General features: G+C 45.7%; 1 protein-coding gene across 1 annotated transcript; it reads right to left on the bottom strand.

The window, feature by feature from the left end:
* Nucleotides 1-4,399: 4,399 nt before the first annotated feature.
* gas2l1 (growth arrest-specific 2 like 1) lies at nucleotides 4,400-54,636 on the bottom strand. The gene is made up of 5 exons (XM_055655858.1): nucleotides 51,467-54,636; nucleotides 25,908-26,015; nucleotides 19,056-19,152; nucleotides 14,060-14,459; nucleotides 4,400-6,032 (listed from the first exon to the last, which is right to left on the bottom strand). The coding sequence occupies exons 1-5, from the start codon at nucleotides 52,064-52,066 to the stop codon at nucleotides 4,421-4,423; spliced, it is 2,817 nt and encodes a 938-aa protein (XP_055511833.1). The 5' UTR covers nucleotides 52,067-54,636; the 3' UTR covers nucleotides 4,400-4,420.
* Nucleotides 54,637-58,647: the final 4,011 nt, after the last annotated feature.

Genomic DNA, 58,647 nt, shown 5'->3' with positions numbered 1-58,647 from the left:
AGGCATGGGTGTGGGTTAAAGGCAAAATAGTCTTATTGCAGCAATAACAGCTCTCCCTGTTACGTAGATACCGTTAACAATACATTGACACGCGGAGCCAGGTAAAAGGCTCTCCAAATTACATCCTATTGCAGACTTCACTGCTCTGAGTCACACTTAAGTCACCGACGTCAGGTTTCCTCCCGCCCTGTTATTGGTTATGTATCCTCGGTGGGAATAATGTTGCCATGTTTAAAACTTCTACAATGTTCGGTTCAAACCCTACAAAGAAAACCTGTTCATCTTCATCTTTGCTGGTGACACACAAACATTCTGTTTACGTTTCAGTCTTTGATCACTACCCACGCACAAACACACACTCACTCGTACACACTTCCTGTTTAGGTACGTCTTCGATCATCTTTCTTTCTCACACGCACACACACATTCTGCTTACGTTCACATCTTTGATCACTACTGACACACAAACACACTCACTTGTACGCACACAGCCTGTTTATGTTCAAGTTTGATTGCCTGTCGCACACACATCCTGAACTCACACACACACACACACACACACACACCCAGATCTCACACACACACACACACACACACACACACACATCCTGTTTATATTCACGTTTAATCATCTCACTCTCTCCATCTCTCACACACCCTTGTTGATCCTAGCCATCCAACTCAATCCGACTTCAACCCTTTAACGTTCATTCCATAAGGCAAACACATCCCAATGGGTAGAACTTGTTAGGAACAGTGAAGCTCTCCAATAACAGCTCTGCCTCAGTATATTATATTCATAGTTCAGTTTCCAGTTGAGTGTTCCCTCTTGGAAGTCTGAAGGAGAGTTAAAAAAGAGAGAAACAGAAACAGGTGTGTTGTGGTGGGCGATGTTAGAGAAGGTACAGGTAACCTCTCAAACGTAGCAGTGCAACTCGCTCCAATTCCCACACAATTCCTTCTGTATTTGCTCGCCTGTTCCAGTAAAACACTTCTCTCCAAGCCTGAATATTTACTAATCAACTTGTCAATGCTTAATCGGCAAAATGTTGCACAAATTAATGTTTTTGAACACAGTCTGAGAAAACAACAGGTCTGCATTAATCTAGTGATGTTTAGGGAAACAGTTAAGAGTTTATATTAGGATTTAATGCTTCACGGTTCGCTGTTCTTTCAGGTATTTAGCAAGACAGAGTACAATTTGCTGCAAACATTATTTAAATAACTGACTATTATCAGTTATTGTTTCAAGGAATAAGGATTCCATCATTGCAATTGCATAGTTAATGACTATATATATACTTACTAATTATCTTTTTTACACTTTGCTTACACGCACATCACCAGTCTTAAAATGCAAATCCACAGAGCACATACTTCTATCATTTCATCGGACAAACATGTTTTTTTATGATCAGCAGCAGAATTGGATCTACAATTAGAAACAGATTTCATCACTAATAAAGCCACCATTTTAACGGGAATAGACGACAATGTGAACCATATACCCACATTATTGATACAACTTCTAAATGAGGCGAGGACATGGATGTCGAGAAGAGGGGATGGCAGGAATAAATCATTAATTCACAGGGTCATTCCAATACTGAAGGGAACTGGAATTTAAAGTGAATGATTACATTGAGGTTCCCCACTCCTTCCAAATGGCAGGATATGGGCGTTCAACTCTAATACTGGAAACGCAGAAGACTCATTGCCCTAGTGATCTACTCTGGTCTCCCTCTTGCTGAGTCCAGCTGCATCTTAAAAAAAACTCCCGGCCATTTCCAAGGAGGCAGCATCTGCTCTGGGCCGGCGCTGTGACCAGCAAGCACAATGCTTCTAATATCCATCTCTTGTCAAAGCCTCAGCAGAAGTGGAAACATTTTGCTAAAGTTAGACGTGGGGCGAGTTGAAAGTGGCCACAGGGAGATAGATGCGAGGGGGGGGTGTAGGTATAGCAACTGTCTTGTGAAGTAGGCAGACTCCTGAAAGGCGGGTATTAGGAAGCTTGGCGATCACATCATCACATGGAGAGCCCAGGGAGAATTGTGTAGGAAGGAACTGCAGGTGCTGGTTTGCACCGGAGATAGACACAAAATGCCAGAGTAACTCAGCGGGGCAGGCAGCCTCTCTGGAGAGAAGGAATAGGTGACTACTGGGGCGGAAGAAGGTTCACGACCCGACAACGTCACCCATTCCTTCTCTCCACAGATGCTGCCCGTTGCTCCAGTATTTTGTGCCCAGGGAGAATTCTTTGGTTAACGGCAGCAAGGTGCAGGCAAAGGCGAGCTAAAAGACACTAACTCCAGAAGGCGAACTAGGAAAGAGGCATCTGGTGGATGGGGGAACTGGTGGAGGCAGCGTTGCTTGCGGGTTCAAGCCATGTCCACATTGGCCACTGTCCCTGGTTAGATCGAGAGAGATTGGAGATGCTCTTAATCCTAACCACTGTACAACGGGAGGGCAGATACCTAGTCTTCACCCCAACTCCCAACCTGGGGTTCCTGGCATCGTGGGCACCCGGACACCCACCCCCGTGGGGAGGGAGGGAGGGAGAGGGGGGAGGCAACATCGACTCGGGGCAGTGGAGAGATCTTGGCACATGGCCTCGATATCCCCCTTGCAGGGTGACTTGCTGGATTCCACGCCACCAAACTAGGGGTGGGAGCTCATAGTCAACCATCTGGGAACAATTCGCCCAGAGTTGAAACGCAAAAGAAACCCAACAGCGGGGAGGGAAAAAAAAACAACTAAGCTTCCTTTCCAAGACCACGACAAAGCCCCTTACAAAATAATGCATCCTCTTGTGAACTGGTGGGAAGCGTTTAATATTATTTGCAGATGCTCCGCCATGTGACCCACAGTGTGCCCATGACCTTCAGTGTCGTGGGCTTCAATGTAAAAGGTCTGGGGAACAAATGGAGGCCGTGGCTGTGGAGTGCATGCAAGATACTCGGGGTCGCTTTCAACCTTGGCATGTCGCCGCTGCAGACAGTGAACTGGTTTGAGGCGGAGACAGGGAGAGAGACACTGCAAGTGTGGGGACCCAACAGAGACAGTGGAGCACACCGTCACCAGTTGCCCCAAACACCAGCCACCGAATGGTGAACGAGGTCTGATTGACCTGGACGATGTCAGGTTGGCCTGGCTCACCTCAACGGAGCTGCAGGTCTAAAAGACACACGACAGAAGAGAACAGGGAAGAAGAGACACAGGGAGGAAATGGGAGAGAGGGAGGAAGAGAGGGAGGAAGCGAGGGAGGAAGCGAGGGAGGAAGAGAGGGAGGAAGAGAGGGGAAGAGAGGAAGAGAGGAGAGGGAGGAAGAGAGGGAGGAAGAGAGAGGGAGGAAGAGAGACAGAGACTTGTGCGTGCAAACAGTGCATTTGATGTCATGAGGCGAGGAGCAACACCAAGTCTCTGAGCGTTTGATTCCACCATGAAAACACTGTGGTTTATAACATATAGCGCGCTTAAAAAACCCATTAACCCTTGGCTTACAGGACTAGCGAGTTAGCAGCTCTGTGCCAACTCTTCGCACCGTGCGTTATGGTCGTGCATGGATTGTAAACGCCCCTGTTTAAAACATGACCCCCCTGCCATGAAATAATCAGAGCCCGAGTAACACCATTCGGGTCTGAGAAAAATAAGTCAGCGCTGCTTAGTCGTTTCCCACTACACTGCCCTTTAGAACAATGATTAAGTACACAGATTGGTCAGCAAGTAGAAAGCTCGAGGTTTTCGTTAAACTGCTACATGCGAGGGCGGTGGTATCTCTCTGTCCCCACCCTCTCCAACCTCCCCGGCGGTAAGGTGGAAAGTATATCACCAGAGTATAGCACGGACAGCACCAATCCCACCTCGGTGGACGGGAGGGAGGTTGCTCGGTTGCCGATTGATTGCAAACAGATTTTTGTTTTGCCCCAGTGGACGTCCTGCCCTGTTTTACCCGCATACCCGCTCAGATTCACTTGGTCAAATGCTACACTGACCACAAGCGGCCCATCGTGATTATCCCACCGGAATATCCAACAGAGCAAATTGTTGCGTTGCACTTCCAATAATCTCAATCCGTCCCCCCTTTTAGCGATGGAGCCCCATCCACAGTCTCCACAGGTGATAGTTAAAGGTGTGATTCATGTAAAAACAATCCTTCCAGTGTGCATCAGGTGGAGTCAAATTGCAAGCAGCAAGAATCTCTGTTGGGGAGCTGAACATTGCTAAACAGATTAGAAGCCGGAGTGATGAGTTCTCCTCCCCCAACAAGGAAGATCTCCTGGGAAGATGATCAAGTTCCCCAACAGAACTGCAATGGGCAACACCGACGAGAGGTTCAGTGGCATTGGTTCCAACTCATTAAATTAAACAATGGAGGTGTAAACATTTGGTGGGGGGGGGGGGGGGGGGGGGGGGGGGGGGGTCAATCCCAAGAGTGGTCGGGGGGGTTTAGGGTGGGGGCTGTCCCGTCGCTGGAGGTGGGGGAGAGCAGGAGATCCTCTCTCGAGCTCTGGAGGTCCTCGCAGTACAAGATGAGTTTATGCTTGGTCTTACGCCTGGAATGGCCGCCCTCCAGCAAGGGACTCTGGCACGACCTCGGGGACCTCGGGGACCTCTGGCCTTGCCTGCACCCGACCGGGGTGGGGATTTTGGACGGTTTCCTCTCGGGCTGATTGTCGGTCCGAGGGCGGATCTTGGGGCGCAGCTTGAGCTTGTAGATGGAGGGCACTCGGTCGGGCTTCTTCAACCCTTTCCTGGGCCTCATTTGAACCACGTGCGAGTTAATCTGGAGGTTGGAGGGCAACTCGGTGGAGGTGGGTCCATCGGTCTTGTCAAGGCCTTGACCATCGGCTGGGGGCGGAGTGTGGGTTCTGGCCACTACACTGGGGAGGTCCTGTCCATTTTGCACCTCGGCTTCAGGAGGTCCTGACCTGTGGATCTCCCCCGTGTAAAGTCCCCCCTCGCCCAGAGGACTTGGGAGATCAGGTTCCCTCACGCTCTCGTAGGTCTGGAGAACATTGTGGGGGCGGTATTCCAGGACATCTCCGATCCAGTCCCCATCCAACGCCGGGGTCTTGCTCTGCCCTGGTGGTGGTTCTTCCTGTGTCTCCGCATCCTCTCCAGGCCCATTGAAAGCGTGTGGTCCCGGTAGAGTCGAGGGGCGACAGAGAGTATCTGCTATCTCCAGCTGCCCTTCCACGGTGGCCTGGCTCACACCGACCACCGGGAGCATTTCACCCCCCTCGCTCCCACTGCTCTCCAGCGACATCTGCCGGGTATTGGCCAAAAACTCCTCCTCGAAGCCCCTGTACAGTTGGTCCTCCACGGTGGTGTGGGCGGTGCGGGCAGGGTGGAAGTTGTCCACCTCCAACCGGGGCGGGCACCCGCTGCTCCCACAGCAGCCGTCTGAATCGAGGCAGAAGTTGAGAAGGTTGTGGTTCTTGTCGTAGCACCAGCCTTGGTGAGCGGGTCTGGTGGTGCGGGGCGGAGGTCTGACGGGGCCGGCGGTGGGAGTGGGGCTGGAGGACCGGGCTGGGATCAGGGCCTTCCTGGAACCAGTGGGGGCCTTGGATGGAGCGGGGGACTTGGTCCTTCTCTCTGCCTCTCCTCCGTGGCCCCTGGCCCGAGAGGTCCCCTTGCCCCGGTTGCCCCTCAGGCCGTAGCCCCTTGGACCATTGCCCTTGGTGGGTGCGGTAGAGTCCTGGCTGGAGTTGGAGGAGGTTCTGGTGAGTTCCTGGGATGGGCGGGACTTGGTGCCGGGTAGCCGAGCCGCCCTCTCATCCTCGCCGCCTTGCTCCGTCCAACTCCGGTGGTCTGATGACTGACTTCTCCGCCTCACCTGGACGGTCCTTAGACTGGGATCTTTCTGTGTCCAGCTCCGGTGCACAACGTGTTTGCCGTTTCTCCTGTCTACAATCAGGACGTCGTCACTGGAGTTTTTCCTTGGGGAGAAAGTCGTTCGTGGTGGCCCGGTTCTGATGGGAGTGAGTTCACGTTCCCCCACTGGCCGCCTGGGGATCGAGGATTCCCTTCGCCTGAAATGCACAGATAAAACAAAATATTTAATCCACAGCAAAATATAATTCAATTTACAAGAAGATTAACTGCAAACTCTGCAAGGTAGCAACCATGTGCGTCATGCATTACTACACGTCTAACTAGATGCTTAAGTGTAGAAACAAGGAACTGCACATGTGGTTTACCAAGGAAAGACACAACATGCTGGAGTAACTCAGCCACGTGCTGGAGTAATTCAGCGGGCCGAGCAGCATCTCTGGAGAAAAAGGATAGGCGACGTCTTGGGTCAGAACCCTTCAGACTGAAAATAACCTGAAACGTCAGCTATCCATGTTCTCCTGAGATGCTGCCTGACCCGCTGAGTTCCTCCAGTACTTTGTGTCTATCTTTGGTACAAACCAGCATCTGCAGTTCCTTCTTATCACATTACAGTTCATTTCACAATTTGATGTTTGACATCTTCTTGAGATAGAAGGAGCAACTATTTGCATGGTCTGAAGATGGATCTCCTGTCTTATTTCCTCCACAGATGCTGCCCGACCTATTGAGTTGCTCCAGCACTTTGTGTTTTGCTCAAGATTCTAGCATCTCAATTCTTTGCAATGGTTCGGGGAAAGAGGGATAAGAGGAAATATGGAACTTGGGGAAGGGAGGTGAGCAGGTGGAGAGGGGAGGTGGGGGAAGGGGGGAAGGTACAGGGTGACTGGGGTGAACAGAGATAGAGGGACATGTGTTTGTAGGGGCGATGGAAAGAGAGAGGGGATGTGTAGGAAGGAACTGCAGATGCTGGTTTCCCCCTGCTGATAGACACAAAATGCTGGAGTAATGCAGCGGGCATCTCTGGACAGAAGGAATGGGTGACGTTTTCCCATTGATCATAGACAGGGGAGACGTCACCATTCCTTCTATCCACAGATGCTGCCTGTTCTGCTGAGTTACTCCAGCATTTTGTGTCTAGTTCTTGTTCTTGAACCTGTTCTTGATTAGTACAGGCGTCAGAGATTATGGGGAGAAGGCAGGAGAATGGGGTTAGAAGGGAGAGATAGATCAGCCATGATTGAATGGCCTAATTCCACTCCTATTCCTTATGACCTTATCTTCGAAAGAGAGAGGGGGTTGTTACTTGAAATTGGGGATCTTGGTGTTCATACCGCTGGGTTGTAAGCAAGACATTGATGAATGAAGGAATACAGAGGAAGTGGGGGAGGGAGGGAGGGGGGGGGATCTTGGAAAGAGAACTGAAATCTATTGTACTAGTCTCCTAATTGTTGCAATTTGCTCAGGCTCTTTCATCTGCTGCTGTCGGACTATGGGTCACCCAGACCTATCACAGCAGCAGCAGCAGTGACATCACAATAACCTCTTACATTCCAAATCCTTCTGGGATCAGCAACATCAGGCCTGCATTTAACTGCCATTAACACAAGTTAGCCACGGCCAAAAATATAATAATAAAATGATGGGATTGTGAGTGTGTAATTGCTCCTTCATGTGGTTTATGTCATCTGAACGCCTTGTTTAAATTATAATCTTATTACTCACATCCCGTCATCATTAACTCCGCATATTGGTCACTTGAGTAGACGCAAAAGGGAGATAATTTGTTGCCAGCCCTTGATCAGAATAAATAGTTCTTTGAACATAAACCAAGAGACCATTTCACTACAATATCAGCCCTTTTCTTGTTTTATCATTAAAATTAAAAATACTGCAATGAAGAAGGTCATCTATCCATTTCCCCCAGAGATGCTGCCTGACCCACTGAGTGACTCCAACATCTTGTGTCTATCTTCAAAACAACTACTATGAACTTCTATGGATTGTCTTTGTTTACAGCACCGATGTTTATTTGCACTAGTATTGTGGTTCTTAATTTATTGAATTGTTTATTATATATGAACTACCTTTACAAGCCTGTTATGCTGCCGCGAGTAAGAATTTCATAACTCTGTTGTTGGTACTACATACTGTATGACAAACACTCTGGACTACTTTGCCATGAAGTCAGAAATGTTCAGCTTTTGCTTTGCTGTGGGCAATCGTGCTTTGGATTCAGCATACGCAAGAAGAAGAAACAACAGGTTTAATTGATTTTTCTTTACAAGCCTCCACTCTCTTCAGCCCCATTTCAAGGGCCAAGATTTTAGTCCCATGTTCACTAAATGTTTAAAGACACAAAATGCTGGAATACAGGCATGAATGGGACCGGCAGCGTTTACAGTGATGTAGAAAGATATAGAACAAATGAATTCTCTAACTTCAAGTAACCCCTGCACTCCCTCTCTCTCACCATCCCTCCCCCATCCAAGTCACACACCAGATCCCCGTTCTCACCTCGCAAACAACTAATGGCTTATTTCCTTTATTTATCATAGTTACTTTTTTGCTTATCTTTCATTCATTTCTTCTATCACTCTCTCCATCACTGTCTATATTTCCCATTTCCCGTTCCCCTGACTAGTCTGAAGAAGTGTCTCGACCCGAAACATCACCCTTTCCTTCTCTCCAGAGCTGCTGCCTGTCTCACTGAGTTACTCCAGCATTTTGTGTCTATCTTCGGTTTAAACCAGCATCTGCAGTTCCTTCCTTCACTAAATGTTTGGCCAACTCTCGTCCTGTGAAATATCTTGGACATTTCCCCCCATTAAATGTACAAGTACACTTCGACCACAGAAATGGTTCTCCTTTGTGTGGAAAGGAACAGCAGATACTGGTTGAAGACGTGTCTCGGCCCAAAACGTCACCTATTCCTTTTCTCCAGTGATGCTGTCTGACTCGTTGAGTTACCTCAGCTTTTTGTGTCTATCAATGGTTTTCAATTAGTTGATTCTCCTAGTCACATCAGATCAGAATGAGTCACACCTCAGAATGAATCACCGCTAGATATTCACACACTGATAACAGCAAAGACATACAAGGGCTTGCTAATTCTCAGATACCTGGCCTTCAGCAGATGCTCCCTTTAATCACATTTAATTATCCAATTAAAGCTACTCACACGCAAACGCACACAATCAAGTTAAAACTCGTTCGTGAAGTAATCCCGTATATACTTCATGTTCCTACAGAACATTTCTACTGCATGGAAATTATCCCCTGCTAGTTCAGTCAGTAATGAGAATATCAAATATTACAACACAAGAGGTTTAGTTTAGAAATACAACATGAAAACAGGCCCTATGGCCCACCGAGTCCACGCCGACCATCGATCACCCGTTCACACTAGTTCAACGTTATTCCACTTTACAATTTACAGAGGGCCAATTAATCTGCAAACCCGCATGTTTGGGATGTGCGAGGAAACCGGAGCACCTGGTGGAAACACACACGGTCACAAGGAGAACGTGCTAGCTCCACACAGACAGCACCCGAGTTCAGGATCGAACCTGTGTCTCTGGTGCTGTGAGGCAGCGGCTCTACCCACGGCGCCACTGTGTCGCTCTGTGGATCATAGAAGAAAGATGATATTTACATCTTAGTCCTGTGAACAGATGATGAAATTTCACCAGCTCGTATTCCAGGAGCAGGTTACACTTCTCGAGTAGGAAGCACAGTTGTGCAATGGTAGAGTTGTTGCCTTACAGCTACAGAGACGCAGGTTAGATCCTGACTACGGGTGCTGTCTGTACACAGTTTGCACCTTCTCCCCGTGACCGTGTGGGTTTTCATCTGGTGCTCCGGTTTCTTCCCACACTCCAAATATGTGTAGGTTTGTAGATTGTATATTGTTCCTAGTATGTAGGATAGTGCTACTGTCTGGGAGGTCGCTGGTCGGCAACTCGGTGATACGACATTAAAAAAGTCGCACTGAAGGACACGGACTCGGTGTGCCTGTTTCCGCGCTGTATCTCTAAATGAAACTAATATGTGAACAACTCCTGAATGAACCATACACATTTTGTTTCAGCTCATGTTCACAAGTGTCAGTCTGTGCACTCTGCAAGGAACTATGATGGAGTGTAAGAACCTACAGTGCAAGAACAGATATTGAAGGTGAGAAAGGTCTCCAATCTGCTCTCTTTATTGTGGGTTTGGTGAGTCAGATGGTTGGAGCATCTCTTGAAAAATTGTGAACATAACTCCGTTTAAAGAGATAATGATTTGTTATCATCCTCCAAAGTTCAAAAGAACCATTATAAAATGATTTGAATAGAAGGTCAAAGTACTATCCATTCAATCTGGTTAATAAATGTTAATGTTCCCATTTTTGAGAAATGTTCTTTAAGAGTTGGTGATGTGCAGCCTTGAATCCAGCATTGTTATTGTGGCTACACCAACCACATTGATTAACATCCTTTGTAACTCTCTGAACGTTGTACTCCGATTACATTGTCCCAATCCCAGCAACTGGTGGAAGTGATTAGATGCTGACTGTCAGATTTACCAAGGTGTTTTTGTTGAAATTGTTGTAAACTGGAAACCAAAAATTCAGGAGGGACCCAGAGAGGGGGACTGTCGACAACAAAGAAACAAAGAGGGACTACGTGTGGGGGAAGGTCAAGAAGTAAGAGGAACCAACATGACTATAATGGGTGGAGTCTGAAGAAGGGTTTCGGGCCGAAACGTTGCCTATTTCCTTCGCTCCATAGATGCTGCTGCACCCGCTGAGTTTCCCCATCATTTTTGTGTACCTATGACTCTAATGGGTACTTTTTGTATCTTTGCCAGCACCAGAAAGTTGGCGGCATACACTTTGTGTATTGTATGCAAAACAAAGAATTTCATTGCACCTAAACTACAAACCCGGATGTGGGAGGAAACCGGTCACGAGAAGAACGTGCAAACTCCACACAGACAGCACCCGAGCTCAGGATCGAACCCGTGTCTCTGGACATGTACATGTGACAATGAAGTATCATTGAATTTAATCCAATCATTGGAATTCTGAAGGAGGACTGGGAGGCAATTGATCAAGACTTAAAAAAGAGCAGAGGCAGACACAATTTTAACCTCACCCACCCGAGCAGAGTTGAATGCAAGCAGGATTGTCATTGTATCTGTGCCTCACCGAAAACTAAAGTATCTGCTGGGCAGTTAGAATGGCCTAGTATACTCGCACCTATTTCACCCCTATCCCTCCTCCCACATTCCTTCCTCTGGCTTCATAACTTGCATCTCTTTAATTAATCTGCTTCTGTTCCAACCATCTGCCCAACCACCCCCCCCCCCCCCCCCCTCCCAGCTTTCTTTCACCACCCCTTTCCTCCCAACCTGTCCAAATAAAGCTACTGACCCAAAACATTGCCAATCCATGTTGTCCATAACGTTTGTTCTGAATAAAGTCTACTTTTAGAAAGAAAAATCCACATTCTCCAGAGATGCTGCCTGACCTGCCGAATTACTCCAGCACTTTGTGCCTCTTCTTTTTTTTTAAGAAAGGCAGCATCTGCAGTTCTTCGTTTCTCCATTAAAACGCAGTTCATGCAACACTAAGAAAAACATTCAACATGTCTGCCAACTACTCTCAAGCAAGCTCACACCAAACCTCTCTTGATTTAGTTTAGAGATACAGTGTGGAAACAGGCCCTTCGGCCACTGGGTCCACACCGACCAGCGATCCCCGCACACAAACACTATCCTATGCACACTAGGGACAACTTACAACTATACCAAGCCAATTTGCCTACAAACCTGTACATCTTTGGAGTGTGGGGGGAAACCGGAGGCCCCTGAGAAAACCCATGCAGGTCACGGGGAGAATGTACAAACTCTGTACAGACAGCACACGTAGTCAGGATCGAACCCGGGTCTCTGCCGCTGTAAGGCAGCAACTCTACCGCTGCACCACCGTGCCACCCGTGGGAAGTTTACAAAACAAGTGCCCCGATGTGTGGAGGATGGCTGATTCATATTAGTATTCCTGGATTTCGATATTAACCCATGCACACACTGTCATATGCATGAAGTAACAAAGTGCTGCGAGTTCCATTGCTATTGCAGGCATAACATTTGGACTATGCTTTTTGGTTGAAGAATTCAGGCTCTGAATAACATGGAATGAGTGGAGGTGAAGAATGAGTTGCTCTGCAACAGTAAAGTGGGCTGTGGCTTTCTGGCCCTTAAACTGCAAAGCAAATTGGCAGTGGATGGAGCTCATAAACCTTGCAGGCTCTAGCCTGAAACAATCTATTGTAAGCTAATAGAATTAGCTCCGGGGTTATTTTTGTCAAACTTAATGACTTAATGCAGGGCTAATGCTCAAAACACTCTGATAAATATCAAGTGACATAAATCCGTTTCTTTGATCACATGCTCAAATAGTTTCAAGGGCAATGGATTTCTCTCCTCACCCAAAAATTAATGATTTATGCAACACATATATTAAACTTTAGAAACTAAACAAATAATCGCCAATGGAGATAAGGAACTGCAGATGCTGGAATCGAGAGCAAAACACAAAGTACTGGAGGAACTCAGTTGATCCAGGCAGCCACTGTGGAGAGAAAGATTAGTGACGTTTTGGGTCGGAGCCTACTTCAGACTCCAGGTCCCGACACAAAATGTTGCCTGTCTATTCCCTCCATAGATGCTGCCTGACCTGTTGAGTTTTGCCAGCACTTTGTGCTTTGCTAAAGATTCCAGCATCTGCAGTTCCTTGCTTTCCACCCCGTATGACTCAATGATTCCTCGCAAGATTAATAACTTTCTTCCACATAAGGGTGGGTGAATAAACCAAAATCTAATGATGCAATACATCACTTTGGACACCACAAAGCATATCTCTATCTCTCTCGCTCTCTCTATGATCCAGTTAGTACTTGCTTTACGCAGGCAGCCAACATATTAAGCAAAGTATTGAAACCACAGAATTTCTCCAGCCAATGGAGTTTTGTTTTTCAGAAGGAACTGCAGATGCTGGAAAATCAAAGGTACACAAAAATGCAGGACAAACTCAGCGGGTGCAACAGCATTTATGGGGCGAAGGAAATAGGCAACGTTTCGGGCCGAAACCCTAGATGCTGCTGCACCCGCTGATTTTCTCCAACATTTTTTGTGTACCTTAGTTTTGTTTTTCTTTGGATTATCTGATCTTCAGTGTTTGGCCCATAAATTACAATATTTTTACCTAAAGAAAATATATATTATTTGCAATTGATCGATTAAAATCTAGAATGAACATTCTTCAATAATTCCTACACACATCAGGACTTTTAGATTTTGTTTATTTCCGGATTGACATTCTCATTGACAGATCTGTCGATAACAAATTTAATGGTCCCTTAATGGCAGTCATGAGAAACACAAATAGGAAATTTTGTTTATGTTAGAGATACAGCATGGAAACAGGCCAATCACCCGTTCACACTAGCTCGATGTTAATCCACTTTCCCATTCACTCCCTACACACTAAGGGCAATTTGCAGTAGGCCAATTAACCTACAAACCCGCACGTCTTTGGGATGAGGGAGGAAACAGGAGCACCCAGGGGAAACCCACACGGTCACGGGGAGAACGTGCAGTCTCCACACAGACAGTACTGGTGGTCAGAATGGAACCTGGTGCTGTGAGGCAGCAGCTCTACCCGCTGCGCCACTGGGGCGCCCTGGTTATTTTAGAATGAAGTATTTCAAATCACTCAGACTATAAAAACAGAATTCAATAAACAAATTATCTGAACTGCCAAAATATTCACAATGGGCAAAATTCATGAAATCCCACAGACATAGGAATCCCTGTAATACATTGCTAGCGGCATTCTGCGATGACTAAATGGATATTTGTTGACGCAAGCCAAACTCAGAGACATGTTAAGACACTGGTCGAATTTCTGTGGAAGGAAAAATAAAGAACATATTCGCATATTTCCTACGCTCCCATAGATGCTGCCTCACCCGCTGAGTTTCTCCAGCATTTCTGTCTACCTTCGATTTTTCCAGCATCTGCAGTTCTTTCTTAAACATATTCAAGGAGTAAGTTTCCAAGTCAAATTAGCCAAAATACAAAATAAATCAGGAAATGTCGGAACACCAATAACGATGTTAGAATCAAGAGCCGCACTTCTCGAAAGTGAATCGACTCAAAATACTAAAATAAGTTGTGTTACCTCCCAGGTCCGGAGCCCCTTGGTTCTGACAAGTCGTGCGATCGGGGAGAGATGGCCCTTGCCATGTCCGGTGTTTGTGTGATGCGTCTATTCATCAACTCTCCTGCAGTAGTTGTGGTTCCAGGTGTCCCCTGTTGCCTGGTCACCTGACCTTTGCTAGCACCATTACTTGGGCTGAATGGCCTGTCCCTTTTCGTGGCAGGCAGTCCATTTTGTTTCACTGTTGACCATTCTGCCGCTGAACTGGTTCGTCTGTCCGCGTGCCTGCCGTTAACGGGCAGCTTTGAAATAGCGGGTCCTTCGGGATAGCGCGGTGGGCCGGGACTTGGAGCTCTGGAGGCGAGAGGACTGTTGTTCAGCGATGTCTTGGATGAAGGTTTCCCTGACTGAAGGCGATGTGCTGTTAGTGATTGAAAGCAAAGGTCTGAATTACAGTCATAATCTCCTGGTTGCCAAACACTAAAACCCATTCCCATTCCCACACTGACCTTTCTGTCCTGGGCCTCCTCCACTGTCAGAGTGAAGCCACACTCAAATTGGACGAGCAGCACCTCATATTTTGCTTGGGTAGCTTACAACTCCTGCATTCTCTCTCTCTCTCTCTGTCCCGCCCCCCCACCCTATTCATCCTGCCAGTTCCACTGTTCGGATTCATATATCCCTTCACTATCACCTCCTCCACAGCCAACAATGGACCATTGTGGGCTCCACCACTCATCGGTGCCGGCTCTTGACCTGCTGCACATTTTTATACCTTTAGTCCCCAGCCCCTGCCCCCCCCCCCCCCCACGACTCAAAGTCTAAAAAAGGGTTTCGACCCAAGACGTCACCTATTCCTTTTCTCTCGAGATGCTGCCTGACCCACTCTTGCACTTGGTCTAAAACAGCATCTGCAGTTCCTTCCTACACGCACAGACACACAAAGATACAAATAGGACCTGGATTTGGGACAATATGTAACGATTATTTTTTTACCACCAGATTGTGAGTGAGTATTCCTGAAATCAATGCTCAGATGTCATCAATGTACTTACACAAATAATGATTGAATTAAAAGAACAAGAGCAGAGGGTAGTCTATATCTGGAATGAGCTGCCCGAGGAAGCTGCAGAGGTGGATACAATTAAGAGCTTTAAAGAATATCTGGGCAGATATATGGATAGGAAGAGTATAGAGGCTCTGGGTCAAATGCAGACAAATGGGACTAGCCCTGTATACCGAGGTGGACCAAAAGGCCCGTCACTGAGCTGCACAGCTCTATGTTCAAGGTTACACCTTATGTGATAAAAACAAAACCAGTTTGATTTCAGAATCCCCTCAATCACCTTCCTGGTGTTCTTTCCAAAGGTTTTCTGACCCAAAATAGTGATACTTGAAGATGGTGATTTTAGACACAAAATGCTGGAGTAACTCAGTGGGTCAGGCAGTATCAGGCACCCACTGAGTTACTCCAGTATTTTGTGTCTATCGTCAATATACAGTGCATTCAGAAAGTATTCAGACCCCTTCACCTTTTCCACATTTTGTTACGTTACAGCCCTATTTTAAATCATCAATCTACACACAATACCCCAGAATGAAGAAGCAAAAACAGGTGTTTAGAAATGTTTGCAAAGTAATTAAAAATAAATGACTGAAATGTCACATTTACACAAGTATTCAGCCCCTTTGCTATGACACTCAAAATTGAGCTTAGGTTCATCCTGTTTCCATTGATTATCCTCGAGATGTTTCTACAACTTGATTGGAGTCCACCAGTGGTAAATTAAATTGATTGGAGATGATTTGGAAAGGCACACACCTGTCTATATAAGATCCTGCAGTTGACAGTGCACGTCAGAGCAAAAACCAAGCCATGAAGACAAAGGAATTGTCCGCAGACCTCCGAGACAGGATTGTGTCGAGAGACAGATCTAGGGAAGGGTATCAAACAATTTCTGCAGCATTGCAGGTCCCGAAGAGCACAGTGGCCTCCGTCATTCCTAAATGGAAGAACTTTGGAACCACCAGGACTCTTCATAGAACTGGCCGCCCGGCCAAACTGGGTAGAAGGACCTTGGTCAGGGAGGTGACTGAGAACCCGATGGTCACTCTGACAGAGTTCCTCTGTGGAGATGGGAGAACCTTCCAGAAGGACAACTATATCTGCAGCACTCCACTAATCAGGCCTTTATGGTAGAGTGGTCAGACAGAAGCCACTCCTCAGTTAAAGCCACATGACAGCCCACTTGGACTTTGGCAAAAGGCATGAGGAACAAGATTCTCTGGCCTGATGAAACCAAGATTGAACTCTTTGGCCTGAATGCCAAGCGTCATGTCTGGATGAAACTGGGCACTGCTCATCACCTGGCCAATACCATACCTACGGTGAAGCATGGTGGTGGCAGCATCATGCAGTGGGGATGTTTTTCAGTGGCAGGAACTGGGAGACTAGTCGGGATTAAGGGAAAGATGAACGGAACAAAGTACAGAGAGATCCTTGATGAAAACCTGCTCCACAGCATTCTGGACCCAAGACTGGGGCGGAGGTTCACCTTCCAACAGGACAATGACCCTAAGCACACATGCAAGACAACGCAGGAGTGGCTACGTGACAAGTCTGTGAATGTCCTTGAGTGGCCCAGCCAGAGCCCGGACTTAAACCCGATCGAACATCACTGGAGGGACTTGAAAATAGCTGTGCATCAACGCACCCCTCCAACCTGACAGAGCTTGAGAGGATCTGCAGAGAAGAATGGGAGAAATTACCCAAATACAGGTGTGCCAAGCTTGTAGCGTCATACCCAAGAAGACTTGCAGCTGTAATCACTGCCAAAGGTGCCTCAACAAAGTACTGAGTAAAGGGTCTGAATACTTATGTAAATGTCATATTTCAGTTATTTATTTTTAATTACTTTGCAAACATTTCTAAACGCCTGTTTTCGCTTCTTCATTCTGGGGTTTTGTGTGTAGATTGATGATAAAATAAAATAATTTAATCAATTTTAGAATAAGGCTGTAATGTAACAAAATGTGGAAAAAGTGAAGGGGTCTGAATACTTTCTGAATGCACTGTAAACCAGCATCTGCAGTTCCTTCCTGCATGCGTTTTGTTTTTATTTCAGATTTGCAGCATCTGCGGTGCTTCCTTCTCTTCACGAGCCAATCCCTGGTGTGAGGCAGCATCAGGCTAGGGTGGAATAGTGCTGTTGTAGTTTGCTGAGTGACAGAGATGTGTTGTTGCAGCTTCACCTGAGCAATTGCTACGTTACCAAGGCAGTGGTGGACGGCCAGGAAGCAGAACATGAAGCAAGCAATGAAGTTAACATCTTCAGCAGGTAAGACATTTTTACTTCCTATAAAGATTTCACACCTGAACCAATTAATATGGTCTTTTTTTTAATTCCTGGTGTTTCTCATCTATCCACACACTTGGGGCATTTTACGGAAACTAATTAACCTATAAACCCGCACATCTTTGGGATGTGGGAGGAAAGCTGTGCGGTCACAGGTAGAACATGCAAACTCCACAGGGACAGCACCCATAGTCAGATTCAAACTCGGGTCTCTGATGCATTACATTATAATTAAATTGGATCAAAGTCTTTTATAACACCGACTTGCAATCATCCCGTACGCTAGCACTATCCTACATACTAGGGACATTTTTCACCAAAGCCAATTAACTTACAAACCTGCATGGCTTTGGAACGTGGGAGGAAACTGGAGCACCCAAAGAAAACCCACAGGGAGAACGCGCAAACTCTGTACAGACAGCACCCAAGGCCAGGATCGAGCACGGGTCTCTGGCACTGTGAGGCAGCAGCTCTACCCGCTGCACCACTGTGCTGCCCGAGGGAAAGGTCATGATAATCCCATGCTACAAAAATGAGAATAGATGATGCTATGTAGCTGGGGCAGTTTCTCCCGATCCGACCTCAAGAATTTAATAATAAGCAGGCTGCGATACACACCTTAGCAACACACCCAGCCCAGAGGACAGGCAGCAGCTTGATAGCAGGAAACACTCAAACGTGTTGAGTAACTGAGTTTGATATACTGAATGTTGGAGGGGACTGGGAGTCTCACAATCCTGTTCTTGTCTAATACCCACACATACACACTGACTTTTATTTTTTTAAAGAGTAGAAACAAGGAACTGTAGACGCTGGTTAATATGTAAAAGGACACAAAATGCTGGAGCAACTCAACGCTTCAGGCAGCATCTCTGGAGAAGATGGATAGGTGACATTTTGGGTCGGGACCCTTCCTCAGGCTGATTGTGTGTTGAAGTGGGGGGGGGGGGGGAGCTCGGAGAGGCAAGATGATGCATGGCAGGTAATAGGTGGATGCAGGTGAGGGGAGGGTTGATAGGAAGATAGTTGGAACAAAGCCCAGAGATAAAAACAGAAGGTGTGAGACAGGAATGAAGAGTTGCAAAGTTAGAGGGAGGAAAGCAGGAGGGGAGGGGAAAAATAGGTAGGAGTCGAGGTGGGGCGTTCTTGTTCAGGCCAGCTCAGTGGGACAGTGGTAGAGTTGCAGCGCCGGAGTCCCAGGTTTGATCCAGACTACGGGTGCTGTCTGTACAGAGCCTGCATGTACTCCTGGTGAGCGTGTGGGTTTCCTCCGGGTGCTCCGGTTTCCTCCAAAGACATGCAGGTTAATTGGCTTCTATAAATTGTCCCTTGTGTGTAGGATAGAACTGGTATGACTGGTGATCGATGGTCAGTGTGGACTCGGTGGGCCGTAGGGCCTGTTTCCACGCTGTATCTCTAAAAAAACAAAATGTGCAGGGTTGCTGGCATCTCAAATGTTAACCACAGTAATGTTTGCTCTCAGGCCAATCTCCCTTCTTGCACCACCTCAAACCCTCTGTTTGACGGTACTCCCGCAGTGTCGGATTGATCCTGGCCCAACAATATCTGCACGAAAGCCAGGAAAGCATCGTTCCTTTAACATATAGGAAGCAACAAGGTGTGAGAAAGGAAATGGGATGGTGCCTGCTGAACCCACTCACTGGACGAGGTGCATCTGCAGGGGTCGTGCTTGTTCAGGTAGTGCTCCAGCGTGTCCCAGCCTCCGCCCACACGCACCATCACATGGTTCCGCAGAACCTGCCGGAAGAAAAAGAAAGCAAGACTGCTCATCTCTAAAGCACTGGTAGATTGTTCCTAAATATTCAGTGAAGCTCTAATCTTCCTTATGGTAAGCACAGTTTGACTACATAACATCATCCATTCTCATTGTTGGAACATGGGCCTGCAATGATCTTGCTCCATGGGCGGCACAGTGAGGCAGCGGTAGAGTCATTGCCTTTCAAGCCTTAAACCTCTGAAGCAAAGCAAGAATTTCATTGTCCTATACAGGGACACATGACAATAAACTCACTTGATCTAAATTGATCTAGCCTTCTTTTCTTACGGCTGTTGACTTAGCAGGTCAAAGACTATAGAGTTTAGAGATATTGCATGGAAACAGGCCCTTTGGCCCATTGAGTCCACGCTGACCAGTGATCACCCCAGATACTAGCACTATCCTACGCACTAGGGACAATTACATTTTTTTTACCGAAGCCAATTAACCTACAAACCTGCACGCCTTTGGAGAGAGGGAGGAAACCGGAGTACCCAGATAAAACCCACGCAGTCAAAGGGTGAACATGCAAACTCCGCACAGACAGTGCCAGTAATCAGGATCGAACCTAGGTTGTAAGTGAAAGGAGCAGAATTAGGCTAATCCGGAAGTGGCGGCGCTGCCCTGGCAGCAGCGGCTTGCCTGCAGTCCGTTGGTTTTTACTTTTTTGTATTGTTTTTTTTCGTTTTTGTCTAGTTATGTTTTTGGTTTTTAGGCTGTGTTTATGGGGGGTGGGGGGTGAAACGGGGGCTGCTGTCACTCCCTTCGGGGGAATACGACCTTTTTGTCGTATCCCCCTTCTTTGCCTCCGTCTACGCTGAGGCCTAGCGGAGCCGGCGACCTCGGGACTCTGGAGGCAGCTGACAGGACTCGTCCTGGGCTCGCTCCCGGCCCAGCCCGGGATGGAACGGTGCTCCCGTGAGAGCGGCATGGTGAGGGGCTGGAGTGGCCCAGCCCGAGGGAGGAACGGCACTCCCGTCGGAGTGGCCCAGCCCGAGGGAGGAACGGCACTCCCGCTGGAGTGGCCCAGCCCGAGGGAGGAACGGCACTCCCGCTGGAGTGGCCCAGCCCGAGGGAGGAACGGCACTCCCGTCGGAGTGGCCCAGCCCGAGGGAGGAATGGCACTCCCGTCGGAGTGGCCCAGCCCGAGGGAGGAACGGCACTCCCGTCGGAGTGGCCCAGCCCGAGGGTGGAACGGCACTCACGTGAGGGCGATCTGGTCCGGAGGCTGGGACGGTGCTCTGGTGGCTGGGACGACGTTCTGGTGGCGGTGTCCAGATTCCTGGGTTCAGCCGCGGGCCGGCGGCTGCGTGTGCTGGACTGGAGGTGCGGCGGCTTCGACCACCCCGGGCCGCAGTGTTTGAACCGGCCCGTTCCCGGGGTTCGGTGAGCTGCGGGACTGTTTATACCATCGCCCGGTGGGGAATCGCCTCAGCGCAGAGGGAGCAGAGGGAGAGACTACAACCCTAAGATTTTTGCCTCCACCACAGTGAGGAGGTGTTTGGAGGACTCAGTGGTGGAAGTTAATTTGTGTTTATTGTTGTTATTATTGTATCATTGTATGTATGACTGCAGGCACAAAATTTCGTTCAGACCGTAAGGTCTGAATGACAATAAAAGGAAATTCTAATTCTAATTCAGCCCATCAGGTCTATTCTGCCATTCAATCATGGCTGATCTATCTCTCCTTCCTAACCCCATTCTCTTGCCTTCTCTCCATAACCCTCGACACCCGTACTAATCAAGAATCAATCTCTGCCTTAAAAATATCCACTGACTTGACCTCCACGGCCTTCTGTGGCAAAGAATTCCACAGATTCACCACCCTCTGACTAAAGAAATTTCTCCTCATCTCCTACCTGAAGGAATCTCATTTAATTTTGAGGCTATGACCTCTGGTCCTAGACTCTCCCACTAGTGGAAGCTTTTCACTAGTAGGTACGTTTCAATGAGGTCCCCCCCCCACATCCTAAACTCCAGCGAGTACAAGCCCAGTGCCGTCAAACGTTCTACATATGTTAACCCAGGGTCTGTGGCGCTGTAAGGCAGCAGCTCTACTGCCGAAAGATGTAATTAACGAGTGTAGAGATGTGTGATTGTATCATATCTGGAGGTCGGGCAGTTGTCTGACACCCTCAGGTTGGGTGACTAACCAAACAATCTCGTGCAATCGAATGATAACATTACTCTGATTAAAAAAAAAATCTGTGATTACCAAAGGCAATCTCTCGGCTTGTTCCCCACCCTTTCCATCTTCTGCAGAGACCGCTCCCTCCGCAACTCATTGGTTCACTCATCCCTTCCCACCCAAACCACGTCCTCCCCAGGTTCTTTCCCCCTGCAACCGCAGAAGATATAACATCTGTCCCTATACCTCCTCCCTCAGCTCCATCCAGGGACCCCAGCAGTCTTTCCAGGTGAAATGGAAATTCCTCCAACCCTATCTACTGCAGCCGGTGCTCTCGACTTGGCCACCTGTACATCGATGAGACCAAGTGTAGACTCGCCAACCGTTTCGCTAAACACTTGCGTACAGTACAGACTGCCACGGCCCACTAGATCTCTCGCTTGCTAATCATTTTAACTCCCCTTTCCGTACTGACCTTCCTGCCCTGGGCCTCCTTCATTGCCAGAGTGTGGCCACCTGCAGACTGCAGGAACAGCACATCAAATTCCGCATGGGTAGTTTACAACCTAACAGTATGAACATTGAATTCTCCAATATTAGGTAACTAACACCCCCCTCTCTTCCCTCTCTTCCCTCCGCTCCATCCACATGGAATGCACAAATACTTCTCCCTTTCCCCTTCCTCCCGTCCCCTTCCACTTGTATTCCTTCCTCTGGCTTCACATTTCGAGCCTCTTGTATCCTCATCTCCATGTCTCAGACCTTGTCTTTTCATCTCTGGCCTTTGTCCAACCATCGGATGATCACAAATAAACTCTCCCCTGTATCCACCCATCACTTGCCAATCTTTGTCCCGTCCCTACCTCTCTTCCAGCTTTCTATTGCAATCAATCTGACAAAGGTTCCCGATTAGCAAAGTCTCTCATGTTCTCTCGAGATGCTGCCTGACCCACCGAGTTACTCCAACATTGAATGTCTTTGTTGGTAAATCAGCATTAGCTGCTCCTCATGTGCAGGATTGTATAACACCCAGAGGCCAGGTAGCTGTCTGACACCAAGGCTGGGTGACTCATTAAACAATATCAAATTGCCTGACCCGCCGAGTTACTCCTGCACTTTGTGTCATTTTTTGGTAAACTAGCATCTGCAGTTCCTTGTGTCTCCAATATCAACTTCTCAGCATGACCTCATTACTCTGGAATAGAACTTCCTGAAATGCAAAGCCACTTCTAAACACTAGTGCTGGAGTAACTCAACAGGTCAGGCAGCATCTCTGGAGAACATTAATAGGTGATGTTTTGGGTCTGGACCCTTCTTTGATTCCTGAAGAAAGGCCCCCACCCTTCCTTTTCCCCCCAGAGGTGATGCCTGACCAGCTGAGTTACTCCAGCACTTTGTGTCAATCTTTGGTATAAACCACAATATCTTCAGTTCCTTCCTATTACACACAAAGCCACTGGATTGTTTCCACTGCTCACTCTGTGGCATGCTTGTTTCACCTTGCTCTTCAGATGAACCATACTTCAGGCCTTAGTGCACTTTGACCCTTGTCCCACCAAACTTCACCTTTGATGCCCTCTGCACCGCAATGATTCACCCTAACACTGGAACTTTGCATTAGTTTGCATTCTCTCCTTTGCTGAGTAATGGCTGGCGATGTATGGTTTACTGATGACTACTCTGCTCATGGGAGAGACTTCAAAAGCACGGACACAGGTTTCTTCCCAACATCTATCAGGCTCTTGAACGCTCACCGCATGCCTACCTCAGCAACTGCAAGCTACTGTGGACTTTATTAAGTTGCACTGCGGACTTTGGTTTTGCACTATTATGGTCTTGTTGCCTAGTATTACTAATTATTAATATATTATATTATTGATCGTTATATATTTATCTGTGTGTTACTGCATCAATGGGCCTTTTAAGCTGGGGTAAGTAAGAATTTAATTGTACCGTGCTTGTACAAGTGTACACTGCTTGGTGTCATTGTAGAGAGCAGTACTGAACTACTCTCAACCTCATCGGACTATCTTTAATCGGACTTTACTGGCTTTATCTTGTACTAAACTTTATTCATGTTATTCCCTTTATCATGTATCTGTACACTGTGGATGGCTCGATTGTAATCATGTATTGTCTTTCCGCTGACTGGTTAGCACGCGACAGTAGTACACGTGACAATAAACAAAGCTCATGTGACAATTAAATATGTGACCTTCTTGTGACCAATATGTGACCTTCGTCCCTGAAGCAGGACCCGAAACGTCACCCATTCCTTCTCTCCAGTGATGCTGCCTGTTCTGCTGAGTTACTCCAACAATTTATGTCTATTGTGACAATTAAACACTCGACTTTCGATTTAAAGTGAGTGATATTCAATCAAAATGCAATGAATCACTGTGTCACAATGAATTTTACTTATTTCTCCTTTAATGTCCTTGTTACTTGAGTTTATATTTTTCTGTTTTAACACATACAGTGCTGCCTTTTCACCTGAAGCATGCATCTTTTTAATAACGGAAGACGCAGTTCTTGCAGGGCAAATAGCAATGCAGTGTCCAGAAGATGCACAAATTGTGGAGTCATCGAAAGACTTGATTGAAACATACACCATGGAAACAGGCCCTTTAGCTCACCAAGCTTTCTGCTGACTGGTGTGATGCGGGGATGACGTGGCGTGATGATGTATGTCACGAGGTATTTTTTTCAAGTGCCGTAACATTTTTTTTTATCGCCGCTGGATTTTTAAATGTTCAAAATCTTTTGGCGACACTGATATGGCGCCGGCAGGTGGCACAGGCCCTTAAGGGCAATTTACAGGGGCCAATTTACCTACAAACCTGCACGTCTTTGGGATGTGAGGGGGATCCAGAGGAAACCCATGCGGTCACAGGGGGAACATGCAAACTCCACACAGATCCTCTGTGAGGTTAGGATTGAACCCAGGTCTCTGGCGCTGTGAGGCAGCAGCTCTACCACGTTAGACTTTAAGGATACAGGGTGACACAGGCCCTGCGGCCCACCGAGTCGGCACCTACCCCAAACATCCCAGTACATTAGTACTATCCTACACACTAGGGACAATTTACAACTTTCCTAGCCAATAAATCTACATATCTGTACATCTTTGGAGTGTAGGAGGGAACCGGAGCATCCGGGGAAACCCACGCAATCATAGGGAGAATGTACAAACTCTGTACTGACAGCACCTCTAGTCAGAGCCTGGTCTCCTGCATTGGAAGGCAGCATCTCTACCACTGTGCCTATAGCATGGAAACCGGTCATTCTGCCCACTGTCTGCACTGACATCAAACACCCACTTACATTAGTCCCACTTTTTTTAAATTCTCCTTTCATTCTCATTAATGTTCCTCATCTATAAGTTTATAACCGAGAATTGAGTAAACATTGAAGCAGGAAGATCATCACAGTGGGGATAATGGTACTTCAATGAACATAACCAGAGGAAGTGAAAGAACCGCATAATAGGCTGAATGGTTTGACAAGTTCAATCATCGAAAGCCTTCGTCTTATAGGGTCAGATTAGAGGGCCTTCAGGTGAGGCACAGTGGTGCAGCGGTAGAGTTGCTGCCTTACAGCACCAGTGACCCTGGTTAGAATAGGTGACGTTTTAGGTCGAGACCCTTCTTCAAACTTCTTCAGGGTCTCGACCCATAACGTCACCCATTCCTTTTCTCCAGAGATGCTGCCCGACGTGCTGAGTTACTCCAGCTTTCTGTGTCTATCTTGTGTGGAAACCTGCATCTGCAGTTCCTTCCTACACATGCTGCCTGGCCCGTTCAGTTACTCCAGCACTTTGTGTCTTTTTTTTTTTTTAAAGCAGCACCCGCAGGTCCCTCTAGCCTCTCATAATCAACCGAGGAGTCGGAAACCAAGATGATTGCATTTGCAGGGGAAGCAACATGTTCCCACACCAGCAAACATTCCAAAAATGAGTGTGTGTTGGGCATGCCAGGTTTTTCAGCCGAGTTAGTGCTGGAAGGGCGTCAGACCCAACCTTTGACTCTCTCCTTTGCAAAACAAGTATGGGCAAGGTCCACTGATGTTTATCTCAACTTCAGAACATTCAAATCTCACTGCTAAACACACCCATTACAGTACCTGCTTTGCTTTTTCAGTAGCTCTAGGGATTAAATGTCTGAATGTTAGATCATTCTGTACTTCGATTCATCTTTGCCCAAATGTAAATAATTGTGCTCGTGCCTCTCTGATCATGCCATGTTGAGTAAAATTTAATTGTCGACACAAGAAACTGCAGATGCTGGAATCGGGCAAAGTGCTGGAGGAACTCAGCGAGTCAGGCAGCATCTCTGGAGGACATGGATAGGAGATGTTTTTGAGTTGGGACAGTCTTCAGAAAATTGTAATGCCTTTTGCTTCATGCGTGGGGTAAAGGCATGGATTGAAATTTGAAGCACCAAATATACCAGACAACAGGGCAGGAGCCAAAACTTGGCCGGTTATTTCATTTCACTGGGGCAAAGTTGATAATATAGTGGCAAGGTGCTTCCTTCTACATCCCACTTGTAACTACACATTGCAAATTTTAAGTACAAAATTAAAATGGTTAGGGCGCTAGGCTCTTACTCTGATGAAGATCAAAGTGCTGGTCTCACCGACTTTATATTTACCCTCAGATACTTTTGTCATGGGAAACTGTGAAGGGCAGGAACAATGGCCGAGAATCTCACGGACCTAAGTGGAGAGAGAAAGAGAACAGGAGTCAATAAATGAATAAAGTTAAACAGAGCATCTTTAGTTTAGAGATGCAGCATGGAAACAGGCATTTCAGCCCACCGAGTCCGCACCGACCATCGATCACCCGTTCACATTAGTTGGAACAAAATACTTTATTGTCACAGTGAAATTCGTTGCTTGTTCTATGTTATCTCACTTTCTCACCCACTCCCTACACACTAGGGGCAATTTACAGAGGGCCGGGATTAACCTACAACCCCACACGTCTTTGGGGGGGAAGCTGGAGCAACCAGAGGAAACCCACGCTGTCACAGGGAGAACGTGTAAACTCCACACAGACATCACCCGAGGTTAACATCTACCTCGCGTCTCTGGTGCTGTGAGGCAGCACCTCTACCAACTACTGGAGGTACAGAGGGAGCACAAATCCAAAGAGCTTTGAAGGTGACAACACGTAGATAACTTGGTTGGTTATGGGATATTGGCCTTCATTAGTCGGTGCATTGAATACAGAAGTCAAGCTCCACACAGACAGAAACAGAGGTCAGGATCAAACCCAGGTCTTCAAGTGGACACTTGTAATTTTGTCCTGATTGTACCAGACCACCAGTTGCTGGAAAATCGGTGGTGGACCTGTACAACCAAATCTACTTCTGTAGCCATTTTTGAAACACAGCTACAGGGGCCCAGGCTGAAGAGTACATACTCAGTTGTTTCAGCAATGATACCAATCAGTGAAAAAGGGAATAAACAAACTAAGCATGGAGAAAAATAATCTGTTCCTTTACAGAAAAATTAACTATTGGTACCAAATGTGCGCAAAATCAGTTATCAAATCTGTGCAAGGCAGAGACTTAATGTTGGCATCAGCGTTGACCTTTGCACGCTCACCCCCACAACCTTCCGACTCAAAGGATTACAAGTGTACGAGGAAGCAATGTTCTTCTCTGTCTGATTTTAGTGCCAATGAAGGCGTTCTGTGTCTCATCCAAAACATTTCAAGGCTCTGTAAAGTTTATGAGAGGGTTGTGTGTGAAGGAACAGAATGATGTTAAATACTCACAACCAGCCAGGAAAGAAGTTTCCTTCGCATTGTGCGTTAATACATAGAGCTTACTTTGTCAATAATACTCCATTATTGTAACGTAAACTGTGAATCTTCTGTTGATGGAAAGTTTGTGGCATTTTCTCAGCATTTAATATAAAGCGACTGGTATATTAAAAAAAATAACAACTGCACTGCCAACTGAGTACGTGCCAGAGGCTGGACAAGTGAGGCAGTGAGCTGTGTGGCGACATTGAAAGCTGTTTCACCAGTCAAAGCAGACTGACTTCCAAGACAACTGGACTGGACGCCTCATGAGCTACCCACTCCTCAAATGTTGCTTGAGATAGCAAAATTAATGGACGATTTAGCAACTCTCTGTATCTCATTACAAGGCTCCGAATGCAATTTATGTATGAAACAACAGATATTGTCAAATTTCAATTCAGACACAAGGAACTACAGATGCTGGTTTGCAAAAGTAACACGGACATTAAAGACACAAAGTGCGAGAGGAACTTAGTAGTTCAGGCAGCATCTCTGGAGGTTACAGATTGGCAACTTTTCGGGTCTGAAGAAGGGTCCCAATCCAAAGAGTCACCTATCCACGTCCTCCAGAGATGCCGCCTGTCCTGTTGAGTTACTCCAGCACTTTGTGTCTCAAATTTAAATTCCCCACATGAAAAGTTGGAATCTTGGGCAGATGTGCCAGGGGTTTCACCTTGCTTATTCCTGAGAAAGTTGGGAAGATGGAAAAAAAATGGTCACACGCGATAATGATGTCAAGTATCAGAGACGCAGTGTTACAGGAGGAGCCTCAGGTATCCAACAGATCATCTCCCCTTCCATTGACTGCACTTCACGCTGCCTCAGCAAGGCCACCAGCATAATCAAAGACCAGTCTCACCTCGGTCACTCCCTCTTCTCCCCTCTCCCATCAGGCAAGAGGTACAGAAGTTTGAAAACACATACCATCAGATTCAGAGGCAGTTACATCCCAGCAACTGTACCATCTTATCACCAACTAGAGAGCAGTCCTGACCTACCCACTACCTCAAAACATCCCTTGGACTATCTTTAAATGGACTTGACTGGACTTTATCTTGCACTAAACGTTATACCCTTAATCCTGTAATTGTGGACAGCTCAACTGTAATCATGTATAGCCTTTCTGCTGCCTGGTTAGCATGCAACAAAAAAAGCTTTTCACTGTAGCTCGGTACACATGACAATAATAAACTAAACCAAACAGCTAAAACTAACAAGAACAACAACATGTACAGGGGGCAAGCACTGAGAAATCTATATCCAAACAATTTCAAACACAGCAAGCCTTGGATCAAAATGGGCCCCTCAGTATTTCACGTTGACTCCAATGCTTTTTGGTGATGGTATAGTCTTGGTGAATAGACTATTGCTGTGAGATTAATACATTGTGATCTCTACATATCACGCATTCAAATTGCTGTTCTGATGACACAGCAAAAACATCAAATTGTCCAAGCTAGGTTCACTTGAAATGATTGATATATTTGTTGCTTCTTAATTGTGTTAAGTGGTTGAACCATAACATAATTATCCATGCAGAAATTCTTGGTCGGCATCCAAACCGTAAGTGGGCTTTGACTTTTAGATTTCTTGTTTTGTTCAAAGATACAGCATGGAAACTGGCCCTTCGGCCCACCGAGTCCACGCCGACCATCGATCGCCCGTTCACTCAAGTTATACGTCATCCCACTTTCTCATCCACTTCCTACTCACTAGAAGAAATTTGCAGTGGCCGGTTAACCTGCAAACGCTCACGTCTTTGGAATGTGGGAAGAAACCAGAAGAAACCCACACGGTCACAGGGAGAACGTGCAAACTCCGCGCGGACAGCACCCTAGGGTCCCTGGCGCTGTGAGGCAGCAGCTCGACCACTGCCCAACCGTGCCATGGTAGTGAAAGATAGAGGAGGGATGATTGCAACAAAACAACTTGATACGCGCTCACATCAGTTTATGAAGTGGAAAAGAACTCTGCTGTCATTCTTTCTCTTTTCACCACTGAGTTATAGTACTTTGGCCAAACCACACTTCACAGGGCTCTGTACAATTCTGTCTGGACCCCAAATAAATTATACAAAAGCAATAAAATAGAACATAGGTTTAAGATGAGAGGGGAAAGATTGAATAGGAACTTGAGGAGCATCCTTTTCCACACAAAGGATGGTGGGTAAATAGAGCAGGCTGCCAAAGATACAGAATGAGCTGCACTAGAAAGTTGAGGCAGGTACTGGAACAACATTTAAGAAACAGATACATGGATGGGAAAGGTTTGGAGGGATATGGGCCAAATGCGTGCAGGTGGGGGACTAGTGGAGATGGGCCATCGCGGTTAGCATGGGTAAGTTGTGCCGAAGGGTCTGGTACAATGCTGCAAGACTCTATATCATTCTTTTTGAGTAGATTCAAGTCCCTGTCCCACTTTCACGACCTAATTGGCAACCTCTGCCGAGTTTGTCCTTGACTCATACTCGCAGCATGGTGGCCAAGAGGTCGTAGGAGGTTGTAGGTCTTCGTAACTCTTCCTCATGCTTGTGAGTGGTCCCCGCGTACTCGTGAGCGGTCCCCGCGTACTCGTGGCCTCAAATCGGTCGCGCCGTTTTTTCCAGCCTGATAAAAAATGTCCACGAGTAACAAAAAGGTCGGCATGGAAAAAATTGATACTTTTTACTCATAGGTAGGTCGTAGGTAAGTCATAGTAGGTCGTGATGGTAGTCGTAGGTAGTCGTAGGTCGGTAACGGGCCGAGAAAAAAAATGCAAACATGACATAATTTTATCATGTGATAATTTTCCACTCATAGCTAGTCGTAGTTGGTCTTAGGTGTGGAAGACTGAGGTCGAGGGGGGTCGTAGGAGGTCGTAGATGTAGTCGTAGGAGGTCTTTTACTTCGGTGAGTCAACACGACCTTGACATTTTTTTCAACTCGTCTTGGGTCTTCTAAACTCGTGGAGTAGGTTGTCCAAGTGGGACAGGCCCTTCAGTCAATTATATTTTGGGTGATTATTCACCGAGTAAACTATTGTTGTTGGCCGGATTAACACTAATGACTGGAGAGAGTGAAGATAGTCAAGAATCAAGTGTATCATTGCCATTTGTACCAACAGTCAAGTCTTTCTTGATGTTATTTTCACCAACTAACCTCGTAGGTGTGTTGAGCAGTGGAATGGGGCGAACTCTAATCGACTCTCTCAACTCTCCAGCCCAGATCTGGATAAACAATGGTGCTGCTATGCCATCAACCTGCTCAAAGTCACCCTGCCCCCGGAGAGCATTCCAATGCCTACCACTCATACCTCAACAGCAATCAATTCAAGGCAGTGACGGAGGCCTCTGGTCAATCATTCTTCAAACAGTTATTCATCTTCTATCGACCTGAAAAGGAGTGAATGTACCACAAGAATGCACAAAACAAGTTGCCAGAGAGTAATATTGCCGTCAAAACTCAATTGAAACCACTTCTATAACACTGTGGACTTTGTACCACCACTTTTGCTGCTAAAAAAGTATTTTGTTAGTTCGAGCACAATGAAGACTATTACAAGAGCAATTCACAGTTCATTTTTGTGGGTTTCCCTGACTGATTGAAGTATCACAGCCAACGTGGCAAATGTACAAATGCATAATCAATGAAAGTCAGACATATTTCAAAGTGGCATATTTTTCTCTTCTTGCTAAACTATGGCAATCCTACAAAGATGAGACTTCTGAAATCTTATGTTATTGTCAAGTTGCACCTTGACACCCACCACCCCCCCCCCCCCCCCCCCCCCCCCCCCGAACCCAACCCCCCCAGCGTTCAAACTCCATTCAGACACACTCTACAGCCGTGCCATTGTGCTGCTCTGACTGAACTCTGACTGAACCCATCATGAACTCAGTCTTTCCTCACAAAACTTATTTTATCTTAAGATCATCAACGTGAAACATTAACAGTTTCTTTCTCCATGCCCAGTTTGGCATCCCTACCATTGAAGTTCCCCGTTCCAATTTCAACGCCCAACAGAACCCTCCCCGGTGAACTGGAGCCCGAGGCTCCGCTGCTGCTCCTGACTTCACCAGGCGCTGGGAACACATTTGGCTACGGACTCAACATTCCTGGTCCCTGCAGCTTAGTTACTCACTGGATGCATTTATTTGGCCTTCATGCTGCCTGGCACCTTAACTCCCATGTTGCTGTATGTACTCCAAAGTCAGACCGTTCTTTCTACAAAGAAGAGCAGGTCACGCCCTGGAAGATTCTGCAGGGATAGTAAAAAGCTGCAAACAAAAGGCAGGACTCGGATAATTAAGGATTTCAGACTTTAAAACATAGGAACAGAATTAGGCCATTTGGTCCATAGAGTCCACTCCACCATTAAATCAAGGTAATAATTTCACTGATCTGTGCATAAAAAAAATCTCACTGTGCCTTGTGTACACTTGATAATAAAGAGACCATTGAATTATCCATTTTCCCCTCTCAACCCCATTCTCCTGCCTTTCCCCCAGAATTTTTGACACCCTTACTATCAAGAACCCATCAACCTCAGCTTTAAAAATACCCAATGACTTGGCCCCCACCGTCGTCTACAATGATTTCCACAGTTTCACCACCATGTGGCTGAAGAAATTCCACCTCGTCTCCATCCTAAATGTACTTCCTCTAATTCAGAGACTGTGCCCTCTGGTCCTAGGCTCCCCCATTACTGGAAACACCTACTTCACATCCACTCTATCTAGGCCTTTCATTTGTTTCCCTATCCATAGGAAGGATTCCTCATCAGTTGGCTGTGAAATCCATTGCCTGGGAACACCGCAAATGCAAAGGTGGCATTAAACTACCCGGCAACAGTTTCTAATATACCAAACTGTCATTTTTACACCTGAAATCTATCACACTTTAGGCATGAGATTGAATTCACAAGGTCCAACTTGAAGCTAGCAACAAATGCTACAATATGTGCTAATGTTCTTAAATTAATTCTTTAAAACCATTACATGACTTTGTGTGTTGGACTGCTATTATTTCTGCATGTTTTACAATAACAATCATCCATGCAAGACTTTGTTCAACACTGTACTATTACAACATAAAACATGTAGAAATGGAAAGCTACTTAGTACAGTGCATGTTTGCTAAAATGTATTGTAATGCCCCTGTCCCACTTAGGAAACCTGATCAGAAACCTTTGGAGACTTTGTGCCCCACCCAAGGTTTCTGTGCGGTTCCCGGAGGTATTTGTCAGTCTCCCCACCTGTTTCCACTACCTGCAACCTCCAGCAACCACCTGCAACCTCCGGGAACCGCACATGCACAAGCCTCACTCCCCACCAACATCCCCAGGACTTTCTACAGGGGCACGGTGGAGTCTGTACTCGCGTACTGCATAAATACGTGGTACTCCAACTGCAACTGCTCAGACAGGAAGGCTCTGCAGAGGGTAGTGAGGGGAGCAAAGAGGATCATTGGCGTCTCCCTACCCTCGGTACAAGAACTGTTCCAGAGCCGCTGTCTGAAAAAAGCTCTGAGAATAGCTAAGGACAAACTGCAACCGCTCCACACACACCTGGATCTCCTGCCATCAGGCAAGAGATACCGTAGCATCAAAGCCCGGACTACAAGACTGTTAACAGCTTCCTGCCACAGGCTGTGAGGCTGCTAAACAGTCACTCTGTACTCACAGTCACTTGATTCTGTGGCTTTGCACTGACATTTTAATAACTCTGGCACTGGCCACTCAAATCAGCTGCCTTGGACATTTTAATGACTGGTTTTACTGTATTTTAATGTTGCTGTTTTACCTGCTTTTAACTATTTATAGTTTCATCAGGGACTGGATTGTTTTTATTGTTATTATGTGTGAAATGTTTTTAAGTTTCATGTGCGATGCTCCGCTATTCCCTGGGAAACGTCTTCTCATTTTGCACTGTACAACTGTTGCTTTGCAAGATGACAATAAAGTTGATTGATTGATTGATTGATCCATGTCCCCCCCATAATCCATATCTATGTGTCTTTCTAAAAGCTCATTAAATGCCACTATCGTATCTGCCTCCACCACCACCACCAATGGCAGCACGTTCCAAGCTCCCACCACCCTCAGTGTCAAAGAAAAACCTGCCCTGCTCATCTCCTTTAAACTTCGACTCTCTCTCGCTCCTTAAAGCTATGCCCTCTGGTCTTTGACATTTCCACCTGGCGAAAAAGAAAGGCTCTGAATGTCTACACTATCCATGCCCCAATTAGGTTAATGATCTCAGACAGAAAGTCCGTCCTCTCCAATAGCTTAGGGAAACGCTGTGAACACAAACACAAGTGGTTCAAACCAAAAAGATCCCATTGCTATTCCGAGTTAGTTGATTATAGTATGAAGCAGAAATAGGACCAAAAAGTGCATCAACTAAGGAAAGAAGATAAAAATAGAACAACTCAGCTACAGTTTCTAATTTTAGTATGTTAGAAGGAATTTCAGATGCTAGTTTACACTGAAGATAGACACTAAAATGCTGGAATAACTCAGCAGGTCAGGCTGCATCTCTGGAGAGAAGGACAAGGTGATGTTTTGGGTCGAGACCCTACATCAGACATTTAGACATCTGATGAAGGGTCTCAAACCGAAACGTCACCCCGTCCTTCTCTCCAGAGATGCTGCCTGACCTGCTGAGTTACTCCAGCGTTTTGTGTGTCTATCTTCTAATTTAGTACTCTGCTGAAAAATGTACATGGAGCAAGTATGCTTTTGGGCCGAGCTGGAAATACTCCACGATTAGACTGGCCCGTGGTATTCACTCTTGATCAAACGGTACTGCATGGGCAGGGTGTTGGATTGACAGCAGAAAGATCTCAGCATGTCCAAAGATCAGTGCAGGGGAGGATGTGGGTGCTGGAGTGAGTCAGGCATCGGGGAAGAACCAGTTGGCAACAGGGAAGGTATATAAAATTATGAGGGACATGGACAGGGTGGACAGTCAGAAACCTCTCCACATGGATGGAAAATAATCAAATACCAAAGGGCAAATATTACGGGGCTCACAGTGGTGTAGCTGGTAGAGTCGCTACCTCACAGCGACAGGGTTCCAGGTTCGATCCTGACCTCGGGTGCCGTCTGTGTGGAGTTTGCACATTCCCACTCATGGGTTTCCTCCCAGTGCTTCAGTTTCATCCCAGATCTCTGAATTAGTGTGGATTTGTAGGTTAATTGGCCTCTGTAAATTGCCCCAAATGTGGGATAATAGAACAAGTGTGAACAGGTGATCGATGGTCGGCGTGGACTCGGTGGGCCGAAGGGAATGTTTCCGTGCTGTATCCAAACAAAACTAAGCTAAATAACACTTAGCATAGCTCTAAGGTGTGAGGGGCAAAGATGAATGGAGATTTACAGGGCATGTTTTTTTTACATGGGTTACATTTTTTGATGGGTGCGCGGAATGTGCTGCCAGGGGTGGTGGTGAATGCAGATACATTGGTGGCATTTAAAATACATTTGGATGGGAGCTTGGATATGCACGGAATGAAGGGATATGGGTTATGTGCCGGTAGAAGTGATGGTCTTGGCATCAGGTCCAGCACAGACATTGTGGGCCGAATGGCCTGGTCTTGTCCTAAGTTAATATTGTATTATTGACAGAGAACAGTACAGCACAGCAACTGGTCCTTTGGCCCACAATGTATGTGCCGGTGATGATGGTACCAATCTCTTGAATAATAGTGGCATTTCTAAATGAGGTAGTATTTTGCCACGAGGATCATGAATACATGGTCCTGGGAATCCATGTGGCAAAATACACCCTCATGTAGAAACGCCACTATTATTCAAGAGGTGTTGAAGAGGCTCTTAGGCACATGGATATGCAGGGAATGGATGTGGATCATGTGCAAGCTGATGAGATTAGTTTATCATGGCATCACGTTCAGTAAGGACATTGTAGACCAGAAATGCTGTTCTGTTCTTTGTTTTATGAAGCAATATAATAATCATCTGTTACTGCCAACTGCTTGTTCCTTCAGGCCATAGGGTCATACTGCATGGAAACAGGCCTTTCAGCTCAAATCATGCCAAACTATGCTAGTCCCATTTGCCCGTGTTTGGTCCATATCTTTCCAAACCTTTCCTATCCATGTACCTTTAAATGTTATTGTAGTACCTGCCTCAACTACCTCCTCCGGCAGCTCGTTCCATATCCCCACCACCCTCCCAGTGAAAAAGCTGCCCCTCAGGTTCCTACTACATCCCCTTCCCCTCTCACCTTCGACCTATGCCCTCTATCCCTCGATTCCCAAACCCTGGGAAAGAGGACCCGTATACACACCCGACCTATCATTACTCTTGTTCAAGGGTTGAAGTACAAAGGTATAATTCTTCCCAGTACCATGATAGACAAAGGAAAATTACTGGAATTATAAAACACACAGCTAAGTTCATCAGCATTGCTGAACATTGCGTGGGAATACTAATTATAGCCAGGTATAATGCAAGACAAAGGAATTGCTTCCTTATATTTAATGGGCTCCCAACTAAAAATTAGGGTGGCATAGTGGCGCAGCTGGTAGAGCTGCTGCCTCACAGCACACGTGACCCAGGTTCGATCCTGACCTCAGATGCTGACTGTGTGGAGTTTGCACATTCTCCCTGTGACCGCATGGGTTTTCGCCTGATATTCTGGACTCATCCCACATCCCAAAGACGTGCGGGTTTTTGTAGATTAATTGGACACTGTAAATTGTTTCTAGTGTGTCGGGAGTGGATGAGAAAGTGGTAAAAAATAAAATTAGTGTGAACAGGTGATCGATGGTCGGCATGGATTTGATGGGCCAACGGGCCTGTTTCCAGGCTGAATCTCTAAACTAAACTCTGATGTTGGTTTCTGTTTTAAAGAAAAACAGGCAAGGTATGAATTTCCGAAGTCATTTTTATTTTCCCCGTGGAATCACTTACATTCTGTCTGAAGAGTCACGACCCAAAACAGCGACTATTCACGTTCTCTAAAGATGCCGCCTGACCCGCTGAGTTACTCTTTATGTCCTTTTGTGTAAACCAGCATCTGCAGTTCTTTGTTTCTCCATTACATTTAACATTCATCTATACCCGCTTCTTGAATTGAAACTAAAAACATCTTGCATCTACTTTAACCCACGGACTCCCACATTATCATCACTGATCTAGAGGCTGCCAAGCCTCAGAATGTGCTGAAAATAGTTATTTAACTTTAAATAATCTTTCGTAATCTTGCTTGGCTTCTTTGCGTGTAGGAAGCAACTAGGAAACCCACGCGGTCACAGGTAGAGCATGCAAACTCCACCCAGACAGCACCCGGAGTCAGGATTGAACCCGCAGCAAGGCAGAGCAACTCTACCATTACGCCACCGTGCTGCTTTTGTTTCCCCCATTTACATAATCTTCCACGCTGATCTTTTGCCGAGCTCAGCACTTAATCCAAGGTACCGCCCATGTACAGATATTTGAATGAAGGCAAATGTCACAGGGTGCAACGCAAGGCACAGGTAATGCTTCACCATATGTCATGGACTTCCAATGTAATATTATTTTTTTGCTTTAAAGAAAAGTAGGCAAGGTGGGAATATTCCAAATAATGGTTCCCACAAGCAAAATAAAAATTAACTTTAACCTTCATCCGCTGACCCCCCCCCCCCCCCCCCCCCCCAATTCTTGAACTGAAACTAAAAACCACCACCATAAATCTTACATCAACTTGTGGACAATAACTCCACACTACTATCGCTTATTGAGGGTGCTGGTCCTCCGAATGTGCTGAAAACACTCACAACTATCCCAGTCGCGTCTAAAACTAAACAGGTCTTAAACAAAACACCAGAGAAACTCAGCAGGTCAGGCAGCCACTGTGGAGATGGACAAAGGATGTTTTGGGTCAAGACCTTTCTGAAATGTGAATCAGTTTGAAGAAGGGTTCCGACTGAAAACACCAGCTGTTCATTCTGTACACAGTGTGTAGGGGAAGTTGGATAACATAGAACTAGTGTGAACCGGCTATCGATGGTCAGCGTGGACTTGGTGGGCGGTCGGGACAGTTTCCGCACTGTAATCTCCAAACTAAACTATTTGACCATGAGAAAAGTGTGATTGAAAGAGAGTTTTCTATTCTAGACAACGTAACAACAAGAATAACACAGGCAGAAATATAGCAACATTCAAAACAGAGTCTTGCACAAAATCATGAGAGGAATAGATAGAGTGGATGTGCAGAGTATTTTACTCGAGAACAAATCGAGAACTGCACGTTTAAGGTGACAGGGGAAAGAATTAGTAGGAACCCGAGGGACAAGTTTTTTTCAAACAGAAGGTGGTGGGTATATGGAACGAGTTGCCAGAGGAGGTAGTTGAGGCAGGTACAAAGACATTTAAAAGCCATTGGACAGGTACATGGATAGGAAAGGTTTAGATGAATATGGGCTGAACACGGGAAGGCGGGACTAGCTTAGATAGAGCATTGTGTACGGCAAGAACAAGTTGGGCCGAAGGGCCTGTTTCCATGCTCACAGAGTCACAGAGACTCTATGACTCTATAATCCAACAGTTAATAAAACCAAGCATCCGATCTTTAAATTATTAATTCTTCTTGCTGGGAAATGTCCGCACAGCAAGACATTTGCGGTATTCTGCAACCCTTTCTAGCAGGATCACTGATTATTCCTTAAAATCAAATGCATTTTAATTTGTTTATGAGGTCTACAAAACTTTGCTCTGTCATTTTCAATATCCGGGGATGAATCGCTGTATTTTTCCCCTCTCGGAATAGCAAGTTTGAAAGCCTATTAGTCCAGTTTAGAGGTCAGTCGTCCTTGAATCCTAAAGAGCCAATAAATCTAATTTAATTAAAGTGAAGCGAGTTCTTTTGTCTGAAGATGGGATGCTTGCTGCAGCTGGTGTAAAGGGGAACGATTCACTTCAGAGCTTTGTGAACAATACACCATTCACCCGTTCCACCAACTCAGCTTCCAGACAGCCCACAAGTTCAAGTTTCATTGAGACTTAATACCTCAAGGACAGTACTTGGGTAAGCGGATGTGAAACCAGATCGCAATCAGTCAACTCCATTAGGAGAGACAAGGTTGAGGTAAAAAATGAAAAATTGACTCAGGACAGATAGGCAGCAGAGTGGGGCAGCGGTTGAGTTGCTGCCTTAAGGGCCTGTCCCACTTTCACGACCTCATTCACAACCTTTTTTACTCGTGGACATTTTTCATCATGTTGAAAAAACGCCCCGACCTACTTGATGCCACGAGTAGCATCACGACCTGTTATGACCTACCTACGACCTCGTGTCAACCATGCTGTAAGTACGAGTCAAGGGCAAACTCGGCAGAGGTCGTGAATTAGGTCGTGAAGGTGGGACATAGAAACATAGAAAATAGGTGCAGGAGTAGGCCATTCGGCCCTTCGAGCCTGCACCGCCATTCGATATGATCATGGCTGATCATCCAACTCAGTATCCCATCCCTGCCTTCTCTCCATACACCCTGATCCCTTTAGCCACAAGGGCCACATCTAACTCCCTCTTAAATATAGCCAATGAACTGGCCTCAACTACCTTCTGTGGCAGAGAATTCCACAGATTCACCACTCTCTGTGTAAAAAATGATTTACTCATCTCGGTCCTAAAAGACTTCCCTCTTATCCTTAAACTGTGACCCCTAGTTCTGGACTTCCCCAACAACGGGAATAATCTTCCTGCATCTAGCCTGTCCAACCCCGTAAGAATTTTGTAAGTTTCTATAAGATTCCCCCCTCAATCTTCTAAATCTTTACAGCGCCAGAGACCTCGGTTGCTCTCTGTACAGATTTGTACTTTCTCCCCGTGATCTGCATGGGTTTTCCCCGGTGTTCCAGGTCCCTCCCACATTCCAAAGACGCAAAGGATTGTCGGCTAATTGGCTTGATAAAATTGTAGATTGTCCCTAGCCTGTCAATTAGTGCGCGGGCATCGCTGGTCAGCGCGGACTCGGGAGGGCCCGTTTCCACGCTGTACCTCTAAACTAAAAGATGACAAACATACCTCCTTCCTCGACTGTTTCAGATATTATTGAATGTGCAATATATTTTTTCAATAGATTTTAATCTAATCAATTACCATCGCATGCAGTTCTCGTTGCCCCGTTTACACGAAGGGTGTAGAGGCTTTGGAGAGGGTGCAGAAGAGGTATAGCTGAATGCTGTCTGCATTCAAGGGTATCAGCTGTACAGTGAGGATAAACAAACGTGGATTGTTTTCTCTGTAATGTCAGCGATTAAGAGAAGGCCTGATAGAGGTATATAAAATTCTGAGAGATGTCGATAGGGTTGACATCAGAACCTTTTTCCCAGGATGGAAATGTCAGACAAGAGGGCAGGTCTTTCATATATTTGGAGCTTTATCTGCTGAAAATGAAGGCTTCTATATTTTATACCTGGATTATAACAAATTCAACTTTCATTCCAAAGGTCAAAAATAAGTTTAGGTATTATTGTGTTAAGGGGCTGTCCCACTGTACGAGCTAATTCAAGAGTTCTCCCGAGTTTCCCCTGATTCGAACTCCGAGAATTACTGTACAAGCCGCTCGTAGGTACTAGGGGCTCTCGTGGACATTTTTCAACATGTTGAAAAATCTTCACGAGTCTTCACAAATCTTCACAAGTCTACCGCATTTCCCCGAGTACCTGCCGCTAGCGTTACGAGCCGTTAAGAGACGTCCCGAGCTCCGACGTACCACTACGTACATTCTACGTGCTTACCACGAGTTTGATTTTTGTTTAAACACGGGAGAGCTCTTGAATTACCTCGTACAGTGGGACAGCCCCTTAACTGATCATCATTGCTGGATTTGAACTATAGTTTATTTTCTACGCACACAATTACAAGAAACTCTCAATGAAGTCAAATTAAACCAATGATGTGTTAGTATAAATTTAGCAATAATTCTGCACACCGAAATGCATGCTTGTAAATAGTATTTCTTTTAGGTAATGAATAGAAATTTACTTAGAAGATTTGCTTCAAGATTTTTTAAACCTCCCTTGGGGTCAAGGAAAGAGCGTTCACGTCACAGCCCTGTTTCCACCAATCTTTCCATCACCGAAGCACAAGAAGCACAAGACAGACACCATTGTATGCAGATGCCGAGACGTGTGTCCAGCTCTGGCTGAACAACTTCTAATCTTGTGTGTGGACTCGAAGAAGAAGAAACTTCCCTTCATTTTCAGGCTTCCTAGTTTGGTTGATCTACAGCCTAATATTGCCCCAAATGGTTTATTTTAATGTTTGTGTACCCAAAGTTTACAGACCAAATGCAGCATAATCTCAGAGTGGTTACAGCATTGAAGGAAGCCATTCAGCCCATCATAGCCATTCTATCTCTGTACAAGAGCAATCCAGCAAACTGCACTCCCAAACACTGGGTTTCCTTCCACATCCACGAGAACTACTACGGATTTGTAGATTTATTGTCCCTCTGTAAATTGACCCTATTGTGTAGGGCTCAGAAGAAAAAGTAGGATAACACAGAACCGGTGTGAATGGTCGGCGTGGCCTTGGTGGGCTGAAGGGCCTGTTTCCATTCTGTACCTTTCAATTGAGGAATCAGATATCAGTCTGAAGAAGGGTCTTGACCCGAAATGTCACCGATTCCTTCTCTCCAAAGATGCTGCCTGTCCCGCTGAGTTATTGCAGCATTTTGTGTCTACCTTCGGTTCCTTCCTACATAATTAGACAACCTCTCCCCATAGCCCTGCAAATAGCCCGGAGACACAGTGGTACAGGCGGTAGAGCTGCTGCTTCACAGCACATGTGACCCAGGTTCGATCCTGACCTCAGATGCTGGCTGTGTGGAGTTTGCATGTTCTCCCTGTGACTGCACGGGTTTTCGCCTGGTATTCTGGATTCATCCCACATTCCAAAGGTGTACGTGTTTGCAGGCTAATTGGCCTCTGGAAATTGCCCCTAGTGTGTAGGGAGTGGATGAGAAAGTGGGATAACATAGAACTAGTGTGAACAGGCGATCGATGGTCAGCATAGACTCGGTGGGCTGAAGGGGCTGGCTTCCATGCTGTATCTCAAAACACCACTGTCCAGCCAACTAAACCAGAAGTCAGGCCCAAGATTGCCTCCCTTTTACAACTCAGTAGCTTTCAAGGATGTCATTTTGGCTTCGGCCAACATTAAATTGATCGGTGCAGAGCCATTTCAGTCAATTAGTATTGGCCACATTGGCCAAAGCAGCAAAATTGCAGAGTGAGGATGAATCAGCCTGCTGTAACTGGATTAGCCGTCTGGATTTTGACATCATCCACCAACATCCTGCAGGAATGGATATAAAGTGCTGCAGTAACTCTGGTGCAGGGTAGCACAGTGGTGCAGTGGTGCAGTGGTAGAGACTGGAGTTCGATCCTCTCTATGGGTGCTATCAGTCTGGAGTTTGTACGTTCTCCCCGTGACTGCGTGGGTTTTCTCCGGGTGCTCCGGTTTCACCCCACATTCCAAAGACGTGCATGTTTGTAGGTTAATTGGCTTCTGTAAAATTGTAAATTGTCCCTAGGGCAGTGCTAGTGTACGGGGATTGCTGGTCCGCGCAGACTCGGTGGGCCGAAGGGCCTGTTTCTGTTCGGTATCTCTAAAGTCTAACTCAGTGGGTCAGGCAGCATCTTTGGAGGACAAGGATAGGTGATATTTTGGGTTGGGTCCTTTCTTCAGACTGATCACAGTCAGGAAAGCTGGAAGGGGGAGGGGACAGAAAGAAAGCCAAGCAAGTGATAGGTGGATACAGGCGAGAGGGGGGGGGGGGGGGGGGACAGAGGTTTGATTGGTTGGCGGTTGGACGAGGCTAGAGATGAAAAGGCTAGAGATGAAAGGGCTAAAGGCTGTGCAATAAAGAGAAAAGGGGTGTGAAACGTGAAGCCAGAGGAAGGGATGTGGGTGAAGACACAAGGACGAGCAGATGGTAGTTTACAAACAAAGACACAAAATGTTGGAATAACTCAGCTGGTCAGGCAGCATCTCCGGAGAATATGGATAGATGACGGTTTGGGCCGGGAACGTTTTTCAGGTGGAAGTAGTTGGAGGGGGGGGGAGGGGGAAGAGAGATAGGGGAATAGGAATGTGGGAGAAATTGATATGTATTATAGTGATCATTTGACCATTATCACACTAACGTACATCATGTATGGCACTGTTCCCCATAGGGATTAGAGTTACTCCATTAGCTTGGGTGGGTGTTACAAAGAAGGACCTGGCATGAGGGCAGCTGAGAACAAAGAGGGACCATTGGGTACAACTTTGTAACTTTGCCAGTGCCCATGGTATGCCAAGCAAAGAATATAATTGTGACATGGCACATGTGACAATAAAGTATCAATCAATCAATCATGATGGCTCAGGCATATCAGTTTTTAAAAAAATAAAAAGGGCCTGATTAACAGCCGGACTGATGATAACGATGATAAAAATCAATTAAAAAAATTGATTGTTCTGCATGGATCTATACATATAACCATATAACCATATAACAATTACAGCACGGAAACAGGCCATCTCGGCCCTACAAGTCCATGCCGAACAAATTTTTTTCCCCTTAGTCCCACCTGCCTGCACTCGTACCATAACCCTCCATTCCCTTCTCATCCATATGCCTATCCAATTTATTTTTAAATGATACCAATGAACCTGCCTCCACCACTTCCACTGGGAGCTCATTCCACACCGCCACCACTCTCTGCGTAAAGAAGTTCCCCCTCATATTACCCCTAAACTTCTGTCCCTTAATTCTGAAGTCATGTCCTCTTGTTTGAGAGTTTGTTATCAGAGAGGCAACATTTATTATTTGCAGCTACAAATTCTATTCGCTGCGAGTTTGATAACATTTGACGACGTTATAACAAATTTCTCGTATAATAAAAAGTCAAAGACAAAATGAGGTTAAAGCTAATCTGAAACAAGTTAAGCCTCAAAATAGATTAAGGACTGTTTAGCGTCACTGTGCGAATCTGGAGCAAGGTCACAGAGTAGGAACAGGCCCTTTGGCCCAACTTTTCCATGCCAACCAAAATGCCCCATCATAGCTTGCCCCATATCCCTTTATACATTTCCTATCCATGTATCTGTCCAAGTGTCTTTTAAATGCTGTTATAAGTACCTGCATTAACCATCTCCTCTAGCAGCTCGTCCCATATACACACTGGTATATGTGAAATAGAGTTGTCCCTCACGTTCCTATTAAATATTTCCCCTCTCACCTTAAACCTATGCCCTCTGGTATTTGATTCCCCAACCATGGATACAAGTCTCTGTGCATTAACTTTATCTATTCTCCTCATGATTTTATATACCTCTATAAAATCTCTCCCTACATCTCAGTCTCTCGAGTCCTAGCAAAATCCACATAAGAGAGGGGGAAAATAATGACAATATGGAGAGAATAAAGTTGGAGTAGATGAAAACATTTAAATTAACCTATCATTAGCCTAGCAGGAAAGGTTTGGAGAGACATATGGGCCAAACGCTGGCAGGTGGGACCAGTGTAGATGCGGCATATTGATCAACGGATCCCGTTTCCCTGCTGTACGTTGTTCATGCTTAGTGCAGGATTGATGTAAATGGGTGGCTGATGGCGAGCATGGACTTGCTGGGCCAAAGAGACTGTTTCCATTCTCTCTCTTTGGAGATTGTTAGGCAATTACTAACCATTGTATTGCGAGTTATGTCTGTAATCGAGGTAGGGAAATGTAACTACAACCTAGATACTGAATTACATACTGCTGAACAAATTTCTGAACATACAATTTTTAAAAAACGACATTAGAAGTTTAGACAACAGCCAACCCCACTAAGCAAGCATTTGCTTACATGCTTGCATCTCAGTTTCTCATGTAGGATTAGTGGTATAATAATAACAGGTATAAATTACTCCCCCCCCCCCCCCCAAAAAAAAATACCAGTACCTGCAGTACAAATAACCTTGCAATTAACCTTCCAAATTGCTACAAGCTTGTCTGAATCGTGTTAATTAGTTGAACCTTACATTTGCCACTCTCCTATTGAAGCAGTCATTAAATGAGTAAAGTTGCCAAGATGCTAATCTTTTCACAGAGGAAAGCCGAGGTCGCAGACAAAGGAGCTGCAAACCAAAACAACCAAGGGCAACGTCATAAACCTCTCAGCGCATACTTGATCTTTAAGATTAAAAAGCATCTTTGGCACCATTTCAAATTTAGCCCCAGGAAGAGCAAAGTCAAAGCACAAAACAAATCAACAGTCTTCTTCCTCGTCAGTTGTTTCTGTAGCATGGAAAAATACCAGAACCTCCATTTGAAAGGACAGATTAATACTCAGGAAAATACACAGAGTGCTGGAATAAGTCAGTGGGTCAGGCAGCATCTCAGGAGAACATGGACAGGTGACATTTTGGGTCGGGACCCTTCTTCAAACCAAGGAAAGACACAAAGTGCTAGAGTAACTCAGCGGGTCAGGCAGCATCTCTAGAGATCATTATTAGGTGATGTTTTGGGTTGGGACTTTTCTCCAGACTACAAAATGCTCAAAGATACGACATAGGTTTGTTACCATTCAACATCTGAAAGATACTTTTGATGAGTTATAGACTTTAGAGATATAGCGTGGAAACAGGGTCTTTGGCCCACCGAGTCAGCGCCGACCAGCAATCACCCTGTACACAAGCACTATGGTTCACACTAGGGACAACTTACAGCAGCTAATTAACCTACAAATCTGCATGTCTTTGGAGTGTGATAGGAAACCTGAGCACCTGGAGAAAACCCACGCCATCACAGGTAGAATGTAGAAACTCCGTCCAGACAGAACCCATGGACAGGATCGAGCCCGGGTCGCTGGCACTGCAAAGGCAACAACTCTACCACTGCGCCACAGTGCCGCCCTTATATTGTGGTTCAAATCATAAGGGTCCATGAATAATAGGACTGTGGGTAACAACAGCATAGTTCAGGCATTGACCACAAATACAGGCCCACCACTCAGTTCCAGAGCCTTGCTTGGTTATCTGATTTGCTGGATCAACAAAGGTCATGGCCTGGGGGGGGGGGCTGAGATACCGGCCGGCAAAGTCGGCTATGGGAATGGATCTGCCAGTTCCAGCCGGGCCAGAGTTCCAGAGCACCGGCTGCAGTCGGCAATTAACATCAGGCAGGCTTGCTGCCTTCTACAGTGGATGCACAGCAGCTGCTTCAAAAAGACAGCTAACATCAAAGACCCACACCACCTTGGCCATGTTCTCATCTTGCTTCGATCATCAGGAAGAAGGTACTGGAGCCTGAAAACCATGACCTCCATGTTCAAGAACAGCTTCTTCCCAAACAACCATCAGGCTCTTAAACACTGTACAATAATAACCTCTACCTCAACAACTATGATCTACCATGGATTTTGGTTTGATTGAACTTTGGACATTGGTTTTGTACTGTTATGGTCTGATTATCTAGTCGTACTGATTATCAGGTTATTGCATTTCTGATTCCTTTATATTAATTTACGTGTGACTGCATTTACAGGCCTGTAAAGCTGCAGCTTGGGGGAATGTCATTGTTCTATTGCTGGAACAGATGACAATTAAACACTCTTGACACACCTGCAGGTTAACTTCCCGATTTAGCAACAAGGTACTTTTGGCCAGTGATCGACAAACTGCAGTATAAGCACGCAAATGATTAGGTCGCTGTCATGGAAATAGTGCTCACGGACACATATTCAAGCAGATAGTCGCTGAGTCACGCCAGCAGTTAAAGTGCAAACTCAACAAGCAAAATACATCCAAATTCCTCACTATTCAAATTCCAATTGCATTTCAAGTGTTTTTTTTCAACAGTCGGCACTTTTGCAGTGACATCACTTCAGGAACATTTGCGGGTTTGTTTTTTGCATTATTTTAGTTTGTAATTCCTTTTGATTGTCCATTATCTGCCCTCCACTGCAATCATTAGTACATCAAGGCAGCCTGACATGCCATGGATACTCCAATTTAAAATCACCATATGAGCAATTGTAGCATTTTGTCCTTCCATGCCAGAGTCTGTTGTACAGGTTTAGTGGGACATGGTCCAAACATGGACAAAAGGGACTGGGGCGGCACATTTGTGCAGCGGTAGAGTTGCTGCCTTACAGCACCAGAGATCCAGGTTCGATCCCGACTACAGGTGCTGTCTGTACAGAGTTTGTACGTTCTCCCTGTGGCTGTGTGGGTTTTCTCTGGGTACTCCATTTTCCTCCCACTCCACTCCAAAGACATGCAGGATTGTAGGCTAAGTTCTAAATTGTCCCTATTGTGCAGGATAGTGTTAATGTGCAGGAATCGCTGGTTGGCTCGGACTCAGCAGGTCAGGCAGCATCTCTGGAGCAAAGGAAAAGGTGACGTTTTGGGTTGGAACCCTTCTTCATTGGGGGTGGCAGATGGGATACAACGAGGATCAAAGGTTTCTCACAAAAGGACACAAAGTACCGGAGCAACTCAGCAGGTCAGGCAGCACCTCTGGAGAACATTTATAGGTGACGTTTTGGGTCCAGACCCTTCTTCAGACACTGAAGATCTCAGAGGTTTATCAAGTTAGAAGTGGCATGGATAGGATAGATGGGAGTCCCCACTTCTCTTCCAGCTTTCCCCAACTACAATCAGTTTGAAGGGTCCCAGCCCAAAACATCACCTCTCCATATTCTCTAGAGATGCTTCCTGACCCACTGATTTACTCCAGTACTTTCTCAAGGTTCCAGCATCTGCAGTTTCTTCTGTTTCCTTGTTCAGGGATTGCTAGATATTGCACGCAGACTGACAAAACCTCAACTCAAGACATTATCATCAAAACTTCCAAAATCAAGTACATTAAATGCTGTCCCTTCTTAAAGCAAAACTGGATATTAATTAATGTAGAATTAAATGCATACATTACTAATCAAATGGACATCCATTACTCAAATTAAAAGGTCCTTAAATACACCCATTCTCTGAATGATAGTGATATTGATGCGGATTGAGGACTTTATACAGCCTCGGTTAAACTGCAAAGCAATGTCAGAAGAATATGCATAGTATAATATTATTATTGGGCTGATGTATATAGTAAAAAATCAAAGCAGTTTTTGCCAGCTGTAACAAGACTGACTTTACAGTGATTTGACACAATGTAATATTATATAAAACATAGGGTGCTGGTGGAACTCAGCGAGCCATGCAGCATCTGGGGATGGACAGGCAACAACAAGTGTTCCGACCCAAAAACGCCGCCTGTCCATTTCCCTCACCAGATGCCACCTGACCTGCTGAGTTCCCTCCATCACTTTGTGTTTCGCTCAAGATTCCAGCACCAGCAGTTCCCTGTGTCTCCATAAATGAAATGAATTGAGAAGTTAGTTTTCAGCAACACAGTACAATGCCCCTGGACAGATGGGCATCAATAAGCTAGGGTACTGTCCGATTCACCTCTGCCCCATTGCGGACATTGGACTTTGTCTACGAAACAGACAAAGCTGAGTATATTCTGCACTCTGAATCGTCACCATTGCTTTACCTATTGTACTAGAGTTTGACTTGATTGCTTTTATGTATAGTACTGTCTGAAAACCAGCATCTGCAGTTTCTTGTTTCTGTATTATCTGATCTGTTTGGTATAGCATGCAAAAGGAAGCTTTTCACTCTATCTATATACAGGTGATAGTAATAAACCTAAATATTGGATTTATCTTTGTAATTTACATTAATTTTTGCTTATTGTGTTATCTAAGAGCACTGCGTTTACAGGCCTGTAAGCTGCTGCAAGAAGTCATTTCATTGTAGATTTTTTGGTACAAATGACAATTAAACTTTGCATTTTCTTAAATGGGCCCCCGGTCGACCTCGAGGACCGGAGAGGGAGTCGGAGACGGCAGCGGAAATGAGTAACAAAGGGCCAGTAACTAGAACCGGGGTCTTTCTGCACCCTCGAGGTCGGCTGCGGGAGGACCCCCCCCCCCCCCCCCCCCCCCCCAGGGCATAAGGGCTGAAGGAGGCCGAGTGAGGAGAGGGACGGTGGTTTGACGGGATAGCCGGATGGAGGCAACGGCTGCAAAGGGCCTTTATGGCCAGCTGCAGTTGGGACTGTTAAATGGCACCAAAACGTGGCAACTCTTGCATATGGATTCAGCGGACTGTTTCCATACACTCTGTATTAAATCTTGGATTATACTTACCCTGTATGTAGCTTAGTTTATTATAGAGGTACAGTTAATAGCTTTTGTTGAGTGTTAACCAGTCAGCGGAAAGACAATACATGATTACAATCGAGCCCTCCACAGTGTACAGATACAGGATATGGGGAATCATGTTTGGTGCAAGGTAAAGTCCAATTAAAACTAGTCCAAGGGTCTCCAATGAGGTAGATGGTAGGTCAGGACTGCTCTCCATTTGGTGATAGGATGGTTCAATTGCCTGAAAACAGCTGGGAAGAAATTGTCCCCTGATCTAGAGGCGTGCATTTTCAAATTTCAAGAGTCCAGAGTGTTTTATTGTCATATTTAAGAGGGAGTTAGATGTGGCCCTTGTGGCTAAGGGAATCAGGGGGTATGGAGAGAAGGCAGGTACAGGATACTGAGTTGGATGGCGGTGCAGGCTCAAAGGGCCGAATGGCCTACTCCTGCACCTATTTTCTACGTCATATGACCCGGACGGGACAATGAAATTCTTACTTGCTGCAGCACAACAGAATATGTGAATATGTAAACATTGTACATAACGAGAAAACTTCTGCACTTCTTGCATGATGGGAGAGGGAATGAGCGGGATGGGACTGGCCCTTGATTATGCTGGTGGCTTTGCTGGGGTAGCGTGGTGTAAACTGAGTCACCGGATGATGATAATTTACTGAACATGATTGAACAAATATTATTTAAAGACCGCATGGATGAACTCCAAACATTGTTCATCGCTGTCTGATGAAAAAAATAAAACGGGCTAACAAGGGAAATCTGGAATAGTGTTAAATCCAAGGAAAGGGCATATCAATTGGCCAGAGGAAGCAGCAAACCGGAGGACTGGGAGAAATTTAGAAATCAACAGTGGACAAAGGGGTTAATTAAGAGGGGGGGGGGGGGGGGGCGGGGGGAAGGAGCATGAAAGAAAGCTTACAGGGAATATAAAAACTGACTCTAAAAGCTTCTTTAGATATGTAAAATGTAAAGATTAGTGAAAAATGTAGGTCCCTTACAATCAGAGACAGGTGAATTTATAATGGGGAAACAATGAAATGGCAGAACAGTTAAACAAGTACTTTGGTTCTGTCTTCGCTAAGGAAGACACAGACAATCTCCCAGAAATATTAGGGGACTGAGGATCTAGTGGGAGGGAGGAACTGAAGGAAATCCACATTAGTCAGGAAATGGTATTAGGTAAACTGTTGGGACTGAAGGCAGATAAATCCCCAGGGCCTGCATCGCAGAGTACTCAAGGAGGTGACCCTGGAAATCGTGGATGCATTGGTAATCATTATCCAATGTTTTCTCGACTGGATAGTTCATGTGGACTGGAGGGTTGCCAAAATAACCCCACTTTTTAAGAAAGGAGGGAGTGAAAACAGGGAATTATAGACGTTAGCCTGACATTGATAGTGGGGAAGATGCTTAAGTCAATAATTAAAGATGTAATAGCAGCGCATTTGGAAAACAGTGACAGGATCGGTCAAAGTCAGCATGGATTTATGAAGGGGAAATCATGTTTGATTAATCTTCTGGAATTTTTTGAGGATGTAATAAGTAGAATGGATAAGGGAGAGCCAGTGGATGTGGTGTACCTGGACTCTCAAAAGGCCTTTGACAAGGTCCCACACAAGAGATTAGTGTGCAAAATTAGAGCACATGGAATTGGGGGTAGGATATTAACATGGATAGAGAACTGGTTGGCAGGCAGGAAGCAAAGAGTGGGAATTAACGGATCCTTTTCAGAATGGCAGCAGGCAGTGACTAGTGGGGTGCCGCAAGGCTCGGTGTGGGGGGTCCCCAGTTATTTACAATATATTAGCGATTTAGACGAGTGAATTAAATGTGACATCTCCAAGTTTGCAGATGACATAAAGCTGGGTGGCAGTGTGAGCTGCGATGAGGATGCTATGAGGCTGCAGGGTGACTTGGATAGGTCGGGTGAGTGGGCAGAACAATGGCAGATGCAGTATAATGTGGATAAATGTGAGGTTAGCAGTTTGGCAAGTACAGGAAGGCAGATTATTATCTGAATGGTGTCAGATTAGGAAAAGGGGAGGTGCAACGAGACCTGGGTGTGCTTGTACATCAGTCACTGAAAGTAAGCATGCAGGTACAGCAGGCAGTGAAGAAAGCTAATGGCATGTTGGCCTTCATTGGGAGAGGATTTGAGTTTAGGAGCAAGGGGGTCCTACTGCAGTTGTACAGGCACCTGGTGAGACCGTACCTGGAGAATTGTGTGCAATTTTGGTCTCCTAATTCTAGGAAGGACATTATTGCTATTGAGGGAGTGCAGCGTAGTTTCACCAGGTTAATTCCCGGGATGGCGGGCCTGACATATGATGAAAGAATGGGTCGACTGGCCTTGTATTCACTGGAATTTAAAAGGATGAGAGGATATCTTATAGAAACATGTAGAATTCTTAAAGCATTGACAAGTTAGATGCAGGAAAAATGTCCCCCATGTTGGGGGTGTCCAGTACCAGGGGTCGCAGTATAAGAATAAGGGGTAGGCCATTTAGGACTGAGATGAGGTAAAATTTATTCACCCAGAGAGTTGTGAATCTGTGGAATTCTCTGCTACAGAAGGCAGTGGAGGCCAATTCACTGGATGTTTCCAAGAGAGTTAGATTTAGCTCTAAGAGCTAAAGGAATCAAGGGATATGGGTGAAAAAGCAGGAATGGGGTACTGATTTTAGATGATCAAATTGAATGGCGGTGCTGGCTCGAAGGGCCGAATGGCCTACTCCTGCGTCTGTTTTTCAATGTTTCTAATTCCACCTCCAGTTTAAGGTGAGGTAGAGGACAGAGTCTGAAGAAGGGTTTAATTCCACCTCCAGTGGACATAGGTTTAAGGTGAGGTAGAGGACAGATTTAATAAGAACCTGACGGGTAACTTTTTCCACACAAAAGGTGGTGGTTGTATGGAATCGGCTGCTGAAGCAGGTACTATTGCAACGTTCAAGAAACATTTAGACAGGTACATGGATAGGACTGTTTTAGAGGGATATGCACCAAACGCAAGCAGGTGGGACTAGTATAGATGGGACATGTTGGCAGATGTGGGCAAGTTGGGCCGAAGGGCCTGTTTCCACGCTATGTGACTATGACACTGTAAAGTTTGTTACATGTGACATTAAAGAACAACTTAAGCATTGGGTGGACGGGTGGGACTGAGCTTACCATCGCGTCCAGATTCTTGAAGTCACACAATCTCCTCTGGACCCGGGGTTGGAACTCCTCGTCTTCCAGGGCATCTCGGATCTCCTCGTCGATCTCCTCCTCCATCTGGATCAGCATTGGGGCCAACATGCCGAACTTGGAGCCACGCCGGGCCACCTCCAGCAGGCATAGCACCAAGTTCTTCTCGTTCTTGCGCAGGACCAGGTCGTTGGTCTCGAACATCAGAGCGTCTCTGATAGCCAAGTCGCGGCGGCACCAGTCAATGAAGTTGGACACGTTGTCGCGGGCGATGAAGGAGCCGGCTTGGACGTTCCTGGAGGCGAAGGTGACCGGGGTGCGGGGCACCTTCATCCTCCCCGCCGCCCCGGGACATCTCTGCTCGAACTCCAGGGCGGTCTGGTTGACATTGTTGGCGTGTTGGCACAGAGCGCAGCCCGTCTCCAGCGCCTCCGCGAACATGTCTACGTGGACATCCAGGTCGTACAGCGCGTTGAGCCACTCCGCCAGGTCCTCCTTCATGGCGTACAGATAGTCCTCGCTCGACCTGAAGGGCCGAATGCTCTTGTTGGCGGCGGACTGGATGTTCCTCTGCTCCGCCATATTCCTCACCCAAATCCTCCTCTGTCCCTCCCCTTTAACTCCTGCGCTCCTTCCCGTAGAAACGTCTCGCCTCTCGCCGCCCCAGGTGAATCACTGTGTCAATCCCCACCCCACCCCGCGCTAGCTCACTGATGTCGATCAGACTCATGTATAAAACAGGCTCACTATCCCCCTCTATCCATTCCCCCTCCACGGCACCCCCTGACCCGCTCAGTTCCTCCGGCAGAGTAGTCTCTGCTAAAACATAAAATAAAATAGACTCAGATTCAGATGAGTTTCAGTCTCTTTCTCGCTCCCTCCCTGTCGGCTGCAGTCCCGGGCAGCTGCTGCCTGCCCCACTGAGTTATTCCAGCATTCTGTGTGTCTATCTTTGGTATTAACCAACATCTGCAGTTCCTCGTTGTCACGTCAGCTTCAATTGGACTCCGCTCCGCCCTGCTTCAACGTTGCGCCGCTCCGCTCCTAGGTTTCAGGTCGAAGGCTTGGCCGGTCTGGTTAACTTCTCCCCGCCCGAGTCCCATCCCTGTAACTCCTCTCCCTCCCTGCGCATCGCAAGAGGCTCGGGCTCGCAGTGATCAGACAGCGACCCACCTGGTCAAGCGCGCACACGAGTAGCAACTCATCTCAGTAAACGCACAACACACGGGGGGCGGGGGCGGACCCTACCCTGGACTCCATCAGTAAACAGACGAGAGAAGGGGAAAGCCCTTCCTTCCTCTCAGACCATCTCATGGAACACACAGCACAAGGGAAACCCCTTCCACACAGACCAGATCAGTAAACAAGCAAGACAAGAGAAACTTCCCCACAGCCCGTCTCAAGAAACACACAGCACAGGAGTCTTCTTCACAGTCCAGTAAACTCTAACCCACACTCCATCAGTAAACACCCGGCGCAGGGGAAAACTGTTCCCCGATGTCCATCCCATCAAACACACAACACTAGGAGTAAACTCTTCCCCACATCCCATCAATAAACAGAGCACGAGGGAAAACTGTTCCCCGCAGTCCATCCCATCATTCACACAACACAGGGCAAGTGTTATTTGGGAGCGGTCAGTTACATCTCTCCCGCTACAATCCGGGTGGAAGTTCAAGTTTCCTGTCGCTGCCTAACTTCCCACTCGGCCTTCTCTCCCACCTCTGTTTATATCCTGACTACTTTCAGCGCCATGGAAACCGCTCACTCCCCCGCCGACCTCCGCCCAGCTGAGAACACGTCCAGCTAATGCCAACTATCCATGTGTCGTGATCATGATAAGAGTGAGCCAAACTCCCGTTTGAATGCGTCAAGTTTGTTACAGGGGGGGGATAAACTGGGTCTGCAGTCTGTAATGATGTAATTCGCTGATCCTGTGGCCGGGAGAAAGATTGGTTCACAAATCATTTGCAAAAGCCACATTACCTCACTGACTTGCCGGGAACAGCAACACAGCTGGAGTGCCTGCCAATTTTATTTCAAGGGAGTTGACGAGTCTTAATCTGGCACCGCATAGCCGAACTTCATTTCATACACATTCTAGCATAAACTGCAGCTATTCATTTATGAATATGCAAACTCGGCGAAACAGGGGATTGTGGATAACGCTAACGCAACTGTAGAGGAAGATGCTAGGAGGGAGGAATTGGATACCGGTCTGTCGGCAATTTTATAAAAGTGGTAGAAACTAGATTGCAGTGGATGTTTACAGTCTTTTTCACATGGTAGCGAAGTCTAAAACTAGATTGCACAGCTTTAAGGTGAGTTAATGTGAAGGGGATTTGAAGGGCACGTTTTTTAAGAGGGCGGTGGGTGCCTGGACGCGCTGGCAGGAGGCAGGAAGCTTTTGGATAGGCGCATGGATATGCAGGGATATGAATAATGCACAAGACAGAGGAGATTGGTTTGACTTAGTATCATGTTCGGTACAGACATTGTGGGCCGAAGGGCCTGTTTCTGTGCTGCACTGTTCTATGCTCTAGGGATCTGACTTGATCCCTCTTTAGGCAGAACGAGTACATAGAAACTGTTCTATGAGGTTCGAGATTAATTTATTTGCAAGGGGAGGCATTAGTCTACAATTCCGGACTGACAATATAATGATAGTATCTGGATCAGACTATTTGTGGGGGGTGTGCACTGCTGGAAGGAACGCAGAAAGGGCCACGACTTGGGTTGAGTTGGCCGGGGGCCGCCGCCGAGAATGGCCTGACCTGCATGTTGATTTATTCTTCCACGGGAGAAATAAAATGTAGGGCGGACTGAGGGAGAGATTGCGGTCTCATGCCATCTCCGTTCCACAGGGACAGGTTACGGCAGCTGTTAAGGTGATTTACTGGACTCTACCTTGCACTAAACGTTATTCCCTTGTCGACAATTGTACTTGCACACTGCAAATGGCTCGATTGTAATCATGTATTGTCTTTCCGCTGGCTGGTTAGCACTCAGCACAAGCTTTTCGGTACACGTGACAATAAACGAAACTAAAACTTAAGCATGCCTACTTCAAAGTTTAATTGATTGAGGAACAGCATGGAGGCATTTGAAGGGGCAGGTGGGTGGTAGTTGGTGAGGCAGTGCGCTCAGGAACTCTGCATCGTGTGAGCAGGTTCTCAATACCGTTCTCAATACCATTCTCAATGCTTCTTCCCAACTTTGAAAGACCATGGGCCAAGGTTTGTTGGAATTATTTTTATGCTTCAAGTCCTTGAATATTTTGAAAGTTGGTGTAGCCTGATCATTTCCTCCCATCAAGAGTAACTATTAAATCCTATATTAGTGTCTATCTTAATTTACCTAGTCTAGGTCAGTGTAAGATGTGATTTAGGTGAGTTGGTACTGCAGCTGAAAGATCAACAAAAGTGTTCAGCATAGGGTCGTTTCACAGCAGTGGCAAACGACTGCGCCATCTGCTGGTCCTTCAACGGGTTGCAATTTGTTTTATAAGTACAAGCGTCGGCAGGCTGATAGATTGGAGGCATTTTCCATTCTATATTTAGACAGATGGGAGGGAGTCAACAGACAGATCACTGTTGTTCTCCAACGTCTATTTCTCGTAACTCGTCCATTCTGGCGATCCATTTCGTAACATAATCCTGAAGAATGACCATGATAAATATTTTAATAATTTAAAGATCTGCTTCTTACTTTCGGGATCCATTTATGAGGCTGTCATCTACGCAGGGATTTTGGAAATTTAGCAGACATCGCCATCCACTGATGAAACAAAAGCTTTGTTTTACTCTAGTTTACTAATCCAGACATTTAGGTTTATTGTCGTCATGTGCCCTGAAAAGTTTTGTTTTGCATGCTATCCTATCAGATCAGATTATCTATATTACTAAAAGTCTGATCTTGACCACTTCCTGTTGTTCTGTATATTGATTTTAGAAAAAAACGCTGCCACTTACTGCTGTGATTTCTGGCACGCTTACTCACAGTACCCCTCCGCACAGGACAAGAGGATTTTTCCCATCGATGAAAAATAAGTTATCGTTTAAAAAATGTTGCGATTCTCTCCTGAAGGCCATGCCCCTTCCAGAGGGACTATAAAACCCTGAGTCAGTCTCTGCAAGATGGGGAAGCGAGAGGGTCACATCTCTCAGTCTGAGCTGTGAATAACACTGAACACATGTCTACTAAACTGTGAATGGTTTTGCAGACTGGTCAGTGCCCTTAATGTGGTTTGAAAATATGGTTTGGAGATGCTAAAACTGTGTGTTGTCTTTGGGTTTGAGGATGCTAAAGCTGTGTTGCCTTTGGTTGGAGATGCTAAAGTTGCCTTGCCTTCTATATAATTAAAAAAAGTCACTTCCTGTTTGCACGTTATATTAATTTTAGAAAACGCACGGCTGTGATTTTTGGCCATCTTACTCAGAGAGTCCCCGCCGCTGATCAGATACCGAGGATTTTTCCCATCGACGAAAAATAAATGATTAGTGTTGAAAAAATGTTGATTCTCTCTCGTCAATCACACCCCTTCTAAAGAGACTATAAAACCTAGATGTGTGGGCGTGGCACAGTCTCTGCAAGATGGAGGAGGGAGAGGCTAGATGGACACGCTAGAGGCAGGAAACATGTTCCCGATGTTGGGGAAGTCCAGAACCAGGGGCCACTGTTTAAGAATAAGGAGTAAGCCATTTAGAACCGAGACAAGCAAACACTTTCTCACAGAGTTGTTAGTCCGTGGAATTCTCTGCCTCAGAGGGCGGTGAAGGCATGATCACAATAAATGGAGGTGCTGGCTCGAAGGGCCTACTCCTGCACCTATTGCTACTTCATCTTCTTCATACTCAATGGCTCTCGGCGATCAGCAAGAAGCCTGAAAGACAATCTGCTACTGGCTTTGACAGGAAGGAATTAAATATAGACACCAGCAGCAAAGGGAATACTGTTAAAGTGATTGCAAAGGATGGCTAGGTAGTAAAATTTTGCAAGTAAATTGGTGTGCAATAAGAGTACAATTTCTGTTTACAAAAGAAATTTCATCATCACTGGTCATGTTCTGGCTGTTAAATGAGACAAGACCAGGACTTAATTTCAATACAAAGTGTTCCCGTCTCCATATAGTAATTATCGTAAGCACGTGGTAGACCATCTCCCGCTTGATCAAAAAAAATTTAATTAGAATGGGACCAGACCTCTAGTCTAGGCCCACAATGACGTGCCAAGTTAAACTAATCTCCTCTGCCTGCATGCAATTCGTATTCACCCACCTTGCTTGCTTCACTAAACTTGCCCCACACCTTGAAGCTAGGCCCTCAAAAAAATCTTTTATTGTAGTTTTTCCTATACAAATAAAAAAAAGGCAGAAAAAGCCTTTGCTTCAAACCTCAACATACCAAAAAATATTAACCCACAAAATGCTGTAAATTCTCAGTACACCAGGCAGCATATGTGGAGAAAGAAATCAAGCATTTGTTTTTGAAACATAAATGCCAAATGAAATATTCTTGGTTTTTAAAGTTAATTTCAAATTCACTTAAGTTAGACACAAAATTCAGGAGTAATCATCTCTGGAGAGGAATGGGTGATGTTTTGGGTCAAAACCATTCTTCAGACTGCAAATCTTCCAATTCACTTGTTGTGGTATTGCAAGATTGAATTAAGATCACTTCATAAGTCTAATAAGTTTATCTTATCTGGCTTTTCACCATTATTTAATTTATAACACGTTATTCATAGGTTTGCATTTTAGAAAATTGTACACTGGCTGCCATATAAACCAGCGATTGACAGATTCTTGATTAGTACGAGTGTCAGGGGTTATGGGGAGAAGGCAGGAGAATGGGGGCAAGAGGGAGATAGATCAGCCATGATTGAATGGCAGAGTAGACCTGATGGGCTAAATGGCCCAATTCTACTCCTGGAAATTATGACACAATTTTCCCAGGGGAAAAAAAAACCTCTGAAGGCTGCTGCCTCTTTTTATAGCAAGTTACATGTATTCATTTTTCTCTGGAGAGTTTGCGATTGAAATGTGAATGCAACAGATGGTGCTAGTGTGTAAGCAAGGCTGCATTGAGAGTGAAGTGTTGAGCCTGCAAGTGGTCAAGAGTATGTGAATAATGCAGAGCATGTAATTAAGGAATTGTGCACACAAAGAAACAAGAGCGATAACAAAAACAATATTAATTAACATAATTCAAAAAACCCTCTGACCAGTTAACACCGAAGTGGATTTGCAACTGATTTCCCACTATTTGATATTATAAAAGTGATGAATTCTAACGAGAACTTTGCAGTAATACAATACAGTAAGACTCAACATAAGACAGGCACTATTTACAATATTATAACACTAAAGAGTTTATTACCCAGAGTGTGGGAATTAACACACAGGGGACATGGGTTTAGGGTGAGAGGGGAAAGATATAATTGGAACTTAAGGGGCGCACTTTTCCCAGAGAGTGGTGGGCACAGAATGAGCGGCCAGAGGTAGTTGATGTAGGTACGTAATACAATGGACAGATTCATGAATAGGAGAAGTTTAAAGGGATATGGGACAAACACAGGACGAATAGTGTAGATGGGGCATCTTGGTCAGTATGGGTGTAGGGCTGAAGAGCTCATTTGTGTTGTACGAGTATGCAGCATTAATAGCAATAATTTGTAGCAAAAAAGTACTGGCTATTCTGACCTGTAGACAGAACAGAGATTAAAATGAGTAGCCTGACCCAATATTATTTAAGTGCAATTCTTATAAAGAGCACAAACTTGAATTTAAACCTAGTTTCATCAAACCTAGTACATTTAACGTTTGGATCACTGTTGTCCTAGAAAGGAATGTGCATTTAAAAAACTGTATATGCAAATTATACTTTATATAGTTTGAACAACCACTCTACATTAAAGAAACAAGTGAATATTTACAATTGTCGATCAGACACAGTTCAAACACAATTATTAGCGCAGAATAATGTCAAGGCTTGAGCATTGTTGGAAATCTAGGGAAACACTATTTGTTGGATCAATAATGCGCACAGTAGATATGAAAAACTTTACGGAGATCCAATTGGATGATCAGTTAATCGTTTTCCCCACCCACTACCATTACCATCAATTCATTTTGAGCACACCTCAATCCTTACAAATCCACACTG

This window comes from Leucoraja erinacea, chromosome 25, assembly GCF_028641065.1.
Source record: "Leucoraja erinacea ecotype New England chromosome 25, Leri_hhj_1, whole genome shotgun sequence".
Lineage (NCBI taxonomy): Eukaryota > Metazoa > Chordata > Chondrichthyes > Rajiformes > Rajidae > Leucoraja > Leucoraja erinaceus.
The sequence above is the reverse complement of the archived record's forward strand: the minus strand, read 5'-3'. Positions and strand labels throughout refer to the sequence as shown.

Coding starts and splice junctions, on each gene's coding strand:
- gas2l1 (XM_055655858.1), bottom strand. CDS start 52,066: ATGGCGGAGCAGAGGAACATCCAGTCCGCCGCCAACAAGAGCATTCGG. Junction 19,153..25,907: donor GCACTTTGATCTTCATCAGA/GTAAGAGCCTAG, acceptor TTCTTCCGGCAG/GTTCTGCGGAACCATGTGAT. Junction 6,033..14,059: donor AGGGGCTCCGGACCTGGGAG/GTAACACAACTT, acceptor TGTGCATTTCAG/GCGAAGGGAATCCTCGATCC.